Raw genomic sequence first — 60,948 nt, forward strand, 5'->3', positions numbered from 1 at the left:
CTTGGGGAGCAGTAACCGCAGCAAAGCCAATGAAGGCAAACTCGCTTCTGCCTAGGATCGGGGCACTCTGCTCATGCCTAGAGAGCCGATCCTTTGACCTAGGATCTGGCACTCTGCCTATGCCCAGAGAGCCGATGCTTCGACCCAGGATCTGGCACTCTGCCCATGTCCAGAGAGTGGATTCTTCAACCCAGGATAAGGCCCTCTGCCCATGCTCAGAGAGTTAATCCTTCAACCCAGGATCTGGCACTCTGCCCATGCCCAGAGAGCCGATCCTTTGAGCCAGGATCGGGCACTCTGCTCACACCCAGAGAGCCAATACTTCGACACAGGATAAGGCCCTCTGCCCATGCTCAGAGGAGATGGCCTTGGGGAGCAGTAACCGCAGCAAGCCAATGAAGGCAAACTCCCTTCTGCCCAGGATCGGGGCACTCTGCCCATGCCCAGAGAGCCATCCCATCCTTTGACCCAGGATCTGGCACTCTGCCCATGCCCAGAGAGCTGATCTTCGACCCAGGATCTGGCACTCTGCCCATGTCCAGAGAGAGGAACCTTCGACCCAGGATAAGGCCCTCTGCCCATGCTCAGAGGAGATTGCGCATGGGCAGAGTGCCCCGATCCTAGGCAGAAGCGAGTTTGCCTTCATTGGCTCTGCTGGGGTCTCCACTCCCCAAGGCTATCTCCTCTGAGCATGGGCAGAGGGCCTTATCCCGGGCAGAGTGCTAGCTTTGCTGTGGTCGCTGCTTCTGAAGCGCTCCTCCTCTGACCATGGCCTGATCCTGGGCATCAACGAGTCTGCCTTTGTTAGTTTGGGGCCTTGCCTCTGAGCATGGGCAGAATGCCAGATCCTGGGTCGAAGGATGAGTTCTCGCGCATGGGCAGAGTGCCCCAATCCTAGGCAGAAGCGAGTTTGCTCTCATTGGCTTTGCTGGGGGTTACCGCTCCCCAAGGCTATCTCCTCTGAGCATGGGCAGAAGGCCTTATCCTGGGTCGAAGGTTCCTCTCTCTGGACATGGGCAGAGTGCCAGATCCTGGGTCAAAGGATCAGCTCTCTGGGCATGGGCAGAGTGCCCCAATCCTAGGCAGAAGCGAGTTTGCTCTCATTGGCTTTGCTGGGGGTTACCGCTCCCCAAGGCTATCTCCTCTGAGCATGGGCAGAGGGCATTATCCTGGGTCGAAGGTTCCTCTCTCTGGACATGGGCAGAGTGCCAGATCCTGGGTCGAGAACCCATCCTTCGACCCAGGTTCTGGCACTCTGCCCATGCCCAGAGAGAGGAACCTTCGACCCAGGATCTGGCACTCTGCCCATGCCCAGAGGCTCGGTGGAGGGGGGGGAACGACGAAAGCATCGCTCGCCTTCCGAATCGCTCGCCGAGCCGTGGACCGCAGAGCGCCTTTATCAAGCCCGGGCGAAGCGGGCGCTCTGCACGTCCTCAGAAACCCCGCCGCTTTTAGCCCCCTTGCAAGGTTGCAGGAAGCGGTTGGCAGCGGCCGGAGCCCGGGCTCGCCCGCCTTCCTGCTTGCCTGCCGCGAGGCGTGGCCGGAGGGGCCGCCTGCGAGGAGGAGCCGGTGCCGGTGGGCGGCCGAGGAGGAGGAGGAGGAGGAGGAGGAAGGACGGGCTGCCGAGCAGCAGGCCGCCGGTCGTCGCCCGCCTTGCCGCACCAGCCGCCGCCGCCGCTGCCCATCGCGGGGTCCGCAGGGCTCCAGCACCAGCCGCCCCCCAGAGCCAGCCGAGCCTCCTTCCCCGTCGCCCGCAGAGAGAGGTAGCCCGGCGACCCCCGGACGGGCACAATAAGGGGAGGGGGGGTCTTTCTCCTCTCGGGCTGGGGAGGGGTCTCCCTTTATGGCCCCCTTCCTCTTTTCCTCGCCGTCCCAGATCTTGGAGAAAGGGGGGGGGCTCCAGCTCAATTGGGGAGGGGGCTGCAGAGAACGACCCCCCCTCTTTCCCCCTCCCGGGGAGGGGTCTCCCTTTATAGCCCCCTTCCTCTTTTCCCCACTGTCCCAGATCTTGGAGAAGGGGGGGCTCGCCCAGCTCCCCCTCCAACCCAATTGGGGAGGGGGCTGCAGAGAACGACCCCCCTTTTCCCCCCTCCTGGGGAGGGGTCTCCCTTTATACCCCCCTTCCTCTTTTCCCCACCGTCCCAGATCTTGGAGAAGGGGGGGCTCGCTCAGCCCCCCCAGCTCAATTGGGGAGGGGGCTGCAGAGAACCAGCCCCCTCTTTCTCCCTCCTGGGGAGGGGTCTCCCTTTATAGCCCCCTTCCTCTTTTCCCCACCGTCCCAGATCTTGGAGAAGGGGGGAGGCTCGCTCAGCCCCTCTCCAGCCCAATTGGGGAGGGGGCTGCAGAGAACGACCCCCCCTCTTTCCTCCTTCTGGGGAGGGGTCTCCCTTTATACCCCTCTTCCTCTTTCCCCCCATGTCTCAGATCTTGGAGAAGGGGGGGGCTCGCTCAGCCCCTCTCCAGCCCAATTGGGGAGGGGGCTGCAGAGAACGACCCCCCTCTTTCCCCCTCCTGGGGAGGGGGTCTCCCTTTATACCTCTTTTCCCCACCGTCCCAGATCTTGGAGAAGGGGAGGCTCGCCCAACCCCCCTCCCGCCTGCTTTCCAACTAATTGAGGAGGGGGCTGCAGAGAACGACCCCCCCTTTTCCCCCCTCCTGGGGAGGGGTCTCCCTTTATAGCCCTCTTCCTCTTTTCCCCACCGTCCCAGATCTTGGAGAAGGGGGGGGCTCGCTCAGCTCCCCCTCCAACCCAATTGGGCAGGGGGCTGCAGAGAACGACCCCCCCTCTTTTCCCCTCCTGGGGTGGGGGTCTCCTTTTATACCTCTTTTCCCCACCGTCCCAGATCTTGGAGAAGGGGAGGCTCGCCCAACCCCCTTACCGCCTGCTTTCCAACTCATTGAGGAGGGGGCTGCAGAGAACGACCCCCCCTCTTTCCCCCCTTCCTGCTTTCTCCTGGGGAGGGGTCTCCCTTCACCCCTCCCCCTTCCTCCTTCCCCACGGATCCAGATCTCGGAAAAGAGGGGGGGGCGGTTTGCCCAGCCGGAGGGAAGCAACCCCCCCCCTCGCCCAGCCTGCCATTCCAGCTAATTGAGGAGGGGGCTGCAGAGAATGACCCCCCCTCTCTTTTCCCCTCCTGGGGAAGGGGGTCTCCCTTCGACCCCTTTCCTCCTCCCACACCGTCCCAGATCTCGGAGAGGGGAGGGGGGGTTTGCCCAGCCGGGGAAGCAACCCCCCCTTCCCAATCTGCTTTCCAGCTAATAGGGGAGGGGGCTGCAAGAGAACGACCCCCCTCTCCTTTCCCCCTCCTGGGAGGGGGGTCTCCCTTCCCCCACCGCCCCAGATCTCTCGGAGTGGGGAGCTTTACCCAACCGGGGAAGCAACCCCCCCCCAGTCTGCTTCCAGCTAATTGAGGAAGGGGCTGCAGAGAACGACCCCCCCTCCTCCCTAATCCCTCCTGGGGAGGGGTCTCCCTTTACACTCCCTTCCCCCACCGTCCTAGATTTCGGAAAAGGGGGGGGGTTGCCCAGCCAGGGAAGCAAATCAAAGCCCCCCCAACTCGCTTCCAGCTAATTGGGGAGGGGGCTGCCTAGAAGGACCCCTCCTCTTTCCCCCCCCTCCCTTTCCCCCGCTTCCCTCCTTCCTCGGCGGCTGTTTTTCCTCCTCCGGGCTGAGCAAATGGCCTTGTTATTGCCTCTCCAGCCGCCTTCTCCAACCGGGCGCCCTCCGCACGCCTCGCGTATGCGACTCCGCTGGATCGCGGCCAGCCAGCGGGATCGCTCACCTGGCTTGGAGAGCAGCCGGTTTCGTGGTGGTGGGTGGGGGGGGGGGACGACAATTTATATTTTTCAAAGCCCCCCCTCCCCTTGCTAAGATCCTGCAGGGGAACAATGAGCTGATTGCAGTGGGCGCCTAAGGAATCTAAAGACCCTCCCCACCTATCTCAGCCATTCGTGGGGGGTGGGTGGATGGGAGGATATTCACCCCATCGAACTAGGGAATATTTTCTAAGGATTAAAATTGAGAGGGGGGGGAGTGTAGAGTCCATCATTCAGCTGGGCTGAACCCCCCCCTTTTTAAATCTGGAGGATGTGCCTTTTGGGGTGTGCTCACGTCTCCCCCCCCCTTACTCTCCTTTTAAATTGGGGAGGCGAGCAAGAACTCTGATGGGTTAGTTGTGTTGTCGGCAAACACCCCTCCCTTCCCCTTATTCTGATGTCAGCTTGCTGCAGTTCAAGTGCTTCATTGACAAACACACGTGTGTGTTTATGTGTCACGAGAGAGAGGCGTTGAATGTTTGCATTGTCTCTCCGGCTTAGAGTCACCCCGCCCTGCTTCTTGTTGCATGTGCCGTTTGTGTATATGGGTGTGCAAATCTGGGAAGCTGCGGACTGCGAGGTTTGTGTATAAGTGTGCAAATCTGGGAAACGAGTGTGAGGTTTGTGTATGGGTGTGCAAATCTGGAGAGTTGTGGAGTGCGAGTTTTGTGTATGGGTGTGCAAATCTGGGAAGCTGCGGAGTATGAGGTTTGTGTATATGGGTGTGCAAATCTGGGAAGCTGTGGAGTGCATGGTTTGTGTATAAGTGTGTAAATCTGGGAAATGAGTGAGGTTTGTGTATGGGTGTGCAAATCTGGAGAGTTGTGGAGTGCGAGTTTTGTGTATGGGTGTGCAAATCTGGGAAGCTGCGGAGTATGAGGTTTGTGTATATGGGTGTGCAAATTTGGGAAGCTGTGGAGTGCAAGGTTTGTGTATAAGTGTGTAAATCTGGGAAACGAGTGTGAGGTTTGTGTATGGGTGTGCAAATCTGGAGAGCTGTGGAGTGTGAGGTTTGTGTATATGGGTGTGCAAACCTGGGAAGCTGTGGAGTGCATGGTTTGTGTATATGGGTGTGCAAATTTGGGAAGCTGTGGAGTGCAAGGTTTGTGTATGGGTGTGCAAATCTGGGAAACAAGTGCAAGGTTTGTATAGGTGGGCAAATCTGGGAAAGGAGTGCAAGGTTTGTGTATATGGGTGTGCAAATCTGGGAAGTTGCGGAGCGCGAGTTTTGTGTATAAGTGTGCAAATCTGGGAAACGAGTGTGAGGTTTGTGTATATGGGTGTGCAAATCTGGGAAGCTGCTGAGTGCGAGGTTTGTGTATGGGTGTGAAAATCTGGGAAGCTGCGGAGTGTGAGTTTTGTGTATGGGTGTGCAAATCTGGGAAGCTGCGGAACACGAGGTTTGTGTATAAGTGTGCAAACCTGGGAAACGAGTGCGAGGTTTGTGTATATGGGTGTGCAAATCTGGGAAGCTGCTGAGTGCGAGGTTTGTGTATGGGTGTGCAAATCTGGGAAGCTGCGGAACACGAGGTTTGTGTATAAGTGTGCAAACCTGGGAAACTGCGGAGTGCAAGTTTTGTGTATGTGTGCAAATCTGGGAAACTGGAGTGTGAGGTTTGTGTAAATCTGGGAAAGTGGAGTGCGAGGTTTGTGTATGGGTGTGGAAATTTGGGACGCTGTGCGAGTGCGAGGGGCTACATTTGCACACTGCATTTGCACAGGTGTAGAATTGCATCCGACTTTGCTCTCCTCCCTTTGTTTTCAAGGGATCTCTCTCTTTTCTCTTGCTGGCCTCAGTTTCCCCACCGGATTACAGGATTATTATTATTTCCTGGGCGACAAATAGCATGTCTGAATGTGTTTCTCCTGTCGTGACACCATTCCCCGGCTCTTTCCTGGAAAAGGCAATCTATTTGATCCTACCACCACGTATTTATGAATCGCCCCCCCTAATATTGATATTCCCCCCCCCCCAAATGTCATGAAAGAAAGAAAGAAAGCTGCAACAGAAGGCAATGCCTCCGAACTGTGAAATTCTGTTGGAATAACAAAAGCGTTTAAACCCAAAATCAGACGAAAATATTTCTGTATTTTTTTTTTTTATTAAAAAAAAAAATCACGCATCCGAGTGGCGTTTTGAACGGAGGCTGGTACACGAGGATTCGGAGACAAAGGTTAAAAAAAAAAAAGAAAGAAAGGCAATAAACACAATTTTTAGAACTCTTGGTGAGAAAAGGATAAAGGGCCTACAGCTTTACAGCTTCGGTTTCCAGGGGTATCTCAATTCTTGCAGCTTCCCCGTCCCCCCCCCCCCAAAAATGCAAGATCGAAGCCCCCCCCCCTTGTTGGATGAATGTGTAAAATTGCTGATTGGGCTTCCTTTCCAACTTTCCTTGAATTTTATTTTATTATTTTATTTTAGTTTCCAGCGATGGCCAGTCGGAGATGCCAAGCGGTGGATGGATGAGGGGGGGAGGAATCTTCCCACATGTCTTTTTTTTTTTTTTTTTTTGCAATGTGGAAGGATGGAGAGAAAGGAATTTGCAAACAAAGCCTTTGGTCTTTTGCCCTTCCTCCTCCTCCTCCTCCTCCCTCCCTCCCTCCCCCTTACATTAGGGGAGGGGACATCGTTGCTGGTTTTAACTGCATCAATCTGGCTCCCTTTGTGTTGAGCAAGTGTGCTATCTGGGGCTCCCTTGGTGTTTATGTGTCAGTGGAAGCGTTCCAGAAAAAGCATCTCTGGCTGTTTAAAAACTGCTGATGTCCATAAAGATCAGCTTCATTCAGTTTAAGGAGAGAGAGAGAGAGAGAGAGAGAAGGAGGGAGGGAGGGAAAGAGAGAGGGAGGGAGGGAGAGAGGGAGAGGGAGAGAGAGAGAATTATTATTATTATTATTTATTCAATTTGTATACCGCCCTTCTCCTAGTGGACTCAGGGCGGTGAACAACCAGAACTAAAACACATGTCGATACAAAATTTAAAATTTAAAATGAATGATATGATAGAGATAGATAGAGAATGATAGATAGATAGATAGATAGATAGATAGATAGATAGATAGATAGCCTGTTTTCCTGAAAATAAGACCTGGTCTTATATTAATTTTTGCTCCAAAAGACGCATTAGGGCTTATTTTCTGGTTAGGTCTTATTTTGGGGAAAATACAGTACTAAATGCGTCCATCTGGCTGACAATCTTAACTGGGGCTTATTTGGTGAGTAGGGCTTATATTACGAGCATCCTGAAAAAATCATGCTAAGGCTTATTTTCCGGTTGGGTTTTATTTTAGGGAAAACAGGGTGATAGATCGATCAATCGATCGATCGATAGCTAGCTAGCTAGCTAGCTAGATACCCTGTTTGAAAATAAGACCTAGTCTTATATTAATTTTTGCTCCAAAAGACACATTAGGGCTTATTTTCTGGTTAGGTCCTATTTTTGGAGAAATATGAGACTAAATGCATCCATCCGGCTGACAATCTTAACTGGGGCTTATTCTCAGGGTAGGGTTTATATTACGAGCATCCTGAAAAATCATGCTAGGACTTATTTTCCAGTTGGGTCTTATTTTCGGGGAAATAGGATAGGTAGGTAGGTAGGTAGGTAGGTAGGTAGATAGATAAAGCTTCACGAGAATGTATAAACAGAGGCATCGAATCAAAATCACGTGAAGTGTTAGTATCGCTTTATAAAGCCTTAGTAAGGCCAACACCTGGAATATTGCATCCAGGTTTGGTCACCACGTTACAAAAAAGATGTTGAGACTTTGGAAAAAGTGCAGAGAAGAGCAACTAAGATGTTTCAAGGCCTGCAGACAAAAACATCTAAAAAAACAGGATTTTGCAGGATTTGTGTTTGGCTAGTTTAGAGCAAAGAAGGACTATGGGGGCATGAGAGCAATATTCCTAGTAGGATGACCGGTTCTTAGTGCTCTCTAAGTTTTGTTGTTTTCTTGCAAACATTTCATAACCCAACTAGGTAATATCATCAGTGCTAGAAAGGGAAGAGGGTTGCAGCAGTGGTGGGATTCAAATTTTTTTACTACCGGTTCTGTGGGCGTGGCTTGGTGGGCGTGGCAAGGGAAGGATACGGCAAAATCTCCATTTCCTCCCAATCAGCTGGGACTCGGGAGGCAGAGAATAGACGGGGGCGGGGCCAGTCAGAGGTGGTATTTACCGATTCTCCGAACTACTCAAAATTTCCGCTACCGGTTCTTCAGAACTGGTCAGAACCTGCTGAATAGCACCTCTGGGTTGCAGGGAGGAGGAGGAGGAGGAGGAGGAGGAGGAGGATGGGGGAGGACGATGACCAATCCTTAGTGCTCTCTGAGTTTTGTTGTTTTCTTGCAAACGTTTCATGACCCAACTAGGTAATATCATCAGTGCTAGAAGTGAAGGGGTGTTGCAGAGACGAGAAGGAGTAGGAGTAGGAATCTTGGGTGCTCTCTGAGCTTGGCTGTTTTCTTGCAGATGTTTTCATGACCTCACTAGATAACATCATCAGTATTAGAAGGCAGTAGGATTTGCTCTCTGTTTGTATTTGTGAACTCAAGGGCTGAGCATACCCAACACACCTTCCTTCCTTAGGACCAACACACCTTCCTTAGAACTTTATGGGTTCTAGGAATTGATTGATTGACAGATTATGTGCTGTCAAAGTCAGTGACGATTGGGTGACCACGTATATTTCTTCTCTAGGGGCATTTTCACCAACTTCCTTTTCCAGCTCTTCCAACGGTATCCCCCTTGCTACGAAAAGTTTCCTTACAAGTTAGTCCTCAACTTACAACCACTTGCTTAATGGCCTTTCGAAGTTACAACGGCGGCGGAAAAAACGGACTTAAAACTGGTCCTCACACTTACAACCTTCCCAACATCCCCTCCCTGGTCACATGATCAAAAACTGGACTCTATGGCAGCTGGCATGTATTTATTTATTCTGTTGCTAAGTGAGACATTTGTTAAGTGAGGTTTTACTCCATTTGTACGGCTTTCCTTGCCCCGGTTGTTAAGTGAATCGTTGCAGTTGTTCACTTAGAAACTTAGGTTGTTAAGTGAATCTGGCTTCCCCGTTGATTTTGCTTGTCAGAAAGTCGCCAAAGGGAATCACGTGTCACTTTTTCAGCACCGTTGTAACTTTGAATAGTCACTAAATGAAGCATTGTAAGTCAAGGACTACCGCTACATGTAGTCCTCGACTTACGACCACAATTGAGCCCAAATTTTCTGTTGTTAAGGGAGACATTTGTTAAGCATCTGAATTTTGATCCCATATCGTGGGGATGCTGCAAAGGTGGTAACTATGAACGACGGTCATAAGTCACGTTTTTCAGTCCCGTTGTAACTTTGAACGGTCACTAAATGAGCTGTTGTAATTCGAGGAGTACCTGTATTTACTTTTCCCTCTTCTTCCTGGCCTAAACATCTTTTATTGCAATTAGTTGCTGGGTATTAGTTGACACGGTGGCTCAGCGGCGAAGAAGCTGAGCTTGTCGATCAAAAGGTCGACAGTTCAGCGGTTCGAATCCCTAGCGCCACGGAACGGGGTGAGCTCCCGTTCCTTGTCCCAGCTTCTGCCAACCTAGCAGTTTGAAAGCAGGTAAAAAATGCAAGTAGAAAAATAGGGACCACCTTTGGTGGGAAGGTAACGGCGTTCCGTGCGCCTTTGGCTTTGAGTCATGCCGGCCACGTGACCACGGAGATGTCTTTGGACAGCGCTGGCTCTTCGGCTTTGAAACGGAGCTGAGCACCGCCCCCTAGAGTCAGGAACGACTAGCACGTATATGCGAGGGGAACCTTTACCTTTATCCAACTCTATTCAATCCCATTATTAGAAGTTACCGAATTGACCTAGATTTGTAGAGCCCAAGATATAAAACTGCAAGAAAAAAACATTCAGACTGTCTGCTTACTTTTTAAATGTCATTAGGAGGAGGTTGTTGTGTTGTAGTAGCCAAGAAATAAGTAATGCTAAAATGCTTTAGTAGCAATAGAAAAAAAGTTTGCAGTGAGCAGAAAAGTACTTCTGATTTAATCTGTTTCTTTCAACTGGAAAATATTAGGTTTTTTTTTTCCCCCTGTCTGCACTGTCTGTTATGCTCATTGTTTTAGTCCAGACTGCCTATTTTTTTACTGTTTTAATTGTTTTAACTATTTTACTTTTTGGAAGTACTTTTTGTTTTGTTTTGCAGATTTTTCTAAGCCGCCCAGAGTCAGTTTTCTGGAGTGGGAGGCCATGTCTCACATCAAACAAGCCAATTCTTTAATTCAATTCAACGAATTAAATTATGCATTCATTCATTCATTGAAAAGTCTGCAAAGATAATTTGTGATTTGCAAAAGAGGATTTTTTTTTTTTAAAAAAAATTCCCTTTTGAATTTATTGTGGTGACGATAAGAGCAGAAACAAAACTTGTTCTCGGCTTCTTTTCGCACGCTGCATTAAATTTTATTTTAACTTCTGCTTTCTGCTTTGTTTTGCCTGAAAATCGTATGTTTTGCTGACGGAATGCCCCAACTACATTTCTTGACTAAGGGTGCCACCGCAGGTTTCAATATTATTGTTTGTTTTTTTTAAAAAAAGTTAATTTTAAAAAGTCAATTGGCCCTGTTCTAGGATCTCTTCCTTCCTTAGTTTTTGTTTTCCTTTTAAAAGAGCACGAAATGTTTTAGAAATGTTTAATTGGTCAAATGGCCAATCAAATCTTTTTTTTTTTTTCTGTTGGATAATTATCCATCCTCTGTGTTGGGAAGTGTTTATATTTGGGTACATTTTGTCTCGAGGTTGTTTCAGAAGGGCTTAATCAAAATCGTTGTTTTAGTTCACTTGAGTGAAAAGAGGTTTTGGGGTCCTGATTCTGAGAAATGAGACTGTAGTTGTCTTTCAAAGATGTCTTGGAGATACCTGCCATTGGGGTGCAAAGGGTTTCAAATTAAATTATGTCAAAAGCAAGAATTTTCCGACATTTGGGAAGTGTTTTAAAGTTCAAACCATTTCCAGAATGATCCCAGCAAGCCATTTCGACCAGTGGTGAAATCCAATTTTTTTTTTAGTACCGGTTCTGTGGGCGTGGCTTGGTGGGCGTGGCAGGGGAAGGATACTGCAAAATCCCCATTCCCTCCGCACTCCTGGGGGAAGGATACTGCAAAATCTCCATTCCCTCCGCACTCCTGTGGGAAGGATACTGCGAAATCTCCATTCCCTCCGCACTTCTGTGGAAGGATACTGCGAAATCTCCATTCCCTCCGCACTCCTGTGGGAAGGATATTGCAAAATCTCCATTCCCTCCGCACTCCTGGGGGAAGGATATTGCAAAATCTCCATTCCCATCTGACTCCTGGGGGAAGGATACTGCAAAATCCCCATTCCCTCCGCACTCCTGGGGGAAGGATATTGCAAAATCTCCATTCCCACCCGACTCCTGGGGGAAGGATACTGCAAAATCTCCATTCCCACCCCATTCCAGGGGAAGGATACTGCAAAATCTCCATTCCCACCCCACTCTGGGGCCAGCCAAAGATGGCATTTGCTGGTTCTCCGAACTGCTCAAAATTTCCACTACCGAACCTGTCAGAACCTGCTGGATTTCACCCCTGATTTCGACCCTCGAATAGCGTACAAGTAATCCTTGATTTACAACAATTTGTTTAGCGACCGTTTGAAGTGCATTCACAACTTCTGTAGGCAAGTTGTTCCGCTGATTAATTGTTCTAACTGGCCTGAACTTAACTAGTCTGACTTAAGCAGGCCTGAACTGAATATTGAATAACGAAGAGTCGGAAGGGACCTTGGAGGTCTTCTAGTCCACCCCCACAGCTGTACCCATTCCAGACAACTGGCTGTCCAGTCTCTTCTTAACCTGAATTGCTCTTTCTTTCTGAACTTGAATTACTATTTCTTTTTTCCTACTGTGTAAGAGAACACAGAAACTTATTGTGGTGTTTTTTTTTTCTCCCCCGGAAAGAGACAGTGTCAATATAGTTCATTGTGGAAGTTCTGAAAACTGGCACGAGAAATGCGGTCACAAAGCAGAGGGGGAAAACACCACTAAAAATGCTAACTCAACATGAAAGAGTGAAGGCAGCTTCAAGTTTCTCTTCCTCTTTTTCACGGCTGAACCAAAACATCCGACGGAAAAAAATGAGTTTTGTGATTTTGGTCCTTTGGCAGGTTTTTCAACATCTGCGGCTTAAATGGGGGGTCTCCTGTGATGCTGAAGGCCCAGAGTTTGATTTATGAGGAGAAAACATTTTGCTTTAAAACAAATATATGTCCCATCTCTTCCTCCAGCTTGGAACTTCAGGGGTGGGGAATTATGGCGCTTTCATGACCTGTGGACTTCAACTCCCAGAATTCCTGAGCATGGCTGGCTCAGGAATTCTGGGAGTTGAAGTCCACAGGTCATGAAAGGGCCATAATTCTGGGAGTGAGAAAAGGGGCTCAGGAATTCTGGGAGTTGAAGTCCACAGGTCATGAAAGGGCCATAATTCTGGGAGTGAGAAAAGGGGCTCAGGAATTCTGGGAGTTGAAGTCCACAGGTCATGAATGGGCCATAATTCTGGGAGTGAGAAAAGGGGCTCAGGAATTCTGGGAGTTGAAGTCCACAGGTCATGAAAGGGCCATAATTCTGGGAGTGAGAAAAGGGGCTCAGGAATTCTGGGAGTTGAAGTCCACAGGTCATGAAAGGGCCATAATTCTGGGAGTGAGAAAAAGGGCTCAGGAATTCTGGGAGTTGAAGTCCACAGGTCATGAAAGGGCCATAATTCTGGGAGTGAGAAAAGGGGCTCAGGAATTCTGGGAGTTGAAGTCCACAGGTCATGAAAGGGCCATAATTCTGGGAGTGAGAAAAGGGGCTCAGGAATTCTGGGAGTTGAAGTCCACAGGTCATGAAAGGGCCAAAATTCTGGGAGTGAGAAAAGGGGCTCAGGAATTCTGGGAGTTGAAGTCCACAGGTCGTGAAAGGGCCATAATTTTGGGAGTGAGAAAAGGGGCTCAGGAATTCTGGGAGTTGAAGTCCACAGGTCGTGAAAGGGCCATAATTCTGGGAGTGAGAAAAGGGGCTCAGGAATTCTGGGAGTTGAAGTCCACAGGTCATGAAAGGGCCAAAATTCTGGGAGTGAGAAAAGGGGCTCAGGAATTCTGGGAGTTGAAGTCCACAGGTCATGAAAGGGCCATAATTTTGGGAGTGAGAAAAGGGGCTCAGGAATTCTGGGAGTTGAAGTCCACAGGTCATGAAAGGGCCATAATTCTGGGAGTGAGAAAAGGGGCTCAGGAATTCTGGGAGTTGAAGTCCACAGGTCATGAAAGGGCCAAAATTCTGGGAGTGAGAAAAGGGGCTCAGGAATTCTGGGAGTTGAAGTCCACAGGTCATGAAAGGGCCATAATTTTGGGAGTGAGAAAAGGGGCTCAGGAATTCTGGGAGTTGAAGTCCACAGGTCGTGAAAGGGCCATAATTCTGGGAGTGAGAAAAGGGGCTCAGGAATTCTGGGAGTTGAAGTCCACAGGTCATGAAAGGATAGATAGAAAGGCACGCAATTGCTAGATGTGTCTTTGTAAACATGCACACGCTCAGGCAATCTCCAGCACTTTTGTTCTTGAACGAGCAGCTGGCGTTTTGTGTGTGTGTTTGTGGGCTTGTGTGTGAGTGCACATACCGAGGCTTCTCAACACTGCTGGCCTTTCGTGTGTGCAACCTGGTAAAAACCGCTTTGCTCTACGCAACAGGTGTTGTTGTGTGTGTGTCGGCTTGTGTGTGAGTGCACACGAGGCTTCCCAGCACTACAGGCCTTTCGTGTGTGCAATCTAGTAAAAAAATCCTTTTGCTGCATTGCAACTGGTGTTTTTGTGTGTCGGCATTTGTGCGTTGCACAAAGGTCGGCTCCCAGCTGTGCTGTTTTTTTTCCCCCTATGGTGATGCTTCCGAGTTCGGATTCTGCAGCATCTTCTCTCTCTCTCTCTCTCTTTGTTTTCCACGTGGGACGAGTGGATTGAAACGGGGCTAAAAACTGGCCTGAGAAAACCCTAAAACATTTTTCTCCTGTTTGGACTGAAAGGAGCCTGAGTGGCGCAGCAGACTAATGCTACTGTTAAAGGTAGTATTTAGCTTCCAGCTGCCTGCAATTACTGCGAGTTCAATTCTCACCAGGCTCAAGGTTGACTCAGCCTTCCATCCTTTCTAAGGTAGGTGAAATGAGGACCCAGTTTGTGGGGGCAATAAGCTGACTTTGTATAAATATACAAAAGTGTGAAGGCTATTGCTTAACGCATTGTAAGCCGCCCTGAGTCTCCGGAGAAGGGCGGCATATAAATAAATAAATAAATAAAATTCTCCTGAATTAATTTTCCAGATTCACGGAGGCGGATTCCAAATTTGCAAGCTATTCAGAACCATTTAGGAAAAAATTCGCCATGTGCCAATTTGTGTAAACCCAATGCTGCGTTTGCAAATATGGGAAGGAGAACTGGAAATGAGGGTAGTCCTGGACTTAACGACCGTTTCGTTTAGTGACCGCTCAAAGTTAACAACAGCACTGAGAAAAGTGACTTACGACCGTTTTTCACACTTATGACTTTTGCAGCATCCCCCCCCATGGTTACGCGATCAAATTCAACCGTTTGGCAACTGGTTCCTATTTACGACGGTTGTAGGGTCCCGGGGTCACGTCATCCCCTTTTTTATGACCGTCGGACAAGCAAAGTCAACGGGGGAGGCCAGATTCACTTACCAACCGTGGCAAGAAAAGTCGTAAAACGGGGCAAAACTCCCTTAACGAATTTTTTTCACTTAGCAACAAACATTTTTTAACCTCCCCCTTAGATATTTTTAGATATTTTGGGATATTTTTAACTGTAAATTGATTTTAGTTGGGGTGTTTTAAATTTATTGGTCCAAAATTTGTTTAATTCTTTTAAAAATTTTAAATTTTGTATGTGATGTTTTTATTCTTGGCTGTTCACCGCCCTGAGTCCAGCAGGAGAAGGGCAGTATAAAAAATTTAATTTAATAAAATAAATAAATAAAAATAAAATAAATTTTGGGCTACCTGTCTTTAAGCATTCTCGGTTTGGGATAATATCTTTCAAAGACTAAGGGAAAGGTGGACCAAACCGGATCTCAGTTTTGAGAGGAGGCGTGAAGACACCTCAGGACAAAACAGAGATTTAGAGAAGAAAAACATCGCATGTCAAAATGCGAATGCCAAACCGCCCGAAAGGAAACAACACAATTAACGGATGGATTATCTTGCCAAGTGTGAGGGCTGTAGCCAAGAATTCCGCATCCTTTGGAGTGGAGATGATTACCTAATCAGATAACAGGCAGGTTCTAATATCTTTGTAATGAGAAGAAGCATCTGTTTTCAAGGACATTAAAAGCTTTAAGTCCACGGCCTTCAAAGGAAAGAGTCTTTCAAATCAGGATAGAGCTGGAAGGGACCTTGGGAGATCATCTAGCCCAACCCCCTGTAGAAACAGGGAGACCCTATACCAGTGATGGCTAACCTTTTTGCCATCGCGTGCCAAAAATGGGAGCGGGGGTGTGTCACACGCGTGCATACCCACACCCATAATTCAATGCGCCCCACCCTCACGTGCATGTGCGCGCGACCCCCCCGCTTTCCCCCTGCACGTGATGGCACGGTGGGCCCGGTAGATCCGTTTTTCGCCTTCCCCAGGCTCCAGAGGCTTTCTTGGCGCCTGGGGAGGGTGAAAACAGCCTTCCTCATCCCACCAGAGGCCCTCTGGAGGCCGGAAACCGCCTGTTTCCCGACTTCTGGTGGAACCGGAAATTAGCTGTCCGGCGCACGCATGCGCATTGGAGCTGAGCTAGGGCAACGATCACGTGCCCACAGATATGGCTCCGTGTGCCACCTGTGGCACACGTGCCATAGGTTCGCCCTATAGCATTTCAGACAAATAGCTGCCCAGTCTCTTCTTAAAAACCTCCAGTGATGAAACACCCACAACTTCTGGTGGCAAGTTGTTCCACTAGTTAATTGTCCTCCCTTTTAGGAAGTTTCTCCTTAATTCTAGGTTGCTTCTCTCCTTGGTTAGTCTCCATCCATTCTTTCTTGTCCTGCCTTCAGGTGCTTTGCAAAATCAGTTGAACCCCCCCTCTTCTTTGTGGCAGCCCCTCAAATACTGGAATACTGCTATCATGTCCCCCCTAATCCTTTTTTTCTTTAGACTGGCTAAACCCAAATCCTGCAACCGTTTTTCACATGTTTTAGTCTTCAGCCCCCTTTAATCATCTTATGTTGCTCTTCTCTGCTCTTTTTCCAAAGTCTCAATATCTTTTTTTGAAATAGCTCCCAGCAATTCAGAAACACACCTCCTGAACATGGAGGCTCTATCTATTTCTGGTGAATATTAGCTCTTGTTAGTTCCCCAGCCTTGCTCTGTGCGATGTTCCTGGCTGCCTTTTACTGTTTCTCTGGGTAACAAATGTGGTATTTGCCAGGCCAAGATAGAAAATGGCATTTTCCCTCTGGATGTTGTGGTTTGAATGCTTGAAGAAAAATAAAAGGCACCGGATTCTGCAAAACAGTTGTATATTTATTGGAACACCCTCTTCCTGTTCCATTTCCAGCTCAGGAACTTCATTCCTGAGAATGAAGTTCCCATTCCTGAGAATGAAGTTCCCATTCCGGAGAATGAAGTTCCCATTCCGGAGAAGGGCAGCATATAAGTTGAATTAATAAATAAATAAATTAATAAATTTGAACCTCTTTCCTTGCCGCCAAATTGCATCCCGGTACTGAGTCTCGTTTATTATTATTATTATTATTACCCTGTTTCCCCGAAAATAAGACCTAACCAGAAAATAAGTCCTAGCTTGATTTTTCAGGATGCTCATAATATAAGCCTTACCCCCAAAATAAGCCCCAGTTAAGATTGTCAGCCAGATGGGTGCATTTAGTACTGTATTTCCCCTAAAATAAAACGTAACCAAAAAATAAGCCCTAATGCATCTTTTGGAGCAAAAATTAATATAAGACTCTGTCTTATTTTTGGGGAAACACACTATTATTATTATTATTATTATTATTATTATTATTTTTATTATTATTATTATTATTATTATTATTATTATTATTTGTTACTTTATTAATTAAACATGAAACTCAGTCAACTGAACATTCAAAAATGCGTCACAAATACCATTGACTGGGGCTAATGGTTGATACGGGTTGCTGCCAGCGTCCTAGGGATCAACCAAGTACCTTCTTAAGATGTACAATGTTCCAAGTAGCGCAGTTTTTTGCAGTTCCGCTGGGGTTATTGCAATTTGCTGATGTGTTTTATAAAATTCTTGGACATGGTACCAAGTGCCCTGATGACAATGGGTATCACTGTGACATGTTTCATCCATAGCCGTGTAGTTTGGATGGCCAGGTCACGATATTTTGTGATTTTTTTCCAGTTCTTTTTCTTCGACTCTGGCATCTCCTGGCACTGCGATGTCAATAAATTGTACGTTTCGGTTTTCAACAACTGTGATATCTGGCGTGTTGTGTTCCAAGTGACGATCCGTCTGTATTCGAAAGTCCCACAAGATCTTCACCTTCTCATTTTCGATAACTTTTTCCACTTTATGTTCCCATGACTTTTCAGATATAGGTCGGTCGTATTTTTTACATAATGACCAGTGGATTAATTTAGCAACTCGATCGTGTTTACCTTTGTAATCAGTTTGTGCGATTTTGCTGCATTCACATATTAAATGTGAAACAGTTTCGACTTTGTTGTTGCAAAGTCGGCAGTTTGGATTGTCGGTGGATTTTTGTATCTTTGCTTTCATGGCCTTAGTTTGTAGTGCTTGTTCTTGAGCAGCGAGTATTAAACTTTTATTCTTATTCTTATTCTTATTCTTATTCTTATTCTTATTCTTATTCTTATTCTTATTCTTATTCTTATTCTTATTCTTATTCTTATTCTTATTCTTATTCTTGAGTCCCAGTGGTGTGGAATCCTTTTTTTATATATTTAAACAGTCTTGCACATTCGTTTACTATATTTTCAGAGAAGAGGACAAATTACTAAAAAACCAGAAAATAAGCCCTAATGCGTCTATTGGAGCAAAAATTAATATAAGACCCGGTCTTATTTTCAGGGAAACACGGTATCTATCTGTCTGTCCTGTCCTGTCCTGTCCTGTCCTGTCCTGTCCTGTCCTGTCCTGTCCTGTCCTATCCTATCCTATCCTATCCTATCCTATCCTATCCTATCCTATCCTATCCATCCATCCATCCATCCATCCATCCATCCATCCATCATCTCCCTCTCTCTATCTGTCTTTCTCTCTCCCTCTTCCTCTCCCCCCCTTCCTCTTTCACACCAGTGGGGCAGGTAAAGGCTGCTATCCTAAGCTGCCTTTGATGCATTTGTTTTAAAAAGGGGCTATTAAGAATTAAGAAAAGAGTCCCAACATTGCTGAATATGCTTCTTAGTGAAAGCTGTTTTCTCTTTCAGCTTTCGCTGGCCTTGAAAAGAGAAGGAGGCATGAAAAAAGCCAGTTTCTTTCCGATCCTTCCTTTTGTTGATAGCTTTTCATTCTCCTTGAAAAAAAAAAAAAGAGTTTTGCTTTGAATAAAAGAAAACCCTTTGGTAGACGGGGGTTACTTCCTTTCTCCCTGGATCTCCTGTCCAAAGGAGGACATGGGGCTTTATTCATTTATTCATGTGCAAATGTTTCATCCATTTTTTTCCCCCCTTTAATTTTAAAAAGGGAATAATAGCAACCCATTCATTGCTTCATTTGGGGTGCTTTCCACAGGTCCAGATTTTATATACTTCGTAGCAAATTAGGAAAAGAAAGGGGAGAAAGGAAGGAAGGGAGGGAGGGAGAGAGGAGGAAGGAAGGAAGGAAGGAAGGAAGGAAGGAAGGAAGGAAGGAAGGAAGAAGTTAAAAGAGGAGGGAGGGAGGAAGGGAAAGAAGGAAGGAAAAGAAAAGGGAAGGGGATGAAGGAAGGAAAGAGGGAAGGAAGAAAAGGAAATGTTAAAAGATGAGGGAAGGAGGAAGGGAGCAAGAGAAAAGAAGGAAGGAAAGAAAGGAAGGGGACAGAGGGACGAAGAAATGAATAGAATAGAATAGAATAGAATAGAATAGAATAGAATAGAATAGAATAGAATAGAATAGAATAGAATAGAATAGAATAGAATAGAATAGAACAGAACAGAACAGAACAGAACAGAACAGAACAGAACAACAGAGTTGGAAGGGACCTTGGAGGTCTTTCTAGTCCAACCCCCTGCATAGGCAGGAAACCCTACACCACTTCAGACAAATGGTTATCCAATCTCTTGGATAAGGAAGTAAGGAAAGAGGAAAGAAAGAGAAGGAAGGAAGGAAGTTAAAAGAGAAGGGAGGGAGGAAGAAAGGAAAGAAGGAAAAGAGAAAGGGAAAGATGGAAGGAAGGACAAAGGGAAGATGGGGGAAGGAAGGAAGGAAAGAGGGAAGAAAAGGCAGGCAGGCAAGGAAGGAAGGAAGGAAGGAAATGAAGGAAGGAAGAAAGGAAGGATAGAGAGATGAAAAGGCAGGCAGGCAAGGAAGTGAGGAAGGAAGGAAGGAAGGAAGGAAGGAAGGAAAGATAGAGGGAAGAAAAGGCAGGCAGGCAAGAAAGAAAGGAAGGAAGGAAGAAAAAGAAAGGAAAGAAGGAAGGAAGGAAGGATAGAGGGAAGAAAAGGCAGGCAGGCAAGAAGGGAGGGAGGGAGGGAGGAAGGAAGGAAGGTAAAGGTAAACAGCTTGGAAAGGAAAAAACACTGATTCTTTCAGTGAGAAAGCCGCTTACAATTTTATTTTTTTCTGAAATATTTTTCCGACTAGGGCTTCTTAGACCAATGGTTTTTCTCAAAGTTGAGAAGCTGATATATATATATATACAAAGAAAATATTTCCTCTTTCTCAGTTTTTCCCCCCGTCTTTCTGGCGTTTTTGCCTTGCTCCCCTCCTCATCCTTTTTAAAAAAAAGAATTTGAGGGGTCCTTGGTGTTCTCGGAAACTTGTTTTCCTACAGACCTTTCATAACCCCAAACTCTTCCTCGGCTCCCGAGCCTGATTAAAAATAGAACTTGATTCTTGGCCTTGCCTTAAAAACTGATCTTCTTTGTTATGGGAACTTCTTCTTTGGTATCTGCAGTAAAAGCCTCCTTATCTCTCCAGCTTTTGTCCTTGACTCTTCGATGGCTTGCTTTGGAGTTATGTGGGTTGAGTTTCTTGCAATAAAATTTATTTCCGTGCTCTGGAGGAACCTTTACCCTGGTTTCCTCCTCGTGAAGTTGTTCTCAGTTTCAGCCTCTCAGACTTAACAGCAACAGAGTTGGAAGGGACTTTGGAGGTCATCTAGTCCAACCCCCTGCTCAGGAAACCTCCCACTCGGGAAACCTGCTGTCCCACTGCTTCAGGAAACCGTCTACCATTTCAGACAAGTGGTTGTCCAATCTCTTCTTTAAAACACCCAGTATGGGAGCATTCACAACTTCTGGTGGCAAGTTGTTCCAATGGATAATTGTTCTCACCATCAGGAAATTTCTCCTTAAGTTCTAGGTTGCTTCTCTCCTTGATCAGTTTCCATCCGTTGCTTTTTGTCCTGCCTTCAGGTGCTTTGGAGAATAGCTTGACCCCCTCTTCTTTGTGGCAACCCCTGAGATTAGGAAGACTGCTATCATGTCACTGCCTAGGTTCTTACAGGATGCCCTAATTAAATCATGAGTCTCGAGCCAAGCTTCAAAAGAAATCCAGTTTTTTTTTATTAGGAGCTTCATGTCGGCAGGTTCCCAAGTGAAGCCAGCTCTGACCCTACATAATTTACGCCCCAATCATGCCCCTGTTTCCCCCTTCCCCCCAGGGTGTGTCGTCAATCACATTCACCATGGAGCAATTTCACAAGTTGTAGAGATCACTCCCCTCCGACTGCTGTGGGTAACCCTGGGAGACAGCCTTGAGAGAGATAAGTCTGGAATGTGCATCTGTCTTTGGCTGCCAGTGCTGTTTTGTCAGTTTCCCGTCCTCTTTGCCTATGGCAACTCGAGAGCAGGCCAGGGATGCTTTGCGAGTTGACGGTTACCCCTAGACCTTCTTTTCATTAAACATCAGAGTGTCTTCTACTAATGTAGAGAAAAGTAAGGCTACACACTTAGGCAAGAAAAACCAAATGTACAGATACAGATTAGGTGAAACCTGGCTCAATAGTAGTAACTGCGAGAGGGATCTTGGAGTCCTAGTGGACAATCGCTTAAATATGAGCCAGCCGTGTGCTGCAGCTGCCAAAAAAAGCCAACACAATCCTAGGCTGCATTAAGAGAGAGATAGAATCAAGATCACGCAAAGTGTTAATACCACTTTATAAGGCCACACTTGGAATATTGCATCCAATTTTGGTCACCACGATGTAAAAAAGATGTGGAGACTCTAGAAAGAGTGCAGAGAAGAGCAACAAAGAGGATTAGGGGACCGGAGGCTAAAACATCTGAAGAACGGTTGCAGGAACTGGGTATGTCTAGTTTAATGAAGAGAAGGACCAGGGGAGACATGATAGCAGTGTTCCAATATCTCAGGGGCTGCCCCAAAGAAGAGGGAGTCAAGCTATTCTCCAAAGCACCTGAGGATAGGACAAGAAGCAACGGATGAAAACTAATCAAGGAGAGAAGCAACCTAGAACTTAGGAGAAACTTCCTGACAGTGGGAACAATTAATCAGTGGAACTACTTGCCACCAGAAATTGTGGTTTCTCCATCACTGGAGGGTTTCAAGAAGAGATCAGACAGCCTTTTGTCTGAAGTGGTGTAGGGTTTCCTGCCTAAGCAGGGGGTTGGACTAGAAGACCTCCAAGGTCCCTTCCAACTCTGTTAATTCTGATTCATGCCTTTAAGTGAACAAACCTGCTTCGGAAGAGGGAGAATGCAGACCATGTGCTGATGGGCTTTGCCGTTTCTTTAACAACTCTCTTATTCTTAAAACATTTTATTATTGATTTTTTTTTTAAATTTGATTTATATGCCGCCCTTCTCCGAAGACTCAGGGCGGCTTACAATGTGCTCAGCAATAGCCTTCATACTTTTGTATATTTTATACAAAGTCAGCTTATTGCCCCCACAAACTGGGTCCTCAATTTACCTACCTTAGAAAGGATGGAAGGCTGAGTCAACCTTGAGCCTTGGCGAGATTCGAACCCTGCAGTAATTGCAGGCAGCTGGTCTTAATAACCAGCTTAATAACAGGGTGCCTTAAACCCCTGTACTACCAAGGCTCTTTGGGGTGTTGAAGAATGAAAAGCAGCCTTGTTGCAAATCAGCTTCCACAGCTCTGTTTTACTCCAGGGACATGGAAAAGGAATAGCAGTGGGGACGGTGTAAAGTTTTGCTAAAAATATTATTTGTCACGCAATTTTTCCTCGAGGTAGGATTCTCCAGTTGTGGAGACTACCGCAAAGTGTGTTACTTTGCGGTGGTTTCGAGGTTTGTTACAGTCTAAAAAAAAAAATTGCCTTCTCTCTTTTTTTTTTTTGATTTAAAAACAAACTTTATTCAATATAAAAAGATAAAAATTATACAAAAAGTTTGTAACTCTAAAAATACGTTCAAGACTACTTATAAACAAACTAACAAGCAGGATTACCTGTCTATAATATATAAGTATGCAAATATATACATTAACCTTTGCTTCTTTTATCTTAATGACGGTGTATATTTGTTATCTGTGATTTCCTACTATATTTGACATTACCTTTTTTTCCATTGATTAATCCAATCATACCATCTGTCCCCTACTTTGAAATACTGTGAGTCTTCCTTATCATTTAATTTTAAAGTTAGTCTATCCATTTCTGCGCATATAAATATCTTTTGGATTATTTGCTGATCTGTTGGCAACTGTTCTGATTTCCAGGATAAAGTACATTACGTTACATATAATCACGGCGGCCAGATTAACCCTAGCTCAATCCTGGAAAAAAAAATTGCCTTCTCATCATAAGTTCCCAAGGCTATAAAAAGCACAGAAAAGGAGGGTGGAATAGTAATTTAAAGAAATGACAGGGATGCAATTTAAAAAAAAAGAAAAGAAATGGAAATATAGCTAAATTTGGTTTACACTAAGGACACTCCACGTCTCCTGGTTATTGGTCCAAAGTCATCCAGTCGGTTTTAAGGCCTAAAGTGGGACTAGAACTCCCTGTCTCCTGCCGATTGGCCCAAAGTCACCCAGCCATCTGACACGCCTAAGGTGGGACTAGAACTCCCTGTCTCCTGCCGATTGGCCCAAAGTCACCCAGCCATCTGACACGCCTAAGGTGGGACTAGAACTCACCATCGCCTGGCAATTGACCTAAAGTCACCCAGCCATCTGTCATGCCTAAGGTGGGACTACAACTCACCGTCGCCTGGCGAATGACCCAAAGTGACCCAGCCATCTTTCATGCCTAAGGTGGGACTACAACTCACCATCACCTGGCAATTGACCCAAAGTGACCCAGCCATCTGTCACGCCTAAGGTGGGACTAGAACTCACCGTCGCCTGGCAATTGAGCCAAAGTCACCCAGCCATCTGTCACGCCTAAGGTGGGACTAGAAGTCACCATCGCCTGGCGAATGACCCAAAGTGACCCAGCCATCTTTCAAGCCTAAGGTGGGACTAGAACTCACCGTTGCCTGGCAATTGACCCAAAGTCACTCAGCCATCTGTCACGCCTAAGGTGGGACTAGAACTCACCGTCGCCTTGCAATTGACCCAAAGTGACCCAGCCATCTTTCATGCCTAAGGTGGCACTAGAATTCACCGTCTCCTGGTTTCTAGCCTTCACCCCTGAAACTGACTGAGCTGTGGTTTTGTCCCTGTAGTTGGGCTTAACAACCCCGTGTTACTAATTTAAGAACTGCCGTGATTCACTTAACAAAAGAGGCGAGAAAAGTCGTAAAACGGAGCAAACTCACTTCACGAATTTCTCCCTTCACAACATCAATTGTTGGGCTCAAATTGTTGCCGTACGCTGAGGACTACCCGCTAGTCGCTTTTCCAGCTGTGGAGCCTTGCAAATATCCAAAATATATTTTTTTCTGGGATCTTTCGTTTCAGGACACGTGGCGGCAGGAAACGCGTGGCTTATCTGAAGTCATTCCCCAGTTTGTCCCTTTGTAACTCGAAATATTGTCGTCATTTTTCTGGCCGCTACTCCGTTCGAGATGTAAAAAAAAATACTATCCCCCGTTTCCAAAATTGCAGAGTTCCAGCTTTTTGCGGGCGAGTCGTCTCTGTTTTGTGGTTGTTGGAAAGCGCTGGCGGACCCAACAGCTGGATTCAATTGCAAAATCTAAAGGTTTTGGGCATCCGACTCTTTGAAAAATCTTTTGACACGTTGCAGGGGCTTTTGAGACCCTAGATATGTGATGGCGAACCTATGGCACGCGTGCCACAGGTGACATGTGGAGCCACATCTGTGGGCACGCAAGCGTTGCCCTAGCTCAGCTCCAGTGCGCTGATTTTCATGATTTTCAGTGCGCTGATTTTCGGGCCTTCTGGGCACACCAGAAGTCAGGAAATGGACTGTTTCCGGCCTCTGAAGGGCCTCCGGGAGGGGGATGGTAAGGCCGTTTTCACCCTCCGCAGACTCCTAGAAAGCCTCTGGAGCCTGGGGAGGGCAAAAAACGGGCTTACTGGGCCCACTGGGCTATCACATGCCAAAAGCGGGGGGGAGTGTGGGGAGGCCGTGCGTACATGCCCGGGGGGGGGCGGGGCGCATTGAATTATGGTTGTGGGCATGCACGCCCCCCCCTCGCACTCCTTCTGCTTTTGGCACGCCACGGCAAAAAGGTTAGCCATCACTAACCTAGATATCTAGATGTTTTGACACGGGCTTGTTGTTAATAGTGAACAAAATAGGAGCAGAAATCAGTTTGCAGACCTTTTTCTCATGTGCTATCTTCTTGGAGGGCCGGGAAGCGGGCCTGGCTAGTCTAGAGAAGAGAAGGACCAGGGGAGACAGGAGAGCATCTTCCAATATTTGAGGGGCTGCCACAGAGAGGAGGAAGGAGGTCAAGCTATTCTCCAAAGCACCCGAAGTCCAGACAAGGAATAATGGATGGAAACTGCCCAAGGAGAGATTCAACCTGGAAATAAGGAGGAATTTTCTGACAGGGAGAACAATCCACCCATGGAACAGAAGTTGCTGTGGGAGCTTCATCCCTGGAGGCTTCCAAGAAGAGGCTGGGCTGCCATCTGTCAGAAATGGGGTAGGGTCTCCTGCTTTGGCAAGGGGTTGGACTAGATGACCTACGAGGCCCCTTCCAACTCTGCTAATCTGTTAAATGTGTTAAAGCATCGTGCGTTGATCAGGAGCCTGAGTGGCGCAGCAGACTAATGCTACTGTTAAAGGTAGTATTTAGCTTCCAGCTGCCTGCAATTACTGTGAGTTCAATTCTTGCCAGGCTGAAGGTTGACTCAGCCTTCCATCCTTTCTAAGGTAGGTAAAATGAGGACCCAGATTGTGGGGGCAATAAGCTGACTTTGTATAAAAATATACAAAAGGATGAAGGCCATTGCTTAACGCATTGTAAGCCGCCCTGAATCTCCGGAGAAGAGTGGCATATAAATAAAAATAAATAAATAAATAAAAAATAAAATAAAAAAGTAAAATGTAAAATGAAATAAAATGAAAGTGACTTTCTCATTTGAGGGAATCAGTCTTTTCTCTTTTCCAAGCTGGCGGGCTACCTTTTCCTTCCTTCCTTCCTTCCTTCCTTCCTTCCTTCCTTCCTTCCTTCCTTCCTTCCTTCCTTTCCTCCCTCCCTCCCCTTTTCCTTCTGAAAAGAAGGACCAGGGGAGACATGATAGCAGTCTTCCAATATCTCAGGGGCTGCCCCAAAGAAGAGGGAGTCAAGGTATTCTCCAAAGCACCTGAAGGCAGGACAAGAAGCAATGGATGGAAACTAATCAAGGAGAGAAGCAGCCTAGAACGAAGGAGAAATTTCCTGACAGTGAGGACAATTAACCAGCGGAACAGCTTGCCACCAGAAGTTGTGAATGCTCCACCACTGGAAGTTTTTAAGAAGAGTTTAGATAACCATTTGTCTGAAGTGGTGTAGGGTTTCCTGCCTGGGCAGGGGGTTGGACTAGAAGACCTCCAAGGTCCCTTCCAACTCTGGTATTCTGCAATTCTCTGAAACCAGCTTTGGCCTTTGCCGGAAAAAAAAAATAAAATGAAAAGAATTTGAAGCATCTGAGCGTCATCTCGGTCTCACCCAGGAGATGCCAGAAATAAACCCTACCAGTTGAACCAATGCTCCCACCTGCTCCATGGCAGCTGTGCCCACCCAGCCATACTCCTCGAGGGTGAACTTGTGAACTTTGCAACGGAGGGAGTGTTGTGTATTTGGGTGGGTGGGTGGGTGTGGGGGTGCCTGCATGCATTCCTTCCCCCCTGAATGAGCTGTCTGTCTCTGTAAAGCCAGCATTTCAACTCAACACGTCTGGATTCAGAAAAGAGTCAGTAAAATGATTAAAGGCCTGGAGCAGAGGTCTTCAAACTTGGCAGCTTTTAAGACTTGTGGACTTCAACTCCCAGAATTCTCCAGCCAGCATAGCTATGTCTCTCTGTCTCTCTCTGACTCTCTCCCTCTGTCTCTCTCTGTTTCTGTCTCTGTCTCTCTCTCTCTCTCTCCGTCCTTGTCTCTGTCTCTGTCTCTCTCTGTCTCTGTTTCTCTCTCTGTCCCTGTCCCTGTCTCTGTTTCTGTTTCTCTCTGTGTGTATCTCTCTATGTCTCTGTCTCTCTCTGTCTCTGTCTCTGTCTCTGCCGTTCTCTGTCTCTCTCCCTCTCCCTCTCCCTCTCTCTGTCTCTCTCTGTCTTTTTGTGTGTGTCTGTTTCTGTCTCTCTCTTATGTCTCTCTGTCTCTCTCTGTTTCTGTCTCTGTCTCTCTCTGTCTCTGTCTTTCTCTGTCTCTCTCCCTCTCCCTCTGTCTCTCTCTCTCTGTCTCTCTCTGTCTCTCTCTGTCTCTCTCTGTCTCTCTCTGTCTCTTTGTGTGTCTCTCTGTTTGTGTCTCTATGTCTCTGCCGTTCTCTGTCTCTCTCCCTCTCCCTCTCCCTCTCCCTCTCTCTGTCTCTCTCTCTGTCTCTGTCTCTCTCTGTCTCTGTCTTTCTCTCTCTCTCCCTCTCCCTCTCCCTCTGTCTCGCTCTCTCTGTCTCTCTCTGTCTCTTTGTGTCTCTCTGTTTCTGTCTCTATGTCTCTGCCGTTCTCTGTCTCTCTCCCTCTCCCTCTCCCTCTCTCTGTCTCTCTCTCTGTCTCTGTCTCTCTCTGTCTCTGTCTTTCTCTCTCCCTCTCCCTCTCCCTCTGTCTCTCTGTCTCTCTGTCTCTCTGTCTCTGTCTCTCTCTGTCTCTGCCGTTCTCTGTCTCTCTCCCTCTCCCTCTCCCTCTGTCTCTCTCTGTCTCTCTCTATCTCTTTGTGTGTGTCTGTTTCTGTCTCTCTCTTATGTCTCTCTGTCTCTCTCTGTTTCTGTCTCTGTCTCTCTCTGTCTCTGTCTTTCTCTGTCTCCCTCTCCCTCTCCCTCTGTCTCTCTCTCTCTGTCTCTTTGTGTGTCTCTCTGTTTCTGTCTCTCTCTTATGTCTCTCTCTCTGTCTCTCTCAGTCTCTCTCACTCTCTCTCTCTTTCTCTCTTGTTAGTATCCTGCCTTTATTATTTTTGCAGTAACTCGAGACGGTGAACCTATCCAACACACCTGCCTCCTATTTTTCCCATAACAACAACCCTGTGAGGTGGATTGGCGTGAGAGGACAGGCACTGGCCCACAGGCACCCAGCTGGCTTTCGTACCTAAGGATGGGACTAGAACTCACCGTCTCCTGGTCATTGGCTCAAAAGTCTCCCAGGCGCGGCTTCCAACAGAGAAGTTTTTTAACTTTCCTTAATCCCCCTGTATACGTGGTCCTGATTCCAGGAAATCTGCTTCTGGATTTCCCCCACCCACTTCCTTTTCTTTGGCCCAAACCAGCCCAAACAATAGGATTTGAAGTCACGTATGTGGCAAGCGACCTCAAAGTTGACTAGCTGGTTTTGTCGCTTAGAAAAAAGCAGGGGAATAATTGCCGTGCTGTTGTGTTGTGATGGATGAAATGCAATTTGGCGGAGAGGAGCCAGTTGGACGGAGCAGGTGGCTGGGACACGTTGTCGGCTTGGGTCTGCGAAAGTGTGCGTCCGTGTGTGTTTGCAAATTGGAACACTTTCCCTTTTGGAGAAAGGTGGAAAATACGGTTGGATTTTGCTCGGGGCTGCAAAAATACGCCTTGCTCTTCTGCGGTTGGGAACGCAAGAGAACTTACGTGCCTGAGTGTGCACCAATGGTGAAATGCTACTGCTTCGCACCGGTTCGGGCGAATCGGTAGTGATAAAAAAAGCTACCGATTCCTCCGAACCGCTCTTTCCGACCATCAGCTCTGCTGCGCGATTTAAAATTGCTAGAAAGCAGGAAATCCTGCTCTCTAGTGAATCTAAATCGCGCGGCACAGTTGTTCCCCCCCCACCTCGCTGTTCTACTTACCTTGTCAAGCCTCCCTTTTTCCGCACGCAGAGTGCATTTGGTGTGTACTGTGCATGCGTGCGTGCCAGCAGTGAAATTCAAATATTTTTACTACCAGTTCTGTGGGTGTGGCTCCGTGTGGCTCGGTGAGCGTGGCTCGGTGGGCGTGGCAGGGGAAGGATACTGCAAAATCTCCATTCCCTCCCCGTTCCAGGGGGAAGGATACTGCAAAATCTCCATTCCCTCCCCACTCCAGGGGGAAGGATATTGCAAAATCTCCATTCCCTCCCCACTCCAGGGAGAAGGATATTGCAAAATCTCCATTCCCTCCCCGCTCCAGAGGAAGGATACTGCAAAATCCCCATTCCCTCCCCACTCCTGGGGGAAGGATACTGCAAAATCTCCATTCCCACTCCACTCCAGGGGGAGGATACTGCAAAATCCCCATTCCCTCTCCACTCCAGGGGGAAGAATATTGCAAAATCTCCATTCCCACCCCACTCCAGGGGGAAGGATATTGCAAAATCTCCTTTCCTTACCCCACTCCAGGGGGAAGGATATTGCAAAATCTCCATTCCCACCCCGCTTCAGGGGGAAGAATACTGCAAAATCCCCATTCCCACCCCACTCCAGGGGAAGGATACTGCAAAATCTCTGCAAAAAACGAATCAAAGAAAACATGTGTTTGCGTGCGTGCAGTTTGGAGAAAAGCGGAACATCTGGATTTTGTCCCTACTCCAAAAACACATTTCTCGTTCTTCTGTGAATGGGAACGAGAACAAAAGCTCGGTGTGTGTTTGTGTGGGTGCAACTTCATTGTCTCTCTTCCAGGTCCAAAGGAGAACTTTTGAGTCCAAAAAGGTGGGTGGGAATTTGAGAACGGGCCAATTTCTTCTCCCCCTCCCCTCCCAAAACAGACACGGGTATGTGCTGCTCCCAAGTTCGGTCTTTGCATGTGTACAAAGCTGCGTACGTCCTTGTGTACTTTGGCTGGTGTGCCTGTGTGTTCAGCTGGTTGAATCCTGAGGAGAAGTGACGTCAGCCGGCCTGGTTGAAGGAGTTTTCTTTCTTTTTCCTTCTTGCTGCAAGTTTTGGTTTTGTGAATTGTCTCGATTTTCCCTCGTGGTTTTTTTTTTTTTTTTGCAAGCTTTCTTCTCCAAGCATTGGGGTAGATCATTTTGGCTTCGATAAATGATCTGTTTGCTTTAGAAAAGTGGGATTGGAAAATATATATATATATATATATATATGTAGGTCTTTGGTTATTCGGGTCTTCTCCCACGTAAAATTGGAAGTGTCTTGGCGACGTTTCGACGAAGTCTCATTCGTCATCTTCAGGCTGGTGTTCTCGGCTTCGTGCTTCCAGGAGCAAAGAAGCCGAGAACACCAGCCTGAAGATGACGAATGAGACTTCGTCGAAATGTCGCCAAGACACTTCCAATTTTACGTGGGAAAAGACTCGAATAACCAAAGACCTACATACAAACACCCGCGAAAACCTGAGAAAACAAATATCTATCTATCTATCTCCACGTGGCTTTCTTGGCAACAAAAGTTATTTATTTATTTGCGGGTAATAAATAAACTTACAACAGCTCCTTTAGTGAGCGTTTGAATAGAATAGAATAACAGAGTTGGAAGGGACCTTGGAGGTCTTCTAGTCCAACCCCCTGCTTAGGCAGGAAACCCTACACCACTTCAGACAAATGGTTATCCAACATCTTCTTAAAAATTTCCACTGTTGGAGCATTCACAACTTCTGCAGGCAAGTTGTTCCACTGATTCATTGTTCTGACTGTCAGGAAATTTCTCTTTAGTTCTAGGTTGCTTCTCTCCTTGATGAGTTTCCATCCATTGCTTCTTGTCCTGCTTTTAGGTGCTTTGGAGAATAGCTTGACCCCCTCTTCTTTGGGGCAGCCCCTGAGATATTGGAAGATTGCTATCAGGTCTCCCCTAGTCCTTCCTTTCATTAAACTAGACATACCCATATTCATATTCCTGCAACCGTTCTTCCTATGTTTTAGCCTCCAGTCCCCTAATCCTCTTTGTTGCTCTTCTCTGCACTCTTTCTAGAGTCTCCACATCTTTTTTACATCGTGGCGACCAAAACTGGATGCCGTATTTCAAATCTGGTCCTACCAAGGCCTTATAAAATGGTATTAACACTTCCCGTGATCTTAATTCTATCCCTCTGTTTATGCAGCCCAGAACTGTGTTGGTTTGAAGTGACAACAGCGGGGGGAAAAGTGGCGTGATCATTTTTCACACTTACGACCGTCGCAGCATCCATCCTGTGGTCACGTGATTTTGGCTTGGCTTATTGACTCATATTTATGACGGTGGCAGTGTCCCCAGGGTCACGCGATCCCCTTCTGTGGGGGATCTTCTGACTGGCAAAGTCAGAATCTGGGGAAGCCAGATTCACTGAATGACTGTGCGACTCACTTAACAACTGTAGTAGTGCGCTTAACAACCGTGGCAAGAAAGGCCGTAAAGGGGGGACAAAACTCACTTAACAACTGTCTCTCTTGGCATCAGAATTGTGGATTCAGTTATGGTCATAAGTCGAGGACTATCTAGATAAGGTGGTTTGCACGCTCAAATTATACATGTAAAGTCATCTCGGTGCTAGCAGATTCCTCCTGATTTTTGCCACCTAATCTCCAAAATTATTTATTATTTTTTATTATTATTTATTATTGGCAAACCCCAGTCATGTAACCCTCAGAATACTACGACCGTCTTATATAGGAATACATTCGAATTTTGATCACGTGACCACAGGGGATGCTGAGACGGTCGTAAGTGCGAAAACCGGTCATAAGTCACTTTTTTTTCAACTTGGAACGGTCACTAAACGAGTGGTTGTAAGTCGAGAGCCCCCTGTTGATCCGAGGTTCATATCGGGGGTTTCGTTCTGCCAGGGAAGATCTGGAAAACGACCTGCAAAGCAAAAGGCCATCTCGAAAATAAACCTCAAGCTGTGAACGCTTGTCGGATGACAGGAAATTACACAAATGGCATTTCGGAGACACGCGGCGTCTGCCAGGTCAAGGCCTGGTTTCCTCCTTCTGTTTATGCCGTTCTTGGGAAGGAGACGTAAACAAATGTCTGTGGAGATTCTCCGTCATCCAGGTCCTGGCTGCCCCAAAGGTGCTTTTTTTCAAGAGGCAACTGGACTTTTCGGTTTTTTTTTTCTTTGAAAATGTATCGCTTCTCATCCAAGAAGCTTCTTCAGAGCTGATGGACTTTAATCAGAGCTGAAGAAGCTTCTTGGATGAGTAGCGAAATGCCTTCCAAGAAAAACAAGAAAATCCGGGGAAAGGAAAGGGAAGGGAAGGGAAGGGAAGGGAAGGGAAGGAGGTGGAAGGAAGGGAAGGGAAGGAAAGGAAAGAAGGAAAGGAAAGGAAAGGAAAGGTGGGAGGAAGGAAGGAAAGGAAAGGAGTTGGGTGGAAGGAAAGGAAGGGAAGGGAAGGGAAGGAAAGGAAAGGAAAGGAAAGGAAAGGAGCTGGGTGGAGGGAAGGGAAGGGAAGGAAAGGAAAGGAAAGGTGGGAGGAAGGAAGGAAAGGAAAGGAGTTGGGTGGAAGGAAGGGAAGGAAAGCAAAGGAAAGGAAAGGAGTTGGGTGGAGGGAAGGGAAGGAAAGGAAAGGAGGTGGGAGGAAGGAAGGAAAGGAAAGGAAAGGAAAGGAGGTGGGTGGAAGGAAGGGAAGGAAAGGAAAGAAAGAAGGAAAGGAAAGAAAGAAGGAAAGGAAAGGAAAGGAAAGGAAAGGAAAGGAAAGGAAAGGAAAGGAAAGGAAAATGTCTATGGAGATTCTCAGTCATCCAGATCATGGTTGTCCCCAAACCATGTGCTTTTTCAAGAGGCAACTGGACTTTTCTGGTCTTTTTCTTTTTTCTTCTTTTCTTGCTTCTCATCCAAGAAGCTTCTTCAGCTCTGATTAAAGTCCATCAGAAGAAGGCATCAAAAACTTTCTATCAAATCCAGATGTTTCCAGGCCAGGTGCCCCCATTTCCCAGGAACCAGATAAGATCCCTGTTTGGATGCCAACACGAATATTTATTTCATTTTATCCCAGAGGACAATAGTGGGAACGTACCCATGGTATGTTAGATCTTTTCCTGCCAGATCTAGTTGTATAAATCAAGCCTTATCTGCAGGAGATGCCCACGAATTCCTTCCTTAATGGTTTCAGACAGTTTGCTCTTGTAATGGCTTCAGTTTCTTTAGCAAAAACAGAAGGAAAAAAAAAAACCCAGGGGAAAAAAAACTTGCTACGTGGCAGTTTCCTAGCGAAGGTATTGCCTTTGTCAAATTAGCAATATTATCTATAGAGAAAAGACAAATCTGTGGCAAAATGTTTGCATCTGTGTATTGGTGTGTATATGCATGTGTGTAAAGGCATACATGCATACATGCCTCCCCTCTTACTGAGTAAAACAAAATCCAGCGTGTAAGAAATTTGATGGCATTGGCCTAAAGTAGTGCATTTCAATTTTGGCGACTTTAAGATGGGTGGACTTCAACTCCCAGAATTCCCTAGTCATTATGTGTAGATTTCAGCTCCCAGAATTTCCCAGTCAGTATGTGTGGACTTCAACTCCCAGAATTCCCTAGTCATTATGTGTAGATTTCAACTCCCAGAATTCCCTAGTCATTATGTGTAGATTTCAACTCCCAGAATTCCCTAGTCATTATATATGGATTTCAACTCCCAGAATTCCCTAGTCATTATGTGTAGATTTCCACTCCCAGAATTCCCCAGTCATTATGTGTAGATTTCAACTCCCAGAATTCCCCAGTCAGTATGTATGGACTTCACCTCCCAGAATTCCCCATTCATTCTGTGTGGATTTCAACTCCCAGAATTCCCCATTCATTCTGTGTGGATTTCAACTCCCAGAATTCCCCAACCAGCTGTCATTCAGCAATGTCATTCAGCAATGACCCATCCATTTCTACTCTTGACCCCTCCCCTTTACAGAAAAGGGGCTGAACCTTGGGCACCCCAAATCCCAAAGGGACCCCCCCCCTTTTCTTATTTACCTTATTTCCTTCAAAACCCTCTTTTTTTCCCGCCACCAATCAAGGGGGCTCTTTATTTTTCGTTCCCTTGTTCAGTGTAACATTGGGGCCTCCAACCTTGGCAACTTTAAGACTTGTGGACTTCAACTCCCAGAGTTCAAGTCCACAAGTCCACAAGTCAGCTTTGCTGGCTGAGGAACTCTGGGAGTTGAAGTCCACAAGTCTTAAAGTTGCCAAAGTTAGAGACCCCTGTTTTAATATGTTGCTGTGAGTCTCAAGAAGCCAATCCATGGGGCAGCGTCTGGGTTTTTTTTTTTTAAAAAAACAACCTTCGACCACAAAATTGCCCCTCTGGTACATCCGACGTGTCTATAAAAAGAAACACCAGATCTTAAAATGGGTGCCCGCTCTTAAAATGCTTCTTTTGATCACTGGGTAGTTTCTGAAGCTTTTCATTCTTTCAAATCCGAGGCATTTTTATTCCAGGCTGGTCTTCAGGACTTCCCGGTGAATTCCGGCTGATGCAAGATTTTAGGTCAGCTTATCCTGCAGCTCGGGACGATTCTTCCAGAGGTCTCGAGAGCCAGATTGGAAGAAGGGATCTTAAGGGACAGGAGGGAGACCTTTTGGCGCTGCGGGAAGGGATTCTTTTAAAAAAAGAAGGGACTGAAGGGATTCTTTAAAAAAAAAAAAAATCTCTCGGCAGGTTCATTAGAAAGAGAGTTTGGACGGCATGCAAAGTGGTGATACATCGGCAGAGAGTACGGATGATCCTCTTAGTAGTGGCCCACGAGGAGCACGACAGCCGCGAATAGTAGTGATCGGAGCGGGCCTCGCTGGCCTCTCGGCAGCCAAAACCCTCCTAGAAAACGGATTCACGGATGTGACGGTTCTCGAAGCGTCGGATCGAATCGGAGGCAGAGTCCAAAGCGTGAAACTCGGTAAGGGGACGGCGCTGCGGGATGTTCGGTTTCCATCTGAAAGTGATTTTTCTGTAATGGTGTACGGTTTCCTGCTTGAGTAGGGGGTTAGACTAGATGACCTACAAGGTCCCTTCTAACTCTGTTATTCTGATATTCAATTATTAGATAGATAGCAGTTCTGATCCAAGCAGGATTTAAAATATTTATTAATTTATTAAATTTTTATCCCACCTTTATTACTTTATAAGTAACTCAAGGTGGTGAACGTACTTAATGCTCCTTCCTCCTCCTACTTTCCCCACAACAACAACAACCTTGTAAGGTGGGCTGACTGATAGAAAATGACTGGCCCAGCTGGTTTTTATGGCTAAGGCGGGATTAGAACTCACCATCGCCTGGTGATTGGTCCAAAGTCACCAGCTGGCTTTCATGCCGAAATTGAGACTAGAACTCACTGTCTCCTGGTGATTGGCCCTCAGTCACTCAGTGGGATTTCATGCCTAAGGCGGGACTAGAACTCACCATCGCCTGGTGATTGGTCCAAAGTCACCAGCTGGCTTTCATGCCGAAATTGAGACTAGAACTCACTGTCTCCTGGTGATTGGCCCGCAGTCACTCAGTGGGATTTCATGCCTAAGGCGGGACTAGAACTCACCATCGCCTGGTGATTGGCCCAAAGTCACCCAGCCAACTTTCATGCCTAAGGCGGGACTAGAATTCACCGTCTCCTGATGATTGGCTCAAACTCACCCAGGAGGCTTTCATGCCTAAGGCAGGACTAGAACTCACTGTCTCCTGATTTCCATGCCAGTACCTTCACCATTGGCTCTTTTCTGTGTGTGTGTGTGTGTGTGTGTGTGAAAATTGGAGAAATGTGTATATGGTAGAGGACTCTTAGTAACCTTAAAGTTGATCATAATTTTTTCAGTTTATGGATGTGGGGATCAAAAGGGGAAATAGATGCATAAGGCCATACGAATTCAAATTCACATTCACATTCTCTTAAATAGCTGATCCTGGCTTCCCCGTTGTCTTTGATCATTGGAAGTTTGCAAAAAGTGACCATGTGACTCCGGGACATTGCAACCGTCATAAATATGAGTCAGTTGCCAAGTGTCTGAATTTTAATCACATGAAACCACGGGGATGCTGGAAAGGCGTGAAAAAACAGTCGTCAGATTTTTCTTTCTGATTAGTTTATAGTATAAAAATGCAAAAATGCAAAAACAAAAGAGTCGGAAAAAGAGCGGAGGGGAAAGAGAAAGGTAGAATGTAGAAAAGAAGGGAAAAAGAAAGAAAAGGCATCGACAGCCGACTCCCTTTGGTGCAGTAAAATAAGGTAGTATAATATCAAACCTCAACGTTTTCCTTTTACATAAGGGTATGAAGTAGCCATTTCTATAAAAGCAGACCTATCTAATTGGTCTGTAGAGATTCTCCGTCATCCACATCATGGTTGTCCCAAAAATGCTTTTTTTCAGGAGGCAACTGGACTTTCTGGTTTTTTTTTTCTTTTGAAGACGTTTCGCTTCTCATCTGAGAAGCTTCTTCAGTTCTGACTGGATGGTGGGGAATGGAAGGATTTATATTTCTTGCAAACAGCTGGTCATTTGCATCCTTTTAGAGGGTCGGTTTTTTTTTCCTTTTCTTTTAATCAAAGCAGTCCAGTTATCCATCTCTGCTAATTCCATCAACGTTCGCAGCCCCTCGTCCACGGTGGGGGATCGAAGCGTCCTTCCATTTTTGTGCATAAATCTTGCTTAAGTATTAAGCACCAAAAATAATAAATTAGATCAATCTTGCTGCCATCGACCTATAGAACCTCAAAGTTTCAATCCCCCCACCTCCCCAAGTCTTTTTCCATTAAACCCAAAAGTTTCTTACTAGTTCAAATTCTACCAAGGAAGTGGAGAAAATGGTCCTTTTTTCCCTAATGTCGTCGTCCCTTCGAACGGTCACTAAACGAGTGCTTTGTTACTTCCAATCGGAGCTTCCGTTAGGATGGTAAATTTCCCCGGCCAGAGTGGTCTCTTTCAAACCGCTTAATGGGTCAAGCCCAGGGGTGAAATGCTACCGGTTCGCTCCGGTTCGGCGAACCGGTAATGATTAAAAACTACCGGTTCGTGCGAACTGGTAGTAAACAAAAAAGCTACCGGTTCGTGCGAACTGGTAGTAAACAAAAAAGCTACCGGTTCCTCTGAACCGGTATTTCCGATGATCAGCTTTGCCACGGGGTTTAGCTTTGCTAGAAAGCAGAAAATCCTGCTTTCTAGTGAAGCTAAACCGCACGGCGCAGCTGATCCCCCACTCGCTGTTCTACTTACCTTCCCAAGCCTCCTTTTGACGCGCACTGCACCTGCACACGCGTTTGGTGTGCGGCCAGCAAACCGGTAGCAAACCAGTTCCGATTTCACCACTGATCCAGCCTGTATGAAAACCTGCTCTTTTGACCAGTTCTATCTCTGGGGCCAGGTTGCCTCAGTTTACCCTTCCTCTGACGTCTTTCTGGACACAATCCTGCCATTGTTTCCCCGCGTCCAAAGGCCCTTCCGCTCTCTCGCGCGACAAAGGTTGAGCGCGAAGTTCTTGCTTTCTCCCGTCAAGTTCTCCTACCTTTCATCAACCCCGGCCGGATGCGGCTCTGCGATTTTGGCCGGAGTGCTCGTACCGTCGGTATTATAAATATCTTCTCTTCCGTCTTTGAAGGGGCTCTATAAATAGCACCACCTCGTCTGGAGAAGCGTGGAGCAATTTTGGCAAAAACAAACGATCCTTGCGACAACGGAGCAATTAATTGCGATTTAAATCCTCGACGAGCAGAGCCCGTTTCTTCCTTGTATCCTGTCCTCAGCTGACACATCGTCCTTCTGGATGTTTGTTTGTTTTTTTAAAAGAAAAAAATAATTAGAGCAAAAGGCCACAAAACCCACTTGTTGTGTGTAACAGCATCACAATCGGCTGGCTTGTCTTCCATGACAACTCTGGACACTTTATTCCCCCATTGTTCTTTATCTGAGTGCTTATCTATCGATTTATTTATTTAGCGTACGGCATATCGTACACAAGGGACGCGGTGGCTCAGTGGCTAAGACACTGAGCTTGTCGATCGAAAGGTCGGCCGTTCAGCGGTTCGAATCCCTGGTGCTGTGTTAACAGGGTGAGCTCCCGTTACTTGTCCCAGCTTCTGCCAACCTAGCAGTTCGAAAGCACATTAAAAAAATGCAAGTAGAAAAAATAGGGACCACCTTTGGCGGGAAGGTAACAGCGTTCTATGCGCCTTTGGGGTTGAGTCATGCCAGCCACATGACCACAGAGATGTCTTTGGGCAGCGCTGGCTCTTCGGCTTTGAAACAGAGATGAGCACTGCCCCCTAGAGTCGGGAACGATTAGCACATATGTGCGAAGGGAACCTTTACCTTTATCTTATATTGTACATGGGCTTGGGATATATGTTAACAGGACGGCGAGATTGAAAATAAAATAAAATAGTGTTAAAAAAGATCTATACGGGTGGTGCTCAACTTACGACCGCGGCGGAGCCCAAAATATCTGTTGCTAATTGAGACAGTTGTTAAATGAGTTTTGCTCCATTCTTGCGACCTTTCTTGAGACAGTTGTTAAGGGAATCAGTGCAGTTGGTAAGCTAGTAATGTGAATTGGGCTTCCCCATGGACTTTGCTTGTCCGAAGATCACAAAAGGGGATCACGTAAAGTTGGGACACGTCGTAAATATGAATCAATTGCCAAGTGTCTGAATTTTGATCACATGACCATAGGGATGTTGCAACAGTCGTAAGTGTGAAAATTGGTCACAAATCACTTTTTCCACTGCCATTGTAACCTTGGTCACTAAACGAATAGTTGTAAATTGAGGACTAACGGCTTTGGAAACTGGCCTGTTGGAATAAGACTTTGGACATTTCAGTGGGGCCTAAGAATCCTCCTAATGCGCAGTGCGAGTGATATGATTGTCATAACTTCGAACAGTCGCTATCGGTCACTAAACGAATGGTTGTAAGTCAAGAGATACAGGTAGTCCTCAACTTAACAACAGTTCGTTTAGTGACCGTCTGCAGTTACGGACTGAAAAAAGTGACGTTTTTCCTATGACCATTGCAGTGTCCCCATGATCATGTGATCAAAATTCAGACGCTTGGCCACCGACTCATATTTATGACGGGTCACAGTGTCACGGGATCCCGTTTGGTGACCTTCCGGCAAGCAAAGTCAATGGGAGAGCCACATTCACTTAACAACTGGGTTCCTAACCTAACAGCGACAGCGATTCACTTAGCAACAGTGGCCGGAAGGGTCCTAAAATGAGGCAAAACTCAAAGCCCCTTCCAAATCTGTTAATCTGTTCAAGATCTGTCTCGCTTAACCACAGAAATTTTGGGGACTCAATGGTAGTCGTAAGACTAAGCTGTACGTGTAAAGGAGATAGGAGTGATGGAATCAGGGGTGGGAATGATTCTACGGGCTCGGACAGGTTTGGGCGAACCGGTTCGCTCCGACAATCAGCTGGGCCTACCTGTTGTGACCCAGGCCCAAGTAGGTAGTATTAGGCGCAAACAGTTCCAAAACAAACAGACTTTATTAGAACAGCTGAGAATTAACTCATTCTCAGCGTAGTCCAAACTAAAACAAAACAAACTCTTCATAACGCAAATTCTTCAGTCTAATCACCAACCTTGGTATAATTAGGCAAACTGCCAAAGGCAGTTCAGAAGCAGAAGACGCCGACCAGAGATAAGTGCAGCAAGACAAGTCTATCAACGTTGTTTTCCAACAAAGAGCCCAAGAGCTGTTGCTGGTTTTTTAAGCCTTATGGGAGGGGCCAATCAGCTCTTGGCCTTACTCCCAAGTCGCCCTCTTTGCTGTAGCGGCTCTTGTCTTCTGGCAGCTCTTCTCATATGTGCACTAGGAACAGGCTCCTCCTGTTCCTCTGCCTCTCTACTGTCAGCCTCTGCAGGCTCCGGAGTCCGCACATCACTCCCCGATGGCGCTGGCCCCATCTCTGCCTCCGACGCAGAGTCCTCATCCGGGCCTTCCCCAGCCTCCAGGACTGGGCCATGTTCTTCCTCAGCCTCATCGCTGTCTGATTCCGCTGCCAGCTCTGCAGGCTACTGGCGGACCACAACACTGCCTGCCCACCCCTGCGCTTTCTTCTTTCTTCTCTATCTTCTCAGCTGATTTGCGCGGCAGAGCGGATTGCTGCGCTTTCAGCTGTGCTACTCCCCAGCAGCAACGCGGAAGGTTAAGTTTTCGTGAAACTGCGCACGCAGCGAAGCACGCGATCGCCGAACCGGTTGTTAAACCAGCAGGATCCCCTCCCCCCACTGGGTGGAATCGGTTCCTTTCCGTGCTGAATTTGACCACGGCTTGTTTTATTAACTGGGAGAACTTCAGCTTGTCCTCGTTTCCTCTTGACGTGACATCATGGTCTCCCGTTGAGTTGATCAACACGCGGCAGTACATTAAACCAGGAGGCATCTGAAGAGCTTCTGGGAGGGAAGCGGTCCAAGAAAGGAAACTTGACAAGTCCAGCATCCGCCTTTTCAATTGAGAACGATGAGCCTGTGTGCGGCACTTGGCCACAACTCTGGAACGGGAAGTGGGTCATCGGCAGCCAAAACGCCGGAGTCAAAAATAGACCCCGATCGGGGCATTCTGCCAGACAGGACGGAAGTCCTTCAGCGTCCAGTTCTCTAGAGGACCATTGCCTCTGTCAACACACCTGTGCGATGTTTCCTGATTTGCTCTTTATGTATGGACTGCTGGGACGTCACCGCTGCCCGGCAAGGATGATGCTTGAGAATTGGCACGATTTCTCCGGCTTTCTCACGAGAACGATGGCTCCTGTTTTTTCGCCTTGGCGCGATTCAAGAAGCGGGTGGCAACTCAACGTGTAGCTTGCACCCAGGACCGGCAGAGGCCTGGCTATTCCTGCACCGGGCTTCGATCCATCAATCCGAATAGAGCTGGAAGGGACATTGGAGGTCTTCTAATCCAGCCCCCTAGGCCAGAGATGGCTAACCTTTTTGCCGTCGCGTGCCAAAAGCGGGGGGAGCGTGGGGGGTCGCAGGTGCGTGTGCCCACATCCGTAATTCAATGCGCCCCGCCCTCCCGCGCATGCGCACGTGACCCCCCCCACACTTCCCCCTGCTTTTGGCACATGATGGCACGGTGGGCCCAGTAGGCCCGTTTTTCCACCTCCCCAGGCTGCAGAGGTTTTCTAGGAGCCTGGGGAGGGCAAAAACAGCCTTCCCCATTCCCCCTGGAGGCTGGAAACAGCCAGTTTCCCGACTTCCGGTGGGACCGGAAGGCCTGAAAGTCAGTTGGCCGGTGCGCACGTGCGCACTGGAGCTGAGCTAGGGCAACACTCGCGTGCCCACCAATATGGCTCCGCGTGCCACCTCTGGCACCCGTGCCATAGGTTCGCCATCCCGGCCCTAGGCCATTTTAGACAAATGACTCTTCTTGAAAACCTCCAGTGATGAAGCACCCACAACTTCTGGTGGCAAGCTGTTCCACAGGTTAATTGTCCTCACTGTTTGGAAATGTCTTCTTAATTCCAGTTTGCTTTTCTCCTGGGTTAGTTTCCATCCATTCTTTCTTGTCCTACCCTTTGGTGCTTTCAAAAATAGGCTGACGCCCCCCCCACTCTTCTTTGGGGCAGCCCCTCAAATACTGGAAGACTGCTCTCATGTTCCCCCCACCCCCCAGTCCTTCTTTTCTCTAGACTGGCCAAAACCCCAATCCTGCAACCGTTCTTCATACGTTTTAGTTTCCAGGCCTTGAATCATCTTAGTTGCTCTTCTCTGCACTTTTTCCAAAGTCTCAACCTCTTTTTTGTAATGTAGTGTCCAAAACTGAATGCGGTACTCCAGGTGTGGCCTTACTAAGGCTTTGTAAAGCGGTAGCAGCAGTTTTTTCCCGAACGCCATCACTCTGCTAAACAACTAATTCCCACAACTAGTTACTAAGTCTGCATTACTATTAATCTTCTCATCGTTGCTATCACCCATCTCCTCCCACTTATGACTGTATGACTCTATCTTTGTTGCTGGTATCCTTAAGATTTATATTGACTGTTTCCTCATATGATTTGATTGCTTATTTGTTCCCTATGACTATCATTAAGTGTTGTACCTTATGATTCTTGACGAACGTATCTTTTTTTTTATGTACTCCGAGAGCGTATGCACCAAAGACAAATGTGTGTCCAATCACACTTGGCCAATAAAGAATCCTATCCTATCCTATCCTATCCATCATTTAACGTCTATTCTATTCTATTCTATTCTATTCTATTCTATTCTATTCTATTCTATTCTATTCTATTCTATTCTACTCTACTCTACTCTACTCTACTCTACTCTACTCTACTCTATTCCCGATTTATATTGACTGTTTCCTCATATGATTTGATTGCTTATTTGTTCCCTATGACTATCATTAAGTGTTGTACCTTATGATTCTTGATGAACGTATCTTTTTTTATGTACTCCGAGAGCGTATGCACCAAAGACAAATGTGTGTCCAATCACACTTGGCCAATAAAGAATTCTATCCTATCCTATCCTATCCTATCCTATCCTATCCTATCCTATCCTATCCTATCCTATCCTATCCTATCCTATCCATCATTTAACTTCTATTCTATTCTATTCTATTCTATTCTATTCTATTCTATTCTATTCTATTCTATTCTATTCTATTCTATTCTATTCTATTCTATTCTACTCTACTCTACTCTACTCTACTCTACTCTACTCTACTCTACTAGGAGACTATGAGTTCTAGTCCCGCCTCAGGCATGAAAGCCAGGTGGTGACTTTGGGCCAATCAACAAGGAGATTGTGAGTTCTAGTCCCGCCTCAGGCATGAAAGCCAGGTGGTGACTTTGGGCCAATCAACCAGGAGACTGTGAGTTCTAGTCCCGTCTCAGGCATGAAAGCCAGCTAGATGACTTTGGGATAGTCAACCAGGAGACTGTGAGTTCTAGTCCCCGCCATAGGCATGCAAACCAGTTGGATGACTTTGGGCCAGTCACCCACCTCACAGGGTTGTTGTTGTTGTTGTGAGGAAAATAGGAGGAAGAATACATGTCGGATATGTTCGCTGCTTTGAGTTATTTTAAAAAATCGTAATAGTAAAGGCAAGATACAAGTATATAAATAAAAACAAATAGATCAAGGAACAAAAGTTGTTCAGATAACTCTTCTGATTGAAGGTGGTCCATGTTGGCCATTATAGATTCCTGAATCTGATGCTCTTGCTGAGACCCTCCGTCGGTTTGGACAGGGGCGGGTCCCTTTCTTGGACCCACCTTGGTTTCCCACCCCCCCTCTAACCTCTCTCCCACCCCCCCTCCCTCCCTCCCTCCCTTCCTTCCCGTTGCAGCGAACGCAACTTTTGAACTGGGAGCGACGTGGATTCACGGCTCGAATGGAAACCCTGTCTATCATCTAGCAGAAGATAATGGCTTACTCGAAGAGACGACCGACGATGAGCGGAGCCTGGGTCGTATCAGCCTCTACTCCAGGAATGGGGTGGCCTATCACCTCACGAGCAGCGGGCAAAGGATCCCGAAAGACCTGGTTGAAGAATTCAGTGATTTATACAACGAGGTTGGTAGCTCAAGGCTCTGGAAATGCCCTGGCTGGACTCTCTGGCTGTGCCTTATGGTCTTTTCCCCTCCCTCCCTCCTTCTCTGCCTCTCTCCTTCCTTCCTTCCTTCCTTCCTTCCTTCCTTCCTTCCTTCCTTCCTTCCTTCCTTCCTTCCTTCCTTTCTTTCTCTCCCTCTTTCTTTCTTTCTTTTTCTTTCTTTCTCTCCCTCTTTCTTTTTTTCTCTCCCTTTCTTTCTTTTCCTCCCTGTCTCTATCCTTCTCTCCCTCTTTCCCTCTTTCTCTCCCTCTTTCTTTCTTTCCTTCCTTCCTTCCTTCCTCTCTCTCTCTCTTTCTTTCTTTCCCTCCCACTTTCTTTCCTTCCTTCCTTCCTTCCTTCCTTCTTTCTTTCTTTCTTTTCCTCCCTCCCTCCCTCCCTGTCTCTATCCTTCTCTCCCTCTTTCTCTCCCTCTTTCTTTCCTTCCTTCCTCTCTGTCTCTCTCTTTTTCTCTCTCCCTTTCTTTCTTTTCCTTCCTTCCTCCGTCCCTCTATCCCTCTCCCTCTTTCTCTCCCTCTTTCTTTCCTTCCTTCCTTCTTTCCTTCCTTCCTTCTTTCCTTCCTTCCTTCCTTTCTTTCTCTCCCTCTTTTCTTTCTTTTTCTTTCTTTCTCTCCCTCTTTCTTTTTTCTCTCCTTTTCTTTCTTTTCCTCCCTGTCTCTATCCTTCTCTCCCTCTTTCTCTCCCTCTTTCTCTCCCTCTTTCTTTCTTTCCTTCCTTCCTCTCTATCTTTTTTCTTTCTTTCTTTCTTTCCCTCTTTCTTTCTTTCCCTCCCTCCCTCCCTCCCTCCCTCCCTGTCTCTATCCTTCTCTCCCTCTTTCTCTCCCTCTTTCTTTCCTTCCTTCCTCTCTGTCTCTCTTTCTCTCTCTCTCTTTCTTTCTTTTCCTCCCTTCCTCCATCCCTCTATCCCTCTCTCTCTTTCTCTCCCTCCTTCCTTCCTTCCTTCCTTCCTTCCTTCCTTCCTTCCTTCCTTCCTTCCTTCCTTCCTTCCTTCCTTCCTTCTCTATCTTTCTGTCTCTCTCGCTCTCTTTTTTTCTTTCTTTCTCTTTCCATCTTCCTCCCTCTAATTTACTGCCAATTTATGGGAAAATAACCAATTCGGAGCCTGATGAATCGGAGAATCTGGCCAGGGTTATCTGTGGCTCCTGGCAACAATGGTTGTTCACTCATGGCTTGAATTGTAGAATCGTTTCTTAAATTCCAGGTTTTGGGAAGGAACCGTTGAAAACCATAGTTGCCCAGTTAATAAGATTGGTGATCTTGCTGGTATCTCAACTTGCAAGAAGCAGAAGATTAAATGGGCCCCCTAATGTCCTTGAGTAAATCACATGCTTGGCCTTTCCTCCTGAGGACGTCCACCTGGGATTCCGAGACTCCTTCAACCTTGTCCGCACTCAGATTCCTGGTTTATTAACGGTTAGAATTGCTATCGAGCTGCGTTCATTAATATCCTCTTAGAGCATTCCTAGCCTCATTTAAAAAGCTGGGAATTAATTAAAGGCATTAATTAAAGCTTTACCGGTCCCCTCTCTGGCCTTGTGACGCTGCCCCAGCGATTTCAGATCGCGGTTTGAAAATCTGGGCTTTAGGTTTGCTCCAGGCACGGAAAACCCCAAAGAAGTAAAAAACACCGAATTATTCATTGGATTTTGCTCGTCTTGCAAAAGTACGATCTGCTTCCTTTCGGCAAGCGGCTTAGGAAGATTTAAGCAACCTTGTGCTGAGCAGGAGATTATATTTAGGTTTTGCAATCATCAATATAGTGAGTGTGATTTTGCAGGGAGAGAGTGTCAAGGCTGGGAGGCAGGAACGAACATGTGCAGGGAGTCCTCGACTTACAACACTTCGTTTAGGGACCGTTGGAAGTTACAGCGACGCTGAGGAAAGTGACTTGCGGCCATGGTTGACGCAACCTGTCACAGCCTTCCCGTGGTCACGCGAATCAAACGGAGCAAACGGCCCGTATTTATGACGGTTTGCCGTCTCCCGGGGTCACTTGATCCCCTTTTGTGACCTTCCCGACGAGCAAAATCAACGGGGGAAACCAGAGTCGCTTCACAATCGTGTCACTAACTGAACAGCTGCCGCGATTCACTTTTAACGACCGTGGAAAGATTGCAAAATGGGTCAGAGCTCAGCCTCCCAAACTTTCGGGGACGGTGCCACAAAGTTTGCAAGGAGGAAAATAATCAGATTTTGCCACCAGAATGTTGAGACTCAGAGAAAGAGAGAGAGAGAGAGAGAGAAAGAGAGAGAAAGAGAAAGAGAGAGAGAAAGAGAAAGAGAAAGAGAGAGACAGAGAGAGAGAAAGAGAAAGAGAGAAAGGAGAGAGAGAGAAAGAGAGAGGAGAGAGAGAGAAAGAGAGAAAGAAAGAAAGAGAGAGAAAGAGAAAGAAAGAAAAAGAGAGAGACAGAAAGAGAAAGAAAGAGGGAGAGGAGAGAGAGAGAAAAAGAGAAAGAGAGAGAGAGAAAGAGAAAGAGAAAGAGAGAAAGGAGAGAGAGAAAGAGGAGAGAGAGAAAGAGAAAGAAAGAGAAAGAGAAAGAAAAAGAGAGAGAAAGAGAGAGACAGAGAGAGAAAGAGAAAGAGAGAAAGGAGAGAGAGAAAAAGAGAGGAGAGAGAGAGAAAGAGAGAAAGAAAGAGAGAGAAAGAGAAAGAAAGAAAAAGAGAGAGACAGAAAGAGAGAAAGAAAGAGGGAGAGGAGAGAGAGAGAGAAAGAGAAAGAGAGAGAGAAAGAGAGAGAAAGAGAGAAAGAGAGAAAGGAGAGAGAAAGAGAGAGAGAAAGAGAAAGAAAGAGAAAGAGAAAGAGAGACAGAGAGAGAGAAAGAGAAAGAGAGAAAGGAGAGAGAGAGAAAGAGAGAGGAGAGAGAGAAAGAAAGAGAGAAAGAAAGAGAGAGAAAGAGAAAGAAAGAAAAAGAGAGAGAAAGAGAGAAAGAAAGAGGGAGCGGAGAGAGAGAGAGAAAGAGAAAGAGAGAGAAAGAGAGAGAGAAAGAGAGAAAGGAGAGAGAGAAAGAGGAGAGAGAGAAAGAGAAAGAGAAAGAAAAAGAGAGAGAAAGAGAGAGAAAGAGAGAAAGAGAGAGGAGGAGAGAGAGAGAGAAAGAGAGACAGAGAGACAGAAAGAGAGAAAGAAAGAGGGAGAGGAGAGAGAGAGATAGATTATTTTTTATACAATAAAAAAAAAATAATGATTGAAAAAAAGAAGAAGTTGGATCTCTCTTTAATGGATCTTCCGTCCATAACTTCTGGTTCTGCTCTCAGGTGCTCTGGAGCTGGGGTCACCAACTTTTCAGACCTCAGGGACCACTGCATTCAGTATTTTAAATCCCGCGGACCACTAAGATGAATTTTTAAAAAAAGATAAATAGTATTTAGTGCAATATAAAAAAAGGCAAATAATTTTTCTACGGACCACCAAAATTTTCTTGCGGTCCACCAGTGGTCCATGGATCACCAGTTGGTGACTGCTTCTCTGGAGAATAAGTTGACCCTTTCTTTGTGAGAGCCCTCAAATCCCGGAAGATGCTCTCGTATCGCCCCTCGTCCTTCTCTTTTCTAGTTCCCTTAATTGTTCCTCATATGGTTTGACCTCCAGACCAGTAGTGGGTTTCAAATTTTTTTACTACCGGTTCTGTGAGTATGGCTTGGTGGGCATGGCATGACTTGGTGGGCGTGGCAAGGGAAGGATACTATAAAATCTCCATTCCCACCCCACTCCAGGGGAAGGATACCACAAAATCCCCATTTCCTCCCGATCAGCCGGGACTCGGGAGGCAGGGAATAGATGGGGGCGGGGCCAGTCAGAGGTGGTATTTACCGGTTCTCCGAACTACTCAAAATTTCCGCTACGGGTTCGTCAGAACCTCCTGAAACCCACTTCTGCTCCAGACCCCCTGATCATCATTGTTGCTCTCCTCTGCACTCACGTTAGAGTCTTGGGTGATGGAACCTCTGTTTTATGCCCCTTCCGTCTGTCTCGGAAACAGGTCTATAACCTGACTCAGGAGTTTTTCCAGAATGGTAAACCAGTCAATGCCGACAGCAAGAATAGCGTGGGGATCTTCACGCGAGATGTCGTGCGTAAACGCATCGAGGCCGATCAAGACGACTCGGAGACGATCAAGAAGCTGAAGCTCGCCATGATCCAGCAATACCTGAAAGTAAGGAGGGGATGGGAGCCAATTGAGTGTTGGGGCCTGAAGCACCAGGCCGAAAAGACTACAGCTCCCAGAATTCCCCCAATATTTTATGATTGACAGCAGTTGTGTTTAGGTTTATTTGGATTTATATACCACCCTTCTCCCGAAGGACTCAGGGCGGTGAACAGCCAAAGATAAAACACATACAATATAAAATTTAAAAACAATTTAAAACATATTAAAACAAATTTGGCCCATACTAATTAAAACACCCCTTTTTAAAAAAACAAATTAAAATTAAGCAATTAAAAAGAGTTAGGCCAGCCCAACTTGTTGGAATAAAAAAGTCTTGAGGGCACGGCGGAAAGTGCGTAAATCCGGGATCCTCCGTATCTCCGGGGGGAGCTCGTTCCAAAGGGCAGGTGCCCCCACAGAGAAGACTCTCCCCCTGGGGGCCGCCAGTCGACACTGTTTGACCGATGGCACCCTGAGGAGCCCCTCTCTGTGGGAGCGTACTGGCCGGTGGGAGGCTACCGGTGGCAGAAGGCGGTCTCGTAGGGCTGGAGAGGTCTACAGTTTGTGGTCCAAACTTAAGTTCTCACATCGGTGAAAGCTGCCATACATCGAATTTTGAGCTACTCGTCATATAGTGTAGGTCAAAGCTATTGATGGTGCCCAAGAACAAGCTGTTTTTATTATTATTATTATTATTATTATTATTATTATTATTATTATTAGTCATATTTCTATGCCGCCCACTCTCCGAGGACTCTGGGCGGCTTACACCAAAGACAGTATACTAAATAGCATATTGCCCCCAACAATCTGGGTCCTCATTTTACCCACCTCGGAAGGATGGAAGGCTGAGTCAACCCTGAGCTGGTAGGATTTGATCCACTGATCTGCTGAACTAGCAGTCAGCTGAAGTAGCTGCAGTACTGCACTCTAACCACTGCGCCACTTCGGCTCATGTTTGGTTGGCCACCATAAGTTCCTCATGCTTGTAGGTTAGAAATCTGGGCCATAACATCTCATACTGTGTTTTCCTGAAAATAAGACCCTGTCTTATATTTTTTTGAACCCCAAAATAAGAGTTTGGGCTTATTTTCGGGGAGGTCTTATTATTTTGGGGCATGTGGAGCAAGACGGGGTTCCTCTTGCCATCTTACCTGATCTTTACCTGATTACCTGGTGGTGCAGTGGACTAAACTGCTGCTGTAAAAGTAGCACTTAGCTGCCAGCTGCCTGCAATTACTGCGAGTTCAAATCTCACCAGGCTCAAGGTTGACTCAGCCTTCCATCCTTCCGAGGTAGGTAAAATGAGGACCCAGTTTGTGGGGGCAATAAGCTGACTTTGTATAAAAAAGAACACCGCTTAGGGGGGGCCGAAAGCCCTACTAAGCAGGTATATACAAAAGTATGAAGGCTATTGCTTAACGCATTGTAAGCCGCCCTGAGTCTCCGGAGAAGGGCGGCATATATAAATCGAACTAATAAATAAATAAATAAATAAATAAATAAATAAATAAATAAATAAATAAATAAATAAATAAATAAATAAATAAAATAATAAAATAATAAATAATAAAATAATAAAATAAAATAAAATAAAATAAAATAAAATAAAATAAAATAAAATAATAAAATAAAATAAAATAAAATAAAATATAAAATAATAAAATAAAATAAAATAAATAAATTAATTTCCAGCTCTGTCTCCCTAACCCTAACCAGAGGAAATGGCAGGGACCGGCTGAACATGCGGTTAAATATTTTTGGGGAGGGCTTATTTTGGGGGAGGGTTTATTTTGGTGGGGGGGCGGCTTAGCACATGTGCTCAAAAGCCCGATTGGGTTTATTATCAGGGGACGTCTTATTTTCCAGGCAACGCGGTAGAGACATCGCGTCTTATGCCAACCCGTTGGCCGATGGTCCACTGTGTTAGGTTGGTAAGATGTAGTCTGGAATAGGGAATAAAGGCATGAGATCAGAAGTTGGGAGGATGGTGAGGTCTGGTCTTTTTTCAGCCATGAAGCCTGCTGGGTGACCTTGGACCAGTTCCTCTGTCTCAGCTGTCAGCGTTCTAGAGAAACCCCAACTCCAAGTAAAGACGCGGAAGCAACCATTGTCCAAAGTTCTCTTTACTAGAATAGGCAAACTGGCACATCTGGGAAAACCCGAATCTGAAAAGCCCGGATTTTCCCCTCAGTAAGTCAAAACCCCCAAAACCATCCCCTTTCCCCCCAGTGGATCACATGTTCCAATCAACGTCCGTTCCATCTCGACCCCAGCCCCCTGACCACTCCTTCTCCAGATGCTGGATCGCCCTGACCTTGACCGACAGGAAGAATGCTATTATGTCTACTAACAACCCTTCTCCTTAATCCCACCTCACTCCTACTTTGCCCACATGAGAAGGTGGCAGCCAGCGTGGATAAAAATCAATGATTTTTTTTAAAAAATCAAAAAAATTGGATTGTTTTGATTTAAATTGAATTTTTTTGATTTAAATCAGATTTTTTTGATTTTTATCGAATTTATTTTAATAAAAAACTTTTGGGGTAAAAATCTATCGTAAGATAGTTTTCTATTTAAGATAATAATAATTTAGTTTATTCAGCATGAAATGGAGCTTAGTTATGTAGCAGGAGGCTGTATATTCTGCAACACGGGGACTATCGGTGAGTCAACAGTGGGTCAAAGGAGTAGCAGAGATGACAGCTGCTCTTTAAAAATTGTGATTTAAATCAAGCCTTTTTACTAGTGATTTAAATCATGATTTAAATTGTGATTTAAATCAACTCGATTTAAATCAAATCCACCCTGGTGGCAGCATTGAAGCTTCCGGCCTAATATGGCTTCCAAAGCTGACAGGCGTCCTCCCCCCCCCCCCCCGCAGAAAGAACCACATCCTGAAAAATAAAGCAGACAAAACACAAAAGAAGGGGTTAAAAGAAGCCCTAGAAGAAGAAGAAGACCAGGTCAAAGGGCTTCTATGTTATGCTTCCCAGAAAATGCAAAGACTGGTCCAGGCACTCACCAAGAGTCAAAATTGACTTGAAGTCATCACCACCAACAAAATGATGATGGTGGAGGAGGAGGAGGAGGAGAAGGAAGAATGCGATTGGGTTGAGAAGACCAAATTTCAGTCTTCTTCAGTCTGCTTCCTAGATCTAAAAGTCTGTAAAGATTCTCTATCATCCAGGTCCTGGTTGGAGGTAACTTGATTTTTCTTTTGAAGATGTTTCCCTTCTCATCCAAGAAGCTTCTTTTATAAATCCTTCCGTTCCTCACTAACCCGTCAGAGCTGACGAAGCTTCTTGGATGAGAAGCGAAACGTCTTCCAAGAAAAAAACAAAGAACGTCCAGTTGCCTCCTGAAAAAGCACCTTTGGGACTTCCTAGATCCAAGGTGGCAAACCTATGGCACGCGTGCCACAGGTGGCACGTGGAACCATATCTGTGGGCACGCGAGCCGTTGCCCTAGCTCAGCTCCAGTGTGCATGCGCGCGCTGCCGCCCTTCCCCTCCCAGGAGTCTCCACGTGGCCCATTTTGGATGCCAGGTAAGTACAGGGCTCGCTCAGAGGCCCTGGGAGGGCGTTTTCGGCCTCCGGAGGGCCTCCAGGGGGATGGGGGAGGCCGTTTTCACCCTCCCCAGGCTCCAAGAAAGCCTCTGGAGCCTAGGGAGGGTGAAAAACGGGCCTACCGGAAGTCTGGAAATGGGCCGTTTCCGGCCTTCACAGGCTTCAGGAAGGCCCTGCTAGGCCCAAAACGGGGCACTGGGGGAATCATGCACACATGCGCAGGGAAGCATGGGGGGGCTCAGTGCATGCGGAGGGGGCAGGGCACAGCGGGGGCATTGAATTATGAGTGTGGGCACACGCATGCACGAACCCCCCCCTCCCCCTGCTTTTGGCACGCAACGACAAAAAGGTTAGCCAGCATTGTCCTAGATCAAGTTCTCTTGACATGAAAACCAGTTGGAAACTCAAGAGACCAGACTGAGGAAGTCTGTAATCGGGACAAAACCACTAAATACGTCAATAGGACATAATGTATGGGAAAAATGAGACTGGTCTATAACCGTGATGGTGAACTTATGGCAGGCGTGCTGGAAGTGGCCTGCAGAGCCATCTCTCCGGGCACACGAGCCATCGCCCGTTGCTCTTCCAGGTTGCAGTGTGCCCGCCAGCTGGTCTTCATGTGTACAGGAGTGCCAGAAACCGGAAGATCATCTTCCCGGCGTGCGCGTGTGCAGCAGGAGGCTGCTCTTCCGGTTTACTGCACGCCCGCCGGTGCGGGTGCTGCCATTTCGGCACTCATTGCTGCAAAGGTTCGCCAACACTGTTCTATATTGTTCTCTAACCTTCACGGCTTCCAGAAAGGTGGACTTCAACTCCCAGAATTCACCACAGCTGAGCGATGGCTGAGAATTCTGGGAATTGGCCTTCACATTTGGAAGTTGACCCTGTAGGGCAGGGGTGTCAAACTCAAGGCCTACAGGCCAGATCCGGCCCGCGGGGCAGTGGTGATTTTTTTTTTTTACTACCGGTTCTGTGTGCGTGGCTTGGTGGGTGTGGCAGGGGAAGGATATTGCAAAATCCCCATTCCCACCCCACTCTGGGGCCAGCCAGAGGTCCTATTTGCTGGTTCTCCGAACTACTCAAAATTTCCGCTACGGGTTCTCTAGAACCTGTCAGAACCTGCTGGATTTCACCTCTGCTGCGGGGTGCTTAAATCGGGCCCGTAGGGCCGCCCTGGAAATACCAGAGGACCGCGGTGCCTCTGCCAGCCAAAAACGGCTGCGCAGCCCATTTTCAGCCTCCCCAGCCTCCAGCAGCACTCTGCTGGCCAAAAATGGGCCACACGGTGACTCTGCGCGGCCCGTTTTTGCCTGGCAGAGTGTTGCAAGAGACGTCCGTCCCATCTCCACCCCACTCCCCAACCCCCCAGCCCGTGGAGGAGAACTGCTGATCCAGCCCTTGAAGAAATCCAGTTTGACACCCCTGCTAGTAGGGCAACATTGGCCTATACCCAGTGGTGGGATTCAAATAATTTAACAACCAGTTCTTTGCCCTAATGAGCGGCTGGGTGGCCGTGGCTATGGTGGGCGTGGCCAGGGGATGTGACAGGCAGCACTGCGCCCCCCTGTGAGCCAAAATGGGGCATGTTCTCGAGGGGCTTTTGACACTTGACACATGTGGGGACTCCTGGAAGGGGCGGGGCGAGAAGAGGTGGAGCTAGCCAGCAATTTAACTACCGATTCGCCCAAACCGGCTGAATCCCACCACTGCCTATACCCCTGAAGGTTGTCAGGTTGGGAAGGAAAGACTTCCACTCATGTTCTTCCATCCGGGAGAAGAACATCCTAACGAAAATATCTTCCATTATCGTTTCTTCTGGAGCAGGTGGAAAGTTGTGAGAGCAGCTCTCACAGCATGGATGAAGTCTCTCTCAGCGAATTTGGGGAGTGGACCGAGATCCCTGGAGCCCATCACATCATCCCTTACGGCTTCATGAAGATTGTGGAGATCCTCTCCCGTTCCATCCCAGAGTCGGTCATCCACCTGAACAAGCCGGTCAAATGTATCCACTGGAACCAGTCCATCAGCAAGGAGATCGAGCAAGTGGCCGACCACAACGAGGAGCACCTGGAGGAAAACGCAGGGTACAGCGTCCTAGTGGAGTGCGAAGACTGCGAGTTCATCTTGGCGGACCACGTCATTGTGACGGTCTCCTTGGGGGTCCTGAAGAAGCGCCACGAGGAGATGTTCTACCCGCCGTTGCCTGAAGAGAAAGTGCTGGCCATCCAGAAGCTGGGCATCAGCACCACCGATAAGATCTTCCTGGAATTTGAGACGCCCTTCTGGAGCCCCGAATGCAACAGCATTCAGTTCGTTTGGGAAGACGAAGCGGAAGCCGAGAGCCTCACCTATCCAGAAGAGCTGTGGTATAAGAAGATCTGCAGCTTTGATGTCCTCTACCCGCCGGAGCGTTACGGCCACGTCTTGAGTGGCTGGATCTGTGGCGAGGAGGCCCTCATCATGGAGAAGTACGATGATGAAACAGTCGCAGAGACCTGCACGGAGATGCTTCGCAAATTTACAGGTCTGTGGTCCTTCCCTTTGGGATCTAGAAGGTGGATCTAGAAGTTGGGGTGGAGAACGAAGCACTGATCGGTATTGCAGGTCCCCATTGTGGCTCTCCCTGAACTTGATCATGGTGCTGAGCCATGATCAGTCACGGGACCAAGGCTTAGGTAGATGCTTCCAAGGAGTCTCCTGCAGACTTTCATCATTGTGGGAGGAGCCACATCCCATTTATGGTGCTACCAAGGCAGGGGTAGGTGCTTCCAAGAAGTTCCGTTCAGAACTTCATCATTGTTGAAGGAGTCACATCTCATTTATGATGGGTCCAAGGTCCCATCATTAACAACATCCCATTTATGGTGCTACCAAGGCAGGGGTAGGTGCTTCCAAGAAGTTCCGTTCAGAACTTCATCATTGTTGAAGGAGTTACATCCCATTTTTGATGGGATCAAGATGAAGGAAGGTGCTTCCAAGGAGTCTCCTGCAGAACTTAATTGTTGTGGGAGGAGTCACATCTCAATTATGGTGGGAGCAAGAGAAATGTAGATGCTTCTAAGGAGTCCAGGCAGAATTTCATTATTGTGGGAGGAGTCCCATTCCGTTTATGATGGTACCATGGTTTAGGTAGATAGTTCCAAGGAGTCTCATGAAGAACGTAAACATTGTGGGAGGAGTCACATCTCATTTAAGGCAGATGTAGGTGCTTCCAAGGAGTTCCATGCAGAACTTTCTCATTATTGAAGGAGTCACGTCCCATTTATGATGGGATCAAGATAAAGGTAGGTGCTTCCAAGGAGTTTTTCGAAGGAGAAGGAAAAACTGAAGGGACACTTCTTTTGAATTAAGCTCTAATCTTAATAACTACAGATGGATAGATCAAGATTCTTTTCCTGGAATTAAGATGGAAGCCATTGATCGTCATTGTCGTCTTCTGTTATGTTGCTTGGACTTCGCGGTTTAGTGAACAACTGGATTTTTGATGAAAGTATAGTGTCAGGTTTCGAGGTCGTCTCAAGTAATAATATGTGCTGACATATAGTTTACATCAGGAGTGTCAAACTGGATTTCAACAGCCGGATCAGCATTGTAGTTCTCCGCCGCGGGCTGGTGTGGGGGGGACAGGAAGCTGGGGGGGGGGGGAGACCAGGGGTGGGTTCTACTTACCTTTACTACCGGTTCGCAACAGGAGCATGTGCGCGAGCTTGCTTTGCTCGTGCGCGCCCATGCATGGCTTCTGCACATGCGCAGATCGTTAATTGTGACATCCGGGTGGGTGGGCGGAGCCTCCTGCCGCTTTTACTACCGGTTCACAGGAACCGGAAAGAACCGGAAGAAACCTACCACTGGGGGAGACAGGGCGGATGCCTTCTGCAGCCCCCTGCTGGCCAAAATGGGGCACAGCAGTGGTAGGTTTCAAAAATTTTTACTACCAGTTCTGTGGGTGTGGCTTGGTTTGCATGGCAGGGGAAGGATACTGTAAAATCTCCGTTCCCACCCCACTCCAGGAGAAGGTTACTGCAAAATCCCCATTTCCTCCCGATCAGCCGAGACTTGGGAGGCAGAGAATAGATGGTGGCAGGGCCGGTTCTCCGAACTACTCAAAATTTCCGCTACCGGTTCTCCAGAACTGGTCAGAACCTGCTGAAACCCATCTCTGGGGCACCTGTGTGTGTGGTCTGCCCCAGCTATGGACCTCAAAGAATACAGCACACACAAAGTTTGTACAAAACGTAATTTACTAAAATAACTCAGTCTTTTTCAAAACAAAGGCTGTTAATAAACTTTCTTAACAGCCTACAAGAAACCAAAGAGAAAGTAATCACAATCTTACTAAGGTTGGCAGAAAGCCCAGAAGCAATTTGCAGAGAATCCAGGCGCGAAGTAGAGTGAACTAAAGTTGTTCCCTACAAATTGCTTCAGTCGGTGTTCCTCCTTAAATAGGCTAAGGAAGTGGCCAATTAGCCCCAAGCCTTACTTTCAAGGACACCTTCTCCTGAGGAGCCACTCCTGCCTTTTGGCCGCTCTGTGCGCCCGTGCATCGAAAAGAGGCTCCTCCTCTTCGTCCTCTTCACTTAAAGGAGCTTCTGGAGGTTCTGAAGGCCCCGGCTGAATCCCAGCCTCTGGCACCACATCTTCTCCAGCCTCCTCATTGTCCTACTTGAGTGCCAGCTGCATAGGCTGCTGGCGCAACATCACATCAGGCTCCTCGCTGTCAGAGTCAGCTACAATCCGCACAGGCCGCTGACGGGCCACAACAGTGTGTGTGTGTGTCCCGTCTGCCCCGTTTTCGGCCTAAAGGCCTCCTGCAGCAATTTACCAAGGGGGGCGTGGGCGGTCCCATGTGACTCGTTTTCAGCCTCCTCAGCCTCCAGCAGCATTCCACCAGCCAGAAATGGGCCCTATGGACGCCTCTGTGCGGCCTCTTTTTGGCCAGCAGAGTGCTGCAGGAGGCCGGGGAGGCTGAAAACAGGCTGTGGGGGCTGGCCGAATAACCACGGGCTGGTCCTTTGATATTTCCAGGCCAGCTCCGCGGGCCGGATTTAAGCATCCCTCAGGCTGGATGCGGCCCGTGGGCCTTGAGTTTGAAACCCCAAGTCTACCTACTTCAAACCAAATTTCACAAATGTACTGCTCGATGTCTCACCCTCATTTCCTCACCCAGTAATTTCTTAACCTGGTTTGGGAATGTCGGCTAGCTTTTCAAATTATTTACCAACATTACATGCAGTTCTTGTGTTTGCAGAATAGAAATATGAGTGAGTCATAGGTTACACTTAAGTCAGGCTCTTGAGAGGTATTTTCTGCTGATCCGCCTAATTTGTGTTTCCGTTTGAAGACGCTGGCAGCAATTTTCAGCAAGCAGAAAAACCAGTTTTAGGAAAATTGTTTTGGCTTGTTACCCTGCGGGTTTTTTTCCTTTAACCTGGGCATGACCGTAAATAAATGGTTAGTTAACTCTGCAACCGTCATCCGAAGGAATGTGATACTTTTTAATAATATTTATTTAACCGTTTGGCACCAGATTCCTCTTGATTTTTCCGTTTTAAGTTTTATTAATTTTCTACTATGACATTTAATGAGTGCTTAATAAACATCGTGTTCTGGATTATTTTATTTGCTGAACAATACAAATTATATTCCTAATCTTTATCCCTTTTTTCCAGCCATTTGTAAAATAAATCCCATGTTTGATAGTATTCTGTATCTTTTTTCTGTTTGATCTTCGACGTAAATCTGTCTATTTATGCACAGTCCCAGTGTCTTCTTAATTATCTCTTCATAGGATGGTATTTCTTCATTTTCCCAATGCTGAGCAAATACAATCCTCACTGCTGTTAATCCATGCAATATTAAATACAGGAGTGGCCAAAATTGTGGAAACCTTTTGGGAAAAGTGTATTTTTGAGGTTTGATGGCTAATAATACTACTTTTTTTTTTTGGAGTTTCAAGATAATCCTATTCCACTGCTGGAATGGCCTGGGAATAGCCCAGACCTTCACCCAATGGAAAATCTATGGAGTAAATAACTAAAGAAACTGGTTAGTCAGAAACCCAGTTAATAGAAGCCATCATTCCATCTTGGTTTCATATTAGAACAGCTGCAGAACTCAAAGACTTGGTTCACTCCATGTGAAGACGTTGTAAGGCCATAATTCATGCTAAAGGTTACCCAACTAAGTATTAACTGACATGGTGATCATTTTTGTCTATCTCGTTTTTTCTGTGTTTCACTTTTCTTCTTTATACTGTAACTTCTCTTCTAATAGCAAATCCTTCCTAAAAGTTATTGCATTGCATTCTTGATTAAATTATCTTTCCATTGATATATAACTTTATGGTACTACTCAAAAAAAAAGTGATGTTATTAGCTAGTATTAGAAAATACACTTTTCCCAAAAAGTTTCCACAATTTTGGCCACTACTGAATACACTTCGTTTATCAATTTTTTTCTGGTACTATATCTAATAAAAAAAAGTTCAGGTTTAAGACCTATATGTTTTCCAAGATTCCTCTTGATTTTTAACTACTGTACATTAATCCAGCTCTCTACAACAAAAATTTCAGAGTTGCTAGAATAATCTCTTGGAGCCCGGCATTTCTGTTCTTGAGCGAGACATTCGTTAAGTGAATTTTGCCCCCATCTTACGACCTTTCTTGCCACAGTCATTAAGTGAGTCACTGCAGTTGTTAAGTTAGCAACGCGGCGATTAAGCGAACCTGGCTTCCCCGTTGACTTTGCTTGTCAGAAGGTCGCAAAAGGGACTCTACGACCGTCATAAATACGAGTCAGTTGCCAAGGGTCTGAATTTTAATCATATGACCATGTGGATGCCACAAGGGTCATAAGTGTGAAAAATGGTCATCAGTCACATTTTTCAATGGCGTTGTAACTTCGCACGGTCACTAAACAAACTGTTGTAAGTCGAGAACTACTGTATTTTTCAGAGTATAAGATGCACCTACCTTTTTTGGTGAGGAAAAGAAGAAAAAGAAATCTCCCTCTGTCTCTGCCTCTGAGCAATTTTGCCTCCTTGCAGCAAACAGCAGCCTGCTTTACCTTCAGTTTCGTTTTCAGTATAGCTTGATTAGCACAAGGGGGAAAAAAATCTGCTCCAGCAATTTACAGGTTGTAGAAAAAAATGCTTTTAAAAGCCTCTGACGATCCCAGCTGAGCCGTTGGGATTGTTAGAGGCTTTTTTTTTTTAACTTTTAAAAGCATTTTTTTGACCAAAGAGCTGGGCATGGAGGGGAGGGGCGCAGGGATTTTTGCTACCGGTTCTCCGAACCACCCGCCACCATCGCTACCGGATTGGGTGATCCGGTCCAAACCGGGAGCATTTCACCCCTGATTCAGAACTAACAGTAGACATTCATTGGTGCTAAGGCGGATTTCTCAGGAAGCAAACATCTTCCTGCTAGAAAATCAAAGCCAAAATATAAGAACTCTTATATTTAAGATTCGAATTTGAGGGCTATAGTTTTTTTTGTTAACAGCTTCCACAATCTCCTTTTTTCATTTTAGGGAATCCAGACATTCCGAAACCTCGGCGGATCCTTCGATCCTCTTGGGGCAGCAACCCCTACTTCCGCGGCTCTTACTCCTACACACAAGTTGGGTCGAGCGGAGCAGATGTGGAGAAACTCGCGAAACCCTTGCCTTACACAGAGAGTTCCAAAACAGTGGTAGGTATTAGCACGGCTAGTCCTGATGATGTTGCCTAGTTGGGTGATTAAAGGCCTGCAAGATAGTTATCAAGCTCAGAGGGTACCCAGGACCCCACAGTCCTCTTCCTCCTCCTCCTCCTCCTCTCAGCAAACCACACTCCCTTCTAGCACTGATAATGTTACCTAGTTAGATAATAAAACGTCTGCAAGAAAACAATCAAGTTCAGAGAGCACTAAGGACCCCACAGTTCTCCTCCTCCTCCTCCTCCTCCTCCTCCTCCTCCTCCTCCTCTTTCTCCTCTTAGAATGTTATTTGTTAAATTTGATGCTGCCCATCTCGGTATCCAAAGTGATTTTGGGCATCTTTTAAGGCCATAAAAGTATAAATGTGAAAGTATTAACAAAATTAACAACAATATATCAGAAAATATACAGAACGTCGTAATTTTTATTTATGTATTTATTTTTAATTTGTTTTAAATTTATTGGGATTTTAATTGTCGTGGGCCAATATTATTTAATTTGGTTTTAAATTGTTTTTAACTTTTGTATTTCTGTATTTTATCTTGTGCCTGTTCACTGCCCTGAGTCCTTCGGGAGTAGGGCGGTATACAAATTTAATAAAACTAAACTAAACTATATCCTGCCTTTATTACTTTATACATAGTTCAAGGCAGCAAACATACTTGATACTCCTTCCTCCCCCTATTTTCCCCACAAGAACAGCCCTGTGAGGTAGGTTAGGCTGAGAGAAAGTGAGTAGCCCAAAAGTCACCCAGCCAACTTTTATGCCTAAGGCAGGACTAGAACTCACGGTCTCCTGGTGATTGGCGCAAAGGCACCCAGCTGGCTTCCATGCCTAAGGCAGGACTAGAACTCACCGTCTCCTGGTGATTCGCCGAAATTCACCCAGCCGGCTTTCATGCCTAAGGCGGTACTAGAACTCACCGTCTCCTGGTGATTAGCCGAAATTCACCCAGCCAGCTTTCATGCCTAAGGCGGTACTAGAACTCACCGTCTCCTGGTGATTGGCTGAAAGTCACCCAGCCGGCTTTCATGCCTAAGGCAGGACTAGAACTCACGGTCTCCTGGTGATTGGCGCAAAGGCACCCAGCTGGCTTCCATGCCTAAGGCAGGACTAGAACTCACCGTCTCCTGGTGATTGGCGCAAAGGCACCCAGCTGGCTTTCATGCCTAAGACGGGACTAGAACTCACAGCTTCCTGGTTTTTAGCCTTGTGCCTTCACCACTAAACCAGACTAGATCTTCTGACATATCTTCTCACTGTGGAGGAATCTAGAACAAATGAATATTTTCTGAAGTTATTATTTCCAGTGTCCTCTTGGTTCCTGAAAAGTAACATGATAGAATTTGTGTTCCAATGTGAAGTAATGTGTGATATAATATAGGTAGTCCTCGATTTACGACCACAACGGACCCCCCAATATTTCTGTTGCTAAGTGAGACATTGGTTAAGGGAGTTCGGCCCCATTTTACGACCTTCCTCGCCGCAGTTGTCAAGCGAGCCACTGCCATTGTTAAGTGAGTCAAACGGTTGTTAAGTGAATCTGGTTTCCTCATGGAAGTCGCAAAAGGGGATCGCGTGACCCCGGGACTCTCCGACCGTCATAAATACGAGTGGCCAAGCCTCGGAATTTTGATTATGTGACCGCGGGGATGCCGCAACGGTCGTAAGTGTGAAAAACGGACCCAAGTCGCTTTTTTCAGTTGCCGTTGTAACTTTGGTCGCTAAATGAACCGTTGTAAGCCGAGGACTACCCGTCGTGTTATTGTTTCGTGAAACATTTCTTAAGACCTTTCTCTGTTTTTCCTCTTTCTGGCTGGATCTCCAGCCTAAGCAGGTGATGTTTTCGGGCGAGGCCACGCACAGGAAGTACTACTCTACTACCCATGGTGCTTTGCTGTCTGGCCAGAGGGAGGCGGCTCATCTGACCGAAATGTACCAAGATCTTCTGTCCTGCAAGAATTGAGAAGCCGGGGATAAACTACAGAAGAAGATCTTTTAAACTTTTAATTCCATTCACTGTTTGTGCATCTAAACCAAACTTTCCTTTTTTTCTCTCCTTTCTTTTTTCTTTTTTTAAAAACTTGGATCCTAAGGAACATTTTTATCTTTTTATATGACAAAAAAAAAAAAAAAGAGTCTTTGCTATTTTAACCCCTAGTTGGTGGACTGTAGTTTTGTTTCCACGTACTGTATTGTTAACAGGAAAGGATGTTCCTTCAGTCCTGGGCACAGGTGGATTCCTCGTGTCCCACTTTTTCTCACCTCGGGGGGAGATTTCTCTCCGTCTCCTCTTTCTTTCTTTTTCTTTCTTTCTTTCTTTTTCTCTCTCTCTCTCCCAGTATTGTAAGTGCCTTCTATAGTTCAATAAATGTTGCAATGGCCACTCTTTTCTGGTATGTGGGCAGCATTCATTCCTTGCATCTCCTGGTCGTTGGCCCAAAGTCACCCAGTTGGCTGTCATGCCTAAAGAAGGACTAGAACTCACCATCTCCTGGTCATTGGCCCAAAGTCACCCAGTTGGCTGTCATGCCTAAAGAAGGACTAGAACTCACCATCTCCTGGTCATTGGCCCAAAGTCACTCAGTTGGCTGTCATGCCTAAAGAAGG

The 60,948-nt window shown here is 46.5% G+C and overlaps 1 protein-coding gene across 2 annotated transcripts; it reads left to right on the top strand.

Moving 5' to 3' along the window:
* Positions 1-1,347: 1,347 nt before the first annotated feature.
* On the top strand, positions 1,348-60,727 carry SMOX (spermine oxidase). 2 transcript variants are annotated; one of them, XM_060687177.2, is made up of 7 exons: positions 1,348-1,763; positions 34,043-34,277; positions 42,666-42,892; positions 46,904-47,077; positions 52,465-53,164; positions 58,171-58,331; positions 60,167-60,727. In XM_060687177.2, the coding sequence occupies exons 2-7, from the start codon at positions 34,070-34,072 to the stop codon at positions 60,302-60,304; spliced, it is 1,608 nt and encodes a 535-aa protein (XP_060543160.1). In that variant the 5' UTR covers positions 1,348-1,763; positions 34,043-34,069; the 3' UTR covers positions 60,305-60,727. The 2 variants fall into 2 exon arrangements, with proteins under 2 accessions (XP_060543160.1, XP_060543159.1); XM_060687176.2 differs by having other exon boundaries at positions 1,560-1,763; positions 52,462-53,164.
* Positions 60,728-60,948: the final 221 nt, after the last annotated feature.

The sequence above is a fragment of the Pantherophis guttatus genome, chromosome 8 (genome assembly GCF_059756535.1).
Source record: "Pantherophis guttatus breed Tessera chromosome 8, ASM5975653v1, whole genome shotgun sequence".
In the NCBI taxonomy this organism is placed as follows: Eukaryota; Metazoa; Chordata; class Lepidosauria; order Squamata; family Colubridae; genus Pantherophis; species Pantherophis guttatus.

Coding starts and splice junctions, on each gene's coding strand:
- SMOX (XM_060687176.2), top strand. CDS start 34,070: ATGCAAAGTGGTGATACATCGGCAGAGAGTACGGATGATCCTCTTAGT. Junction 42,893..46,903: donor TCAGTGATTTATACAACGAG/GTTGGTAGCTCA, acceptor TCTCGGAAACAG/GTCTATAACCTGACTCAGGA. Junction 53,165..58,170: donor GATGCTTCGCAAATTTACAG/GTCTGTGGTCCT, acceptor TTTTCATTTTAG/GGAATCCAGACATTCCGAAA.